Here is a 72,089-nt window from a genome sequence, read left to right on the forward strand (position 1 = left end):
GGGACACTGTTAAAAAAAAACAACAGAAATCTAAGCCTCTGCTTGAAAATGACGATGAAATTATATGCCCTCAAAACATCTAAAGTCTTGGAACACAGGCCAGTGAGCAGGTGATTATGCTTCCTAGAATCCCAACAGAGTTAGCAAGAACCAGACAAGAAGCAGAGTGATTGTAATGCCCATAACCAGCTGCTCACTATAAATGATCCTGCTTATTACTGCCACCAACTAAAGACATGAACAAGTTGACAAAAATATAGTTTTTATAGAGAGTTAAATATCATTTAATACAGCTTTAAAATAGTCAGATTCCACTTTTGATTCTTAGCCTCATTGTGGGATGAATTAACTTTAAACTGAAGATTTCAATTCACAGTCGAGATAAAACATTAGCCTACTTTGGGCAACAATTTGGCCTATAGTGGTTAATTCTGCACACTCAGTTTTCTACTCTATTCACTGTCCTATCCTGTCCAAATGAAGCATAAAAGACATTAGCCTACTTGTTATGATTTACATCAAACTTAATATTCCATTGAAGCTATTGATGAGGTGAAGAGGACTTCTGCAAGAATTTTCATGTTGACATTTCTATCCTCATTCAGTTGATTCACCATCAAACATAAATTAAGCAAATGTCACAACTTTCAACACTGCTTCTATTTTCTCTACTGCTTATGGACAAAGTTAGTTTTTGCAAAGAGATGAACTCATAAGCTCTGCTGATGATGTTTGGATTGTATCAACAGGCAGAAGTAAAATATGCAACATTTCGTTCCGCGGATTAATTGGATATGATGTGTGTGATCAGGCTGTTCCTGGTGTCACTTTTGCGGCTGATAATTGATTACCATTGTGGAGGAAATTTGGGCCAATCAGGAATGAGTATTGATAATATGACCGGGGATTGACAGGAAAGTGTCTTTTTGCTTCTACATAGAAGTATGCGCTGTTTTTCATATCGTCACCCTATTAAAATAATGGCCTAAGCCATTTTTTAAAGTTTTTTGGAAAACAGAAAAAACCTTACCAAATGCAGAGCATGTGATATTTATTAATCATTTCAATCAAAAATGCCTCGACAGTGGATGACTGTTGACATACATATTACATACATTAAAGAATAAAGTGACTTAGGCCAGTTTTCAAACATTCTAGTGTGACTTAGGCAACTTTAAACCTGGCTTAAACTGCCCTTTCATTCCATACTGAAATGACCCTGAGTTAAATTAAACAAATGTCAGGTCAATCAAACTGGTCAGGAGGCAGTCCCTTGCCTCACTTCTCCAGGTCTTCTTTGCTGGGTTTTCATTGAACTTAACCCATTTCCAACATCCAGTTTTGACAACTTTTTGAAACCTGACTATTGACTGTCCTTTTATTCCATAAAGCAAACTCAAAGCGTAAATAACTCTAACCTAAATTGAAAAAATGTCAGGTCAATCAAACGCTAAGGGAGACATGTCCCTCTCCTCACTTGCCCAGCTCTTCTTTGCTGGGTTTTTGTACCTATCCCAGTACTATTCATTTTATTCCCCAGAATCTTCATTCTTGGTCATCTTGATTTGCCTGACTATGTGGCAAATTGTCAAAGAAGTGATGACATTTGACGGGCAACACGTTTCATGAACTGAAGGTCCTGGAACTTCCTCTGTTTGATTGGCAGAGCAACATTCATGTTTTGAGCTTCTTCTGCACTATAGATTCTGTTGCTTCTTGAAGCAGCTGCCATCATAAAAGTTTGTTAAATTGCCCAAGTCAGACATTTTATCCTAAAGAATCAAAAATTTTGACTTAGGATAGAGCATAAAGAGCATAATCCTTTCAACTAAGGATTAAGGCAATTTTACCAGAGGTGGCCAGAATCATCAAGAGATGATTTAGGCCAAAAACTAATCATCGTTAAAAAAAATGACTCTATTTGTGATGAGATCAGAGAAAATAAACTATGTAGTGAATTATAGAATTTCATTTTGTTAAAACCATCATTAGAAAATCGTATTGTGACCTGTATCAAGTCATTAGTTGACTATATTGCTTAATCCCTGGTGAGAAAATATGTAAACATGATTCCTGGTAGGATACATACTACCGGAATTTAAGGATTTTTCCCTCCTCAGGAAGACTTGAAGGCACAGACTGAAGACAAACACTGTTTACCTGTCTGCATACTGTAGCATTACAGACAAGTACAGGTTTAGACAGCAAGGCAACTGAGAGAGACAACAAACAAGCATGCTGCTATTGTGACGGACAGCCTCCACTGTGAGGTTCAGTATGTCAATGTGTTCAGTGTGTGATGTAGCAACTGCTTCAGCCATGGGGGTCTGCGAAGAGAAAAAAAAAAGAGTGAGCAAGAAAGAGAGAATAACGCGTGGGAGAGAGAATAGAGAAAGATGGAATGAGCAATGAGCTCAGGTGGGTCCGACATCTGCATTCACTTCCTGTCTTTTTCTGATGGGAGGGAGGGAGGAGGAGGGCGAAAAGAAAAGGAGGATTGCGGGGATGGAGGGGGGGTTAGTTGAAGAAAACAAGTGCGAGATGAAGGCCTTTCTGGAGGCTACAAAAGGAGCTGTACGCTGAAAAAAGGCTGGGGAGCCCTCAATGGGGCTGAAGAACACACAGACAAAACTTGGGAAGGAAGAAGGCATGTCTTACAATGGCACCGGGCCCCATGCTCGGTTCAAAGAGCCAGTCAGAAATACAGAAAGAGGAAGAGAGCGAAAAGACGGAATTGAAATGATGGACCTGCTGGGAAGTATAGTAGTCGTAGCAGTAGGAGGCGAGGCTGGTATACATACTGGGCAAAAGGCCACCGAGTTTTCTCAGCTATTCATTTGAAAACAAACTGTGCGGCACAAGCAGGCGCAGTCAAACTGCATCTGGGTGTGGAGTGGATTTTGTTTTGGTGCTTAATAAAGAAAAAAAAAGACCCACTGGTGCTCCCTGTGTGGCCCCACGGTAAAAGTCAGGCCAAAGAGTTCAGGAAAAAGGAAGGGGGGGAGAAAGATAATACAAATGAGAGGAGTTGGTGGGAAAGGAAGTGAGAGTGAAAAGGAGAAGCACTATTGATAGTGTCATAATTGTTGTAATGATTCAAATAATCCCAGCTGTAATAGGATTACTGCATAAAATGACAGTAAACCTCCTGATTTACTTCATCCCACAATTTTTTAAAATCACAACCCTTTGAAAACATTTTGAAAAAAAAGGAATACACACCTATATTGCAATTCCACAACCGTCCCAAAACTAAGGTCTGTGATCACGGTTCCTATGTACTGGCACACTGAACCCCACAGCAGCACAATATTGGTGTCCCATGTGTGACATGACATGCACACACAGCATTATTTCGCCCTGCCGCCTCCAACACTACACATTGACACTTTATTCCCCCCATTCTGCCTCTGTTACTAACTCCCAGTGAGGATCAGAGGTGGAACAACTTTGCCTCACTATTCCGCCTCTGTGCATTACACATTATAGATGAGGACTAAGGGGGGCGTTTGAAACACTACATAATTAGCAGGCCTCATTCACACAGAACTGTTATGATAATAGAATATCAAGTGAAACATTTCTAAGTGTGACTAAGAATTGAAAGCTCTCCATGTCAATACAATCCTATTTTTATTTATTTATTTTTATATATTTTATTCTATGTATTGTTTTTACCTTTTTTTGGTCATTTTCCTGTCTGTTTTACAACCTTTTGGGCGTCGGTAGTTTGAGGGATGTTGGGGATGTACATGTTTATGTTTGTACGTGTACATATCTGTTAAAAATCAAGAAAAAAATGTAAATTAAGTTATTAAAAAAAAACAAAACAAACATTTCTAAGAGAGACTGTTTTTTAGGGAGCTTTGTCAAACTAACTGCTGATAAATTTGGTTGAAAAATCTGTCACATACTGTACATCCAGGGAGAAATGGTAGGATGCGGGGTGGGACACACCATTGTGTTTATATGTGTGTGTTGGCAACCTCCGTTGTCAAAATATGAAGCCAATGGGTGATGTACATTTTTGCTAGGGACTCACATCCTGCCTCAGATCTACCTCGAAGCAGCAACCTCTGCCCTTTAGAAATGAAGCCAATGCAGAAGTGCTAAAAACTGCAGTTCCTTGAGTGTCCACTTGAGGCTGGCTCTGGAAGCTCAGAAACATAGACTGTATAAATAATGGACGTAGTATCTGTGACCTCACAGATCTGTTACAGAGTGCTGTTTTGAAGCCAATCAACGGCAGCAGCCATATTGGAAATGCAGAACTCAACCAGGCATACTGTGACGTAAAGAGGCAGAGTTTGAGCCTCCTAGCCAACAGCTATGTGTTCCCGTCCGGGAGTCAAGTCAGTCATGTCCATATTTGGGCAAAAACTCGTAATCTTAATATCTTCTGAACCGTCGGGTTAGAAAAAATTCACACCCCGTACAGTGTATGCTGATAGAGAAATTAGCTACATAGAGCCAAGCCGTTTTTTGAACCAGGCTGTAAACATGTTTATTAATGCTGCAAAGATCGTCTTTTTTGAATTGGGGTGTATGTTGTTTCCTGTGTTTCTGCAGCCAGCCTCAAGCGGATTCTCGATGGATTGCAGTTTATAACACTTCCACATGGGCTTCATATTTTGAGACGGAGGTTGCTGCTTGCTTGGAAACCACATACACACCCATTCAAAAAAGCACATCTTTACATCATCAATCACCATAGATACTGTGTCACTCTTGAATTGGTTTTGGATGTTGTAGATAGTCTGCCCAGCCTGACATTGATCAGCCTTTTGGTGTGGTATGAGAATTTTGTGATAATTAAAATATTTTTTTGTGGTATAAATTAAGTGATTTGTAGCTTCACTTCATCATTTATATTCTTTTTGCCCAGCAGTTATTTGCTTACACCTCCCATTTTTCTCCATTTTTCTAAACTTGGTTTTATTATTTTATTAATGGTTTTATTTTGATTCAATATCTTTCCAGCAAATTGGATCAAACCAAATAAGAGTCAAAGAATTGTTCTCGTATGGCAGTTAGCCCAGGCGCTTTGTGGACAGAGCACACAAAGAGAGAGAAAGCGAGTGACAGCGAGCTGTTTCTGTGTCCTTGGGATGCCAGTGTCATTGTCAAGGCTTATCACAATCTAGGGGCAAAGAATGAGCGGAGGGAGGAGAAAAGGGGGGAGAAAAAAGGGGGGACAAATAATGCACAAGGCTTTAATAAAACTTTATCAGGAGTTACCTTAGCTCTGTCTCCCTCCTCTACGCCACCCCACACCACACATCCCCCACCTCTCCCCTTCTACCCTGTGACACCGTGGCACTAATATTCAAAGAGCTCGAAGTGCGCTGCTGCGGGAATCACGTTTAACTTCACCAATTTCTTATTGCCTGTCAGTCTCTCTAATTTGATCCGGCGTTGGACAGTTACCGTTTTGGACAGCAGAGTCACGGCACATATTGGCAGGGAGACTGGCAGCTAATAAAAGACAGGCTGGAATTTACTCCCCTTTTCCTTTTATTTATAATATCTCAATATTGTTATTATGAATATATATGCATTTAAGCTTCACCTATCTCTCTCTCCTGGTGGCCTCCCGGTTAATAATATGTTATTGATTTCCATACCGGACTGGCTATATATCTGTTTTAATTTCAAGGCCTTATCGCTCTCTGTGATTCACAGGAACCCTGGCTTTATTTCTTTTTTTCCTTTTTTTCCCCTCCTAAAGGCATTATTAAGTCTGTGTAGGAGTGTAGGTAACATGCTTCTTACAGTCTGACTGGTTACTTTGTATGAGAAAGAGATGCTCATTATAGGCCCCACATCTTTCCCAAGTCAGCCTTCATCTTTCCTCTGACAGATTGGATCAGTGGCAGATTGGGTCAGGTAGAGAGCCTGGATTTAGGCTTTGACAGATTAGAAGTGAATAGAATAAAATAGAAAAGTTTTACAGAAGGATATTTTGCGAGACATGACCGGGGCAGGTTCAAACAAAGCTGGCTTTGGAGTAATCAGAAGTTAATTGATATTAATAATCCTCACAAATTCAACCATATTGAGTCCACCTGGGACACGCTTCCTCACCAGAGAAACCTTCGGCCAACCTCATTGGCTAGTTAGACCTCTGAGGGCACCGCCTCGCCCTCTTTCCCCTTGGCCCATCTCCTACAACCAGAATTATAAAGGGATGGGGATGAAGGAGAGGAGGAAAAGGGGCAGGAGGAAGAGGAAGAAGACGATGGCTCTGCGAGAAGGAAGAATAAGCAGTGCATGTATATATGCGAAATATATGCGCCATCAGCAGAAAAGGGCCTGAGTCAGCCGTTTGCCGGGCCTTGCCGCATGCTAAAACACATAGAGGCAAAGCCCATTAAAAATGAATGCCACACGATAATCACATTCACACTTAAAATTTAATGTTGGTACGCTGTGGCTGACAAAGAGAAGGCGGCATAGGGCGATGTAATTATGACGGTGTCTCCTGTACTTTGCACTTCAGGGTGACGCCTTTGCGTGGCCTCTGGATGTGCTTTCTGATTCAAGGGGAACCGGACCAGGGCAGGGCGTGTAGACTAATTGTTAAGATTAGCTTAAAGGACTACAAAGACCATACTGACATCTTCATAAGGGGGAAGAAACTCTTGTCATGACTTCATCATAAGTGGAGTGGAAGATAAATCTCACCAAAAATCTTGTTCAACCTCTTTTTTTCCACCTATCTTTTCAAAGAGTTTCTCCCTGACGGCCACAATTTTTGATCTCTAAAGTTCTCCTTTTCTACATTTTAAAATAATCTAAAGTTATCTCATTCGAATTTATATAAAGAGCAGGTTGAACTCTTTGCTTAGAAACTCGACATCTATCCAGCAAGCAGTTGGCATAAGTGGCAAGGAATACTTTTTTCTTCATAGGCAGAAACCTTCGGCAAATCCAAGCTCAGCAGAGACAAAAATATGAAGTCATAAATTTGTGACTTGTGCTTTCTCTGCCACATGAGTGACAGAGAGTTGACTTGCATGATGCATCATTATTAATCATAGTATAATCTATTAATCAGCTGCACTAGGGGAGTGCGATATGACGATCTTAGATTGTGAAAGACTAGAATGTGACGACGATCTGCCAAAGCACAGAGATCGTAGAACCGGCTCTAGTGCATATTCTGTTCCTCGTTGTGCCGTGTCTGTGCCACAAGTCTGTGTGCCCATGCACAGCTGCATCCAAAGTTTTTTTTCTCTCTGCCGAATCACACCATTTGTTAGTCCGCTTCATGTAAGCACTACAGACACACGGATGAACCAATCAGAACAAGCACAAATGGAACAAGTCCGTCACTTAATAGCCCACCATAAAGCTTGCATGCACTGAATTCTCCCCCCCCCCTTGGTGAGAGTGCATTGGGTCTTGGGGGCCCTCATGTGGGGCGGCAGCAGAGACAATCAGTGGGTGGGTGGTGGCGGGAAGGATTGTGGGGCGGGGGGGGGGGGGGGGCACCACTCCAATTTTAGCTCAAGTGGGCTGAAGATGGCTGAGAAGTGCACTTCCCTCCAAAGAAGGCAAATTAATGTTCTTCTTGCCCAAACATAATATTGTCAGAGCGGTGCACAATAGCAGCCTCTCACCAGCGTTTCCTTGTATACCTGCACGAGTGTGTGCATTTACAGTATGTGTGTGTGCGTGTGAGTGAGTGGCTATGACGGCCCCACTTAACCTTCCATCCTCCGTCCATAAGAGAGAAGGAACCTCCTCTTGGTCCTTCTTCAAGGTCAGGATGGAGTTTCTGAAAGACACGCTCTCAGTCAATTTTACCGTCTTATTCAAGCAAAGGATATCTCTTTTAACCTTTTCCCCTGCTCCTCCATCCCCCTGTCAATTACAAAAAGCCATGGCATCTTCTCTCCACAATGACTGGGGTCCTTGGAAAGAGAGAAAAAGACAGAAAAAGGGATAGCAACACACGTTTGACTGAATGAAAAGATACAGCAATGCTATCCAGGTTAGCCAGAGGTTGACTGGTTGTATGCCGATAATGTTATTCATCTTTCTAAATGAAGATTACTTTGGATTTGTTTGTGTTTTTGCTTTGTGAAATGTTTGAATTCAAACTTCAGACACTTACAGAACAGCTCCTTAAAAAAAAGAAAAACTTTTTCATTTAATTTGATGTACTTCTATAGCAGATCATTCTTCTAATACCCGTTTATTAAAACCATACATATGTAAAGCTGAAAATTATGCAAAATCTCTCTATTTTGAGACACCCAGTCCACTAAAATGAATAGACAAGTGTCAAACACTGAGGAAGGCAGCGCTACCTATAAGAGTGAAGTTTTTTTCTTTATCTAGGTCACAATATGTGGAACAATTTCAACAGATGGGCTCCATAGCGCTCCCCAGGCGAACAGAAGTTAGTTTCTCTCTTCCTTTCTCTTACTGTCACCCCTGTCCCCTTCCTCTGCCTTAAAGGATTTCATCATTGGTGGTTTGATGAAGAGAGAATTCAAGCAGACATCATACACCAACATACTGTGAGGACTTGGTCAGAACAAAGGCAAACAAAGTGAGGCCAAGTAGGTCAGAGACGAGTCCTGTTGCTTATGAGGATGAAAAATTCAACCAGCAATGATCAGATGACATAAACAAGTTTAACTCTTATATTACAAATCATATTTTTGCAAATGCCTTTTTTTGCCTTCATTGTTATTTTGCAGGCTTTTTCACCTTAATTAGATTGGACAGCTGAAGAGAGACGCAGGAAGTAGACAGCAAGGGCAGATATGCATCAAATGCTTGAGGCCAGGAGTCGAACCTGTGAGTGCTGCAAGTGAGGATTGTAGCCTCTGAACAGAAGGTGAGCACTTTCACTGCTAAGCTAATCTAGCGCCCAATCTTGGTGTTATTTCTCATGTGTCTATGAAATATAATATTTAAAGATGGCCTTTTTATTTTGTTCTATTTAATGAAAAAAAAAACCTTAAATGAGTTTGACTTTCCCCTTTGTCAACTCAAGGAAAGTAAGAGCAAAGTGGCAAGCTTTAACATTTTATTTTTTAAGATGAAGATTGAGAAACTTTCAGGAATGGCAGTGTTTACTCTTTATAGTAAAAATAAAAGAAATAAACAAACAAATAAAGGAAGAAAGAAGGAGAGTGCCTGATTATTCAATGTGACAAGCTACCAAATACCAAGAAGGACGGAAGGAAGGAAGGAAGGAAGGAAGGAAGGAAGGACGAAAGAAAGGAACAGTTCAAAAAAGCAAGGAAAGAACAGTTCATAATAAAGGAAGGAGGGAAGAAAGGAACTGTTTAAAAAAAGAAGAAAGGAATAGTTCAAAAAAGGAAAGAAAGAATGAAGGTAGGAACAGTTGAAAAAAGGAAGGACAGAATGAAGGAAAGGACAGTTAGAAAAGGAAGGAAAGAAGGAAGGAACAGTTCAGATAAAAGGAAGGAAAGAAGGAAAAGTTAAAAAAAAAAGTAGAAAGGAATGAACAGTTTAAAAAATGAAGGACGGAACGGTTCAAAAAAGGAATGAAGGAATTAACAATTTAAAAAAGGAATAAAGGAGGGAACAGTTCAAAATAAGGAAGGATGGAAGGAGGGAAAGGACAATTAAAAAAGGAAGGAAAGAACAGTTCAAATAGAAGGAAGGAAGAAAGGAAGGAAGGAATGAACAGTTAAAAAAAAGGGAAGGAAAGAAAGAAAGCATGGTAAAAAATAAAGGAGTAAATCAGGCAGGGTAAGAGCAAGAATCAATGACGGCAATAATATGAATCATCTTGTAGTTTCTATAGATCGATCTGCACACACTAAAATGCATCCTCTGACTCATAGACACATCCCATGGACACACCACTAAAATATCTGCTGAATAAAGCAACCCCTGGAGATGTGGGAGGCCGTTTTGATACGTGTGGTCCAACAGGAACAACCCCACACACTACACGTCACAAATGTAGTGGTGGAATGCAGAACACTGTACTCGTATGCGTTTGACTATATGTTTGTGTGTGAGAGACATCGCCACAGAAAGAGACAGTCGGAGGTGGAGTGTGAGAGTGTAAAGGGGGGACCATTATAATGGAGAGGCTCCACCTGTTTACACTTCTTTGCCCTCAGCATTCTTGAGCGGGCCCCTTTAGAGGGCCCTCGTCCCCGACAACCAGCTAACTGCTCTCAGGGAGCCCTCCGCAGGGACCACAAAAAAACCAGCTGAAGCCTGGAAGGGCTTCCTGAAAGACGGAGGGAGGAGTGCGGGGAGGCGAGGGCAAGATGGAGCAAGAATAATGGTGATAAAACTAAATAGAAAAAGCAAAACAAACAGAGAAAACTTAAGAGTGTATCACTAGTGAACTACTTCCAAACAAGCGCTTTTAATGAGGTCCGCTATTAATGCAGAAAAGAAACAGAGAGAAAAGGCCAAATAAAGGGGGCTAGAAAAGAATGAACCGATGTCTGAATGAGTTCTGAATCACTTTATCTTTGTTTTTCTACGTCTGTACAATGACCTCTGTTTGGGGCTGGGATGAAGACAGTAGCTGCTGAGGATAGGGATGAAGAGAAGAGGGGGGGGCAGGAGGAGGAGGAGGAGGAGGAGGAGGAGGAGGTGGAGGCGGAAGGGGCTGTTTGGGTAGTGGGAGGCTAACAGGCTAGACACCAGGCCTTTGTGTGCAAATTTCCCAGCAGCGCCTTACCAGTTAATTAAGGAGGTCAGTGAAAGAGGGAGAGAGAGAGGGATAGAGAGACAGAGAGAGCGATGGATGCAGGAGGTGGGGGTCGGCCCCTAACGAGCTGTCCGCAGCACATGAATGAGGGGTTTGTCCTAAACTAAGCAGCGAGAGGCCAAACAATGTCAGCAGCAATTAGCAACCAGTGGTGGGCAGCCAAGGGCCTGTTGACTGAGCAAGCTAAAGATGTGAGAAACATGGGCATGCAGACACACATACAGTTACAAACATGGAGGAATAAATGGGATGGAGCTGTGCAGGAGGAGGCGGGCGGCGATGGTGGAGAGTAGTTAGAATAGGCGGAGGCGGGTCATGTTGCCTTCACCTCTCCACACAGCAGGGCCTTGACCCTGCAGGCTGAGTGCTTTGAATCTACAATACTGGTAGAAGGTAACAAAGGCCAGAGGTGAAGTATTGTGATCTGTATGCTCAACTTACACTTGATATTGGAAGACAGAAGATACCAAGGCGTGAAGCACAATTCTCAGCAAAAATCTAAACTAGAGAGCACTTTTTGTTTGCTTTTTAATCCTGTCTCTTTCACCGTGAGATTTGGCAGGATTGAATCATCATTTTTCTCCTTCTCTGTAAATTCCCTTGTTAGAAAGACATTGAAATCTTTTTTCCCGGACAAGTCACTCCACTTCAGACTCTCTAGCAAGTCTGTTTTTGGCTCCGACTATTCTCCTCTCCTGTCTGTTACCATTCTTGGCACAATACGAAGACTCCAGCCTTTGTTTCATTCTAATCTTGGAGGTGAAGTGGCCCTCTTGTACCTCGGGCTCTAATCGCTGGCAGAGACAGTGTTCTCTAGTGGATCTGGACTGCGATGAAAACCCCGACATCCCCACAAAGAGAAAGAAAACTGCTGCGTTCAGGGCTTTGTGTGCAAATATAAAAGCCCACAAAAGCAGGGAGCCTGAGATAGTGTCAGAGTTAGAATGTTTTCACTCTCCGGTTTTAGATATGGATTATATTTTTTTAATATGGGGGTTATTTGTTGGCCACTTGTTGGAAACTGGTGGCTGTGAGAAAGTGGATCCTGCAAACTACTGGTTGGGGTGTTGTGAAAAGACAAGAGGGTTCGCCGGCTGTCGGAGAAGATGGTCACAGAAGGGCATGAGAACTCAGAAAGTTGGGCTTCGCAAATGGTTGACAGTTTTTTAAAGATTCTCTAACGCTTAAAAACATACATGTATACGCGGGAAATGGCCCTGCAAAGGTTTTATAACTTCTCACCATTTATTATGAATCACATCAAATATATATGATGAATATCTCCATGCATTTACACAGCTCATTTACACTAATTGCCTCCATTCCCTTCCTCGGATATCACCCCTTGCAGATAGATAATGCTCAAAATGTGCCGATAAGCCAATCTCTCATTCATCCAATCAACAGACAAATAAATCCATTCATATTCTGACTTGTGAAATCCAGCTACCGGTGTACTCTGAAGGGGGGAGCGAACAATTCATGGAGAGAAGTCCCTTCTGTCCTTCAGAGCGATCCATAATGCTGCTCATCCAGCAATCAGGGCGTATAGGGGCAGGGTGATCAGTGACAAAAGCTAGGCAGGGAGACATCAACCTGCTGGAGGAGAGTCAGGTCGAGGAGGAGGAGGTGGAGAAGGGGGGTAGCAGGATGAGGGTGGCAGAGGAGGAGTAATCAGAATCCCATCCAGCCCCAGTCTCCAGAAATTGCCATGCAGATTTAAAGCCTATAAATGAGGATCCTTGGACTGCTCCTTCTCCTGCACAGCACAGACCTCCACTCCCCTCCTACCTCACTCGCTCCCTCTCTTCCTCTTTCTCTCTCTCTCTCTCTCTCTCTCTCTCTCTCTCTCTCTCTCTTTCCCCCACTGCTTATTGGAAGCAGGTAGCCCCCCGATGCAGGGGCCCAGGTTACCGTAACCTTGGTGGTGAGATCGGCTGCTCGCCTTCATGCGGCCAGCTATTCATCAAAATGGAAGGGAGGGGCGGGGGGGGGTGGCGGCAAAGGGGCAGAATATGCAGCAGGGGGAAATGAGCGTCCAAGACAGCTTCCCAAAAGGGTAACAAATCACCCCACCAGCCCTAATCCACCAAGGGGAGACTTGATGGACCACTGGTCACAATATGTGGCTTTGAAGATACAGGGGTTTGACAAATCAAATATCTGGGACTATGAAAGAAATCAGTAGCTAGATGACTTTCTGAACAATAGTGAGAGATTGTTTCAGTTATCAGGAAATGACCATGCTACTCCTATATCTTTTCCATCAGCAATTGTTAAAAAAAAACATGTGTTTGTTGAAGGATTGTAATTTTTCCCAAATTCTTTAAATGATTTATTTTGTCTCATTTTCATTCATTTGGTGCCCCCGCACAAAAAACACCTTGGTTTTTGAATCCACCTTACTAATCAAGATTTTCCAAACTATTTTGATCTTGTTTTAAGGTTTATATCCTCTCCTTATTTTAAATGTGATATGGTTGAAGTATTCTGGCCTTGAGAGACAATCTCTACTTGATTGCTTGGAACAAGTCTACTTTTTGTTATTGCACGATTTTTGACAAGTCTCATACATTTGACTTAAATGTTAAACATTGCTATTGCAATCTAAAATACTGTGATGTTAAATACGGTTGTACAGTGAAGTGCATACTCTTAAAAAATAAGGATATATCATTTTTAATGCCTATGACAAATAAATTGAACTGAACTGAAGTAGATGTATCTTTGTTTTGCAATATTAATTCCTCTTACTTCTAATACTGTGTATAAATATTAGATGATAGACCCGCAGTCTGCTGTGATACATGCAAATTTGCCATTCATGGCGGTACAGAAAGCGTCTCATCAGCAATATCCCACTGATCGATTGCTGTGGTTGCATTATCAATCATCTATCATCGCATTGATATCTCTGCAATACCTATAATCTCACCTGATCAGAATCATTGATCAACACTATAGCAGGATTGATCTCCCATGCCAGTTGGATTGGGTGACAGTGACACAGGAACGTGGAGATAGCGTAGAGACCATTACATCCCCTTGTGCTATTTTTGAACATGGAGCAAATTTAAATACATGCTTGCAAAAATAGCAGCCAAGCTGTGAGGAATACATCTTTTTCTAAATTTGAAGCAAAGGGAATCCCATTTCTGCTACAAAGAAATATTTCATGTGGCATATTACGACGTAATTACCCCTGATCTGGAATTTGTGATGACGGGTTTCCTCCCCATTGGAGATTTCTCAGCTAGTGGCGTGTATTCAGCAGGGAAAACAGGCAGCTACAGCACAGAACCACTCAGAATCTGCTCTGCATAGGACCTTAATCATCTTGGCTCGCTGTGCATGTGCATATAGGGAGATTCGTGCGTGCTTGTGCATGCTCGTGCACCTTTTTTGCAGTCGGTGTTTTCCAATAAGTGTGTATATTTGTGTGCTTCTGTGCAAGTGTGTTCTTGCTGCTGTGTGCATATGTGTGTATGACAGAGAGAGAGAGAGGGAACTCGTCCCTCCAATTCCCTCGTGGAGCCCTCTACACCAATTTCCAGCCATGGGCAATCACTCACTCAGCATACACATCTACATAGAGGCTGATGAGATCCTCCGTGGGCTTTACCATGTGACTGCAGCTCGTCATCTACTGTATGTACCTCCCCTTTGCATTCCTGTTCCAATACTATAGCCACTGGGGGGGATAAGAGAAGGGGGAGGCTGGTGGTTTGGATGATCTACATACACTTATGATACATAGGTAATCTCCGAGGGGCAAATCAATGATACTCCCCGCTATGTTTCCCTTTGAATTCCAGAGGAATCCGTCACTTTTTGCATGCCCATTATTGGCCGAGGTGATATGTCTTCTAGTTTTCCATGTCCTTGCGCCTGCATAGGGCTGCTTTAATATAAGCGTGCTAAGCAATGACTGATATGGATGGATGTAGGGTTGTAGACTTGGCGAGATAGATTAGAGCTTTAAAGAATGTCCACCCTCAAGCTGTGATGTTAACACGGGGCACTGTATGCTGAGAGTTCATTAGTGTAATTGCCAGAATATCACCCCAATGGCATGGTCATAATGTATGGAATATTAATACTATAAATCTCCATTCCTCTTGCATTCAGCAGGGCGAACAGTGTAACCTACACCATCGCATGTTAATGAAAAATGAACTTTTGGAAGAGAGGCGATAAAAAGATGGGCTCTCCTGTCACCTCTTTTAAACCGTTTATTCTCACATCTGTTTTGTTGTGGAGGTAAATATGCGGTGGCTGCCTTTGTCTCCAGGGAGAAGGGCTGTTTTGATGGACTGAAAAAGGGAATTTCCTCTGAGTTGCACAACAGGGCACCCTACCCACCTCCTCTTTGTAACAACCAGCCCTCCCCCTGTCTTTCTGCTGATGTCAGCACGTAGACCACCGTGGTTCTGAGACCACAATTGCTATTCAAAGAGTAAATAGATGTGTAGGTGGAGGGTCAATACAGGCCTTTTGAAATTATCCCATTGGTTTTGAGAATAAACTACTGAATACGTTGTGTCACTGATGGCGTTTTTGTGTTGTTATGCCCATAGAAAACATCATGTTCAGCAATTGGCATGACTTAATGAGCTGTATAATGACCAGGCAGCACTTTATTCTTGAATGACAGTAAGTTGAGCAGCACTTCAGAGGGCAGAGATTTACAACTCCAGTCCTATTTAACTATTTCTTACAAGCTTCTAACTCATTGAGACTCCTAAAGACACACAGAGACATATATTCAGAGACATGTACAAGTGGCTAGTAGAAATGACTAATTTATCCATCTCTATGTTAAAGTCTAAGGGCATTCACCTGCTTGTCTTTAAAGGCCAAAGCACTAAAGTAGTTCTTAAAGCATTCATAGTGTTGCTTTAACATTTAAGTAAGCATTAGAAAAGGGAGGCTGAAGAAGCATGTTTTGTAGGCAACCATTTTTTCATTTATCGATCTGACCTTCTGCTGCCCAGCTGCTGAAAATACCTCTTTTTTTTCCACACACGGTTACATTTAGCTTGCAAGGCTTTTGTACATGTGCTGTACAGTTAGAAAGTTCTAAAGGTAGAATGAAGAATATTAATCAGAATATGAGGATTCATCTTTAAATAGATTTTTTTTGTGTCTGAAGAATAAATCAGATCATAACCTAAAGTAGAAGTGAAAACTACATTGACCGATGCAAAACTACATTGATTAATGATTGATTGACTCGTTTAAAGTCCTTCTAATGAAAAGAACTAGAACTGTCAAACAATAATTTTTTTTAATCCTGATTAATCGCAGAATTTCAATACTTATTTGAGATAAATCACATTTTAATCATGTGTTGAAAATGCCATTATTTTGCAATTAAAAAATGTTAATGTCCATATTAACAATTTAAAGCAATTCTTACCAGTATCTTGATTTAAGAATCAAGTTTATGCAATGAATTTTAGATTTATTATTCAAATAACTGCTACACCAGTGTTGTCTGAAACCATGACTCAAAGACAGGACATGGCCTCAAGTGCTTATTCTGTAAAATACAGTGTTAATTATCATCTTTTAAGGATAACACTGTTACACATTAATACAAAATGAAGGAGTGCAGGCAAAAAATGTCCAAACAGTGTGAATAGTGTGCATTTTTTATGAGGTCCATTTTGACGACTGACTGATATCCAGCGATTCCAAGTTACTGCAACAGCTTTTGCACTTTTCAGGAGTTCCAGTTTGGTTGCTTTCCTTATTTCTATGATTTAGTGCCATCTCAAACTCGCAAACAGTGCTCTGCCAGCTAGCTGACATCAGTGTGATTAGCTGAACCTGTATTCTTAGCTTGTAGCTGGTAGCTAAAACTCAAACTCTGTGATATAATAATTACATTTGAAATGAAGTGCATTTTACTTTTGACTTGTCAACTGAGCCATCTGGAAGTTTTTTTAAGGTTGAATATGCTATTGATAAGTGCAATAGTGCCATTATTTTTCATCACAGCAGCTGCGAGAAGATACTCCAGCAGCTTAACTACAGTGTGCAAATTATTACAGTCCAAAATTTGCGATTAAAGTCTCATTTTCAAAAAAATCTGGCTAACAACCCCCAAAAAACGTTAGAATTTCTTAGCTCAATTAATTTAAAATAATAAAAGTAAAAGCAATGTTTCTCTGTGACAAAGTTACTCTATATCATTTCACTGTGGTATCTGCTGATGGAGCATCATTTACAATTTTTCATACCCTTAAGGCAGCTAAAACTAGTGGCTTCCAACTTAAAGATAAGGCAAAGAAGGAGTAAAAAGACGAAGAAAAAAATACAGAACATATAGTTTTTCTAATACCCTTGGGGAAGATCTTTTTTTCACACTGTTGCTGAACATGTTACACCCACATAGGCCAGAAATACACACATGCACAATCAGGATCCTGTTAGCATGCTCTAATGGAATGATATGAGAGCAATGGGGGCTGCACCCCAACATGCTCCTCAAGCTGTTGGGGGTTTGATGCCTTTGCTTGAGGGCTCTTTAGCTGTGCCCAAGAGGTAAACTGGCACCTCTCCAGCAACCAGCCCATCCTCCATACTTTGGTATGTACAGTACTTGGACTTGAACCAGGCAACCTGCAGGTTACAAAGCCACGTACTTACAGACTGAGCTACTGGCTTCCCAAGGGTCATAAGATAAATCTGAGAGGTCATACGGTAATTAACGGTAAAATATCATAAAAAAAAGAAAAAGCTAACAACTTTGCTGAATAGATTTTGATCAAGTTCTCAAATCTGTTTCCAAACTGTCCAACTTCCCAATCTATGGCAAATTTACCCTCTTACGACTATGGCTCTTCAAGAAATTATGAAGGCCATGTAAAGGTCTATAATTTGCCTCTGAAGTGGAACTTATAACAAGCAAATATTGTTCTTGGTTAGAGAAGAACAGCGTTTTCTTGTGACTGATAAGGTCCCTAAAAATAATTCAGATATTTGTTGGGTGAAGTGATTGGGCTCAATGTGATGGCATCTTAATGCTTATATATGCTTTATATATGATTGTTTAATTTGAAAAGTGACTCGCAAATGTGCTGCCAATGAAATCTGGAGTAAAGGACAAGCTCTCCTTTGAATGGTAGTCAAGAGGAAGTATAAAATAATCTACTTAGTTTTCAATAATCTACTTAGCATGCTTCACATCACTTAAACTCAGATTGTTAATGCATGTAATCCGTAGTAAAAAATATTCATACTGCTTTTCCACATCCTCGCTCAAAGTATGACAGTTCTTTGAACAAATGTTTGTCAGACTACCACAATGGTTCTGACCACAGAGAGTTTTTCCTCACTGCTGGTGGCCTCCTGTCTCTAGCTCACTGTTAATCAATACAGAGGAGCAGGTAGACCATAATGGAGGATTTATCTCTGTTCTTCACACCACTTAGTGCCCAGTGGACTCCTCCATATACCACCACCTCCTCCTCCTCTCTCTGTACCTTCTTACATTTTCTTCCCACTCACCCCCCCCCCCACCCTCCATCCCACCACCACCACCACCTCATCGTACCTCAGGCTGTGATGGAAACCCCACTCCTGAGAGAGTTGTGAAGGCGGAGGAGAGAGAATGGGTTGGAACGAGGGACAAAATAGGTTGAGAGGGTCGTTAGATAGTGAACAAGGGAAAGGGGTCAGAACAATGTTGCTGACATGGTCAGAACTGTTAGCGCACTTGAGAGGTAATTTTAGTGTGTGTGTCTGACCTCACATAGATCATGGTTGTCATTTTCAGACGGGTGTTTGAAATTTAACAAGTTCACATGCATTTTAAATAAATGAAGCCCTTATTTATATTTCATGAAACATCAGTGTGCCAAAGCATCTTGTGCTGGGGCCTCAATACACAATGCATAGGTGGAGCAGCTTCAGGAGCACCATTACCCATGATGAATCACTGGGTAATAGTCTGTGAGGGTTAATGCTGGTGTTTGAAGTCCTGGACTGGGTAGTGTTTTAAGACAAGAACAATGAGGAGTTCAGATATGCTTGTGCTAACACAGTATGGAAGGATTTGCATGCTTATTTACATGTGCACCAGAAAGTCAGTCATTTAGCGTCTACAGTACCGAGCCATAAATATGAAAGAAGAGCAAGTTAGATCATTAGCAGAGAAGACTTCCGTCTTTGCTCGTGTGTTTTGTTTACATCCTTACCTCACCGCTTGTCCAGTTCACACTTCTCATGTAGGGGGCACGCTGTTGCTTGTATACATCCCTTGACTTTTCATGCAAATTTATGTTTAAGCATACTTGTTTGTGTGGACGACGGGGAGCACAAACACACACACACACACACACCAATGGGGGGGGGGGGGACCTAGAAGGAGGGGGGGTATGGGTGTGGGTGTGTATGTGTGTGGGGGGGTATCGGTGGTGGTGGTGCAAGGCGGTGACAGAAATTGAGGGGGACGGGGTGGCAGCTGCAGGCTGCTCGGTGCACTGTCAGAGCGGAATGATTAATGAATGGCGGCCCCAGCTGAGCCTAACCTTTGGAGAACCGCACAGGACATCTGCAGAACTGTCAGCGCTCTGACAAGGACAGAGCTGAACAACCAATTATTTCGCCATCACTAAGGTGGGCTGTCAGCTTAATCCTAGCCATTCACTTAGGCAAGGACAGGCAAATTTCTCCTTTACATACACACACATACACACACACACACACACACACACACATGCAAAGAGCAGGCCACGGTCCTGCATGGACACACACACACACACACACAAACAAGGGAACAAACACTCACACATGCCTGCGTGGTACACAAAGTGGACTGGAACACACACACACACACACACACACAACGTACATACACTCACATATTCACACACAGGCATGAGGTCCCGGACAAAATAGAGTTAACCCCTCCACTGCTGGCAGTGGCAACCCCATGCAGGTGACATGTATCGAGGAATGCAGTACGAGCAGTGGAGGTTTAATGATGACAAAACATGGCTGGTGGGTGCTGGCTGGGACTATGAGCTGGACATGGGTGGGGCTGCATCGTGGGGAAGACACTCTGTCTGGTATATGTTCAGAGGGAGGAGGGGTGAGTGGAGGGGGGGAGGGAGGGGCGGATGCCCTCATGTCTGCAGGATGTATTTACATGAGATTCTTCAGAGCCAATGTATTTGATTAAGTTTACAAAATATTCAAAATATGACGGCTATTTGAGATTTATTTCAAGTGAATCAAAAACATAGATCTGGTTGAATTGAGAACGATTTTTTAAGTGTTTCAGTAATGAAGCTAACTACTTGTGATACCAAATATTATGTGTTAATATGAGTATTTTGGATATTGGATCAATCATGAACATTTGTTGTTTTAAATAGTAAAAGGATTCTCAAGTAAGATTACATTACACAGGCTAATCACATAATCTAGTTGGGGATTTAATATGGAAGAAACTTTCAGAATTTGTCGTTTGAAACTTTTGGATTAATTTCATCCCGAACTGGAAGTGACAAAAAAATCACAAGAGGGGACTGGGTCTGGATTTTATGTACCAAATGTAACAAATTAAATCATTTGGGATGATTGTATCATAAAACACTTCATACCTTGTTATTAGAGCACATTGCTTTAGTAATACCTTTAATGTAACTAATAAAATTGATAAAAACAGACCTAAGACTACCTGTCAATGAAATAAAAGAAATAAAGATGTGTTTTTCAAGACATAGCTGACAAAACAAAAATACTATTATCACCCATCTGTGTTATATTTGATTCTGATTGGTCAACACCTCATAACAGTGAAGCTAGGAACAACCTGATTTCATACATCATATCAAAACAGTCCATGGAAAGGAGTCCAGCACATTTCTCCTCTGCCTGTTAAAACTGTGGGAAAAAATAAGGTTTCCATCCCAGTGACCATAAGCAGTAGTAATATTATCAACAATGCTAAAAGTTATGTTTGATTCGTTCATGTTGAAAAATGTGCAGCCGCAAAACTCTGAGGAGAGGGAGAGCTGACTTAGGACAGAAGTGTCCGAATAAACATTCCTTTTCTCCTTGTCAACCTTTACCTTCGATGGAAATGTTCATTTAGAGTGAATCGTAACAAACAATCAGGGTAATGTTTTAGCTTGACCGTCAAGTTAAAGTGGCAAAGAAAGACTTCCTTCATACAGACAGAAACCTTGAGCAGAACCAGACTCATGTTAGACAGCCTTCTGCCTCAACCATGTTGGGGTTGGGAAGAGGATAGAGAGAGATGCATAAAGAGAGATGGACAGAGACAAATGAGATGACCAACAAAAACAGCACATTCAAAATCTGCTCTGCTCCCCAACTCTAGAACTCAATCACACCAGACATCCGAAACATTGACTCACTCCCCCTCTTCAAATCAAAACTCAAAACCCATCTGTTCCAAGCTGCATTCCCTGTTTAACTTCACTGCTTCATTTTAACTTGGTGTTACTTTGCTTGTTGTCTTTATTTATTTTACCGTGTTGTTTTTATTGTGTTTTTAACCCCTCTGTAAAGTGTCCTTCAGTGCTTAGAAAGGCACTTTTAAATAAAATGTATTATTATTATCATTATTTTTTTTTTTAAGATTATAGTATCAACAATGATGGTGTGAATTTGTATACTATTTGCAGAAGCTTCAAATGAAAGACTGATCTTTAAATCAGTAAAGATGATTTACTGATTTAGAGCAAGGACCTGTTTTATGTCAGGGTCCTGCTAACGCTGTCAACAATGTATTGCACTGTAGATGTCTGTGTTATAGTCTGCTGTCTGAGATTTCCATCAACAACATTTAGTTTTCATCTTTCATCTCTAAATATAGGACTATAGAGCACATGAAAGGTAAAGTACATGTAGAGGAAGTCTGATGTTCAGAGGTCTACTTATTCTGGAGTTTGTGCTTGTGTTATCCCCTCCAGTGTGGAAATAAAGTATTGATTGACCCTATGAATTATACAAAATGGATCATGTTGCATTGAGATAGATTAAAAAAGAGGATTTGAATAAAACATGATGACGATGCTGATATCATATCAAGTCATGTCAAGAAAAAAGTTTTGAGCAAATACAGGAGAAAACTGTTTAGTTAAGGAATATGATCTTATCCTTACACAAGGAGCGTTCTAACAACTTACACATTTGATCTTTTTAAAACCAATAAACGCACATGTTTTTTTTTGGTCTGATATTTTCTTACATAACATCCTAAGCTGTAAATCTTTTCCTTCCTTACTCCGTTCTAAACAGGAACTAATCCTTTCACTGTAATTAAAACGAATGAGTGTATGATCCCCAGACATATTGATTAATCAAGCGGTCTTCAATAATAACAAAGGTGTATATGAGAGTGGATGTGTTTGTGTTTATAATCTTCATTTATCTTCTGAATCTGTGTGTGTGTGTGTGTGTGTGTGTGGTGTAGAGCTTGGCCGTTGTAGGGTGCTGATGGGTGGTGCAGGTGACTGATTGGGATTTGATTGAGGCATTTCAGAGGCAATAAGGGATCGAGCACTGCCACGAAGCCTATTGACGGACTGCTGATGAAGCCAGAGGAAGAGAAAGGGGGAGACAGGGAGAGAGGTGAGGAAACTAATAAGGGGGATAAAAATCAATTATCTTAAAAATTGTCCCCCATCAGTGGCTAACCACATGTATATTTACGTGACTGTGTGGTATTTCCCTGAACATCTGCGCCTGTGCCATAATGCATTCTCCTACAGTATCTACACGCTGACGGGCAGCGATGTTTTGGGTAGATTGACCTCCTGCTCGGAGACAATTAAAACATAAAATGCCAAGACAAATCACTTGAATCCTAAATGCTGTTTGGCTGGTATATATATATTCATGAGTGAATCCCCCTCTCTCTCTCTCTGTGAATGATGAGGACTTAGAGCAGCTCAACTCATTGACCAGGAGAATCCTAATACAGCGTTAGGATTTGTAATTCAAACATTATGTTGGTATTATACTCAAGTTTGGTGTTCCATGTAAATGTGAACATCTGTTGATTATTGAAAGCAGTATTTGTGTCTCTAAATGCCAATGAAATGAACTTGCATTATAAATCCTTTGATGATAATATGCCAGCATTGGTAGTTTTCCAAGTCAGTCCACATAGTAAGGATTATATAGCTGTAGATATGTGAATTTAAGAAAGTCACATCCTTTCATAGCTATATTTTTTGTCCTTGTAAGCCTGCTTGAGTTAGCCTGCTGGTGCAAGCAAGCTCCTCTCCTCAATGCTGGTCTCTACATTTGTAGCATTTCAATCAATCAATCAATCAATCAATCAATCAAAAAAAATACACAGCTGCGCGAAACTGCGGTCACGTCATTTTGAACGCGACACAAACACAACAATATCAAACAATGGAGGCAATGGTATACTTGCTGCACGGTCTGTGGCTTTTTGTCGCAGGTCGAGCGTACAGTAACAACCTGCAGTACTGATGTCTTTTTTAAAAAATAGCGGGTTTTTCCTATGTTGGGCGTCGCACTCATGACTCTTACATTACTCAACATTATCTGACCAATCAGTGGCCGGCAGTCCATCGACATCACCTTTTAGTATCGGCTCAGCTCGCTTGGAACCAGTGTCTTACTGACAGGACTAAGTTTGACCTCATATTAATCCACCATGAGCATTGCACCTCACAGTACTTAGCTAGTTACAGCGGCAAGGAAAAAGGTCCTTTTAACAGGCAGAAACCTCGAGCAGAACCAGACTCATGTTAGACAGTCATCTGCCTTGATGGAGATGGAGTAAAAAAGATGGGCAGATTAAGAGAGAGAGAGATGATAGTGACGAGACGGGTAGTAGTAGCTAACTTCCAAAAAGAAAAGTTTGCAAACACTTTAGCTAGCAGCATCTACCCTTCTTTAACATTTGCCTTCAACTATCAAACTATCACACGTGATGGTATGTCATGTCAGCTGTTATCCTGTTAGCATGTTGAAAAGCCATGCAAGTTCATATTTTCTGTTTACAAGTGTGTTTGCTCAGTAAGCCGGTGTTTGTACTCTGCCAAAGATTGTTTATGAGATGAAAGATGCATCACTCTGTAACATCTTTGGACTGTTGTGTCTTTCTAGGATAGAATGTCGTGCAAATATCACGAGTAGTATTCTGCCATATTCTTCCCAACTGTTCATCCATGTGGTATCAATAATGTAAGTGTATTATCTTTACATTTTAAATCAGGACTGAGTATGTAAGATTAATATTTCATCAACATCTAAGTATCAGATTTGACTGGAGTGTGCCTCAGCAGATATAAAACTACGTAATATGATATGAATTATTGTTTCCAGGTCCACAAGGACATGGATTGGGACTTGGGCCAACAAAAAAACTGAATAAGCAAATCCTTCAAAATGATCCTAAATAAAGAGGAAATCCTAAATCCTTATTACATCAGAAAGTCATGGGCTTACTGTGCAGAGATCTGTGTTCAAAGACGAGTGTGTGTGACCTGAGCTGTCCATCTGTAAGTAGTTTTAGGAGGTTTACACTGATGCACACGCACAAATGTACTGACACACACACACACACACACACACACACACACACACACACACACACACACACACACACACACACACACACACACACAGTCAGTATGTAGTCGTTAGAAGGCTGGTCCTACTAACAGTGCTGTCTACTGTCCCAGACAAACTGCAGGAGGAGGTGTCTGGCTGCTTGCTTTTAAACTGGGTTAGTGGACCAGAGAGAGAGAAAGAATGAGTGAGAGAGACAGACACAGCATGAGAGAGAGAGAGAATAGTAAGTGTGAAACTGGGACGGGTACATGAGAAGAATTTTCTTTCATCAATTGCAGTGATACTCCCCACTGTGCACCCCTTTATGCCATGTATATGAGTATGTGTGATTTTGTGAATTAACTGCCAGCCTACGTGTAGCTACCAGCTCTTCTATTTATTATGGAAAAGTTTTACACATGTCATTTTTTAATGTTCCCAGGCTTAAACTCCACTGCCTCCCTATAATGAACTGGATATTTGTCTTATGCTTTTCTCAGTCTCCTGCCCTCAGTTGATTTAGTAGCCAAATGGCAGCCCATTAACATGTGAGAGTGATGGTGCAGCCTTGGGGTTGCAGCGCGGCAACCCACTGAGAGGTTTTTTTACCGCCGCACATCTCTATGATTTTCTGTCTTTGCACTGTCGACGAGAGTTAAGCATCAAAGGCGAGAACTAACTATCCTCACCCTCAATCGCTCCCTCTGTCTCTTTTTGGCCTCTGGGTTCACACTGTAATTTGCTCTCTCTCTTTGTCTCTCTCTCTCTTTTTCTCTTTGTCTCTGTCTCTCTCCCTCCATCTCTCTCAGGGCTTGGGAGATGGAGGGGGGGGGGAGCGAGGTGATGAGGTCAAAGTGAATCTTCTCCTCGGTGAAGATGATTATGTCTTAACCTGCCGTTATTCAAAAGAGCGGGCCCCGTGGCCATGAGCCGGCCTGCCAGCCACGTGTCAGCAATGAGGGGGCAACGACTCGTCCGCTGTCACAGAGAGGAACAGAAGAGAGAGAGAGAGAGAGAGAGAGAGAGAGAGAGAGAGAGAGAGAGAGAGAGAGAGAGAGAGAGAGAGAGAGAGAGAGAGAGGCAGTCAAATGGACTCCTGAGGTCAAATGTACAATGCCTTTCTATGTGTTTCATGCGACTCACCACCTCATAGATCCACCTGGTTGATGGATGCTGGTCATTTGTCTAATGGCCTAGGTGTCCAGTCTGAGACCTCCAAAATTGATTCTGGATGCTTGTGACATGATCGGAGAAGACATTAGATTATAAAGTCGCACTGCAGGTTGATGAAGAATGAGTTAGAAGCTCCAGAGTTAAACTGATGTGTTGTGAAATTTCTTGGATGGTGGTGATGCCAGTGGTCATGCCTGTGGTGTTAATTAAAATTCAGCTAATTAACAGCTAGCTTTGGTTAATTGGTCAGTCTTGGCTGGCTGAGATAATAGAGAACAACACTTTTAGTTTTGCTCCGTCTCAATGGACAGGACTCAGGGCTTCTCAGAGCGAAAACTGTTGAGTCTTCCACCTTTATCTTTGTCCCTCCTGACTCCTCCTAAGCCTCAGACTTCATATTCAGCAGCCCCGGGCTTGAGCTATCAGTCTTACCCCTTTCAATTAATTCGGTAACGCTCTATATACCGTAATACACTTTCTCAGATGGACTCAAATCATATGAGCACACAATGTTTAGTCATGCCTTTACACACACTCTCACTTTTTTAGCATGGGTAACCAGAAAGTCAATGAGCGCTTATCTGAAATCCACTGGCAACGCTAACAAGCCATAGTGAGGTGTGAACAAAGCTGTTCCAGTCACAACAAATCTAACATGCATTTCATCACTTCTTAAACAAGCCATCAGCAAGTCTAATGGTCTGGTATTGAGAGCCGCACTCAATGATACATGTGCCTTCAAAGCGTTTTCCTTAACATCAGCACTTAGCACATCCTCCCCACACCTCAGCATCATGCGTCTACAGCAAGCGCTGTCTGCTGATAAGTCGAATTTATCATTTGTGCCGTTTAGATTTATGAAAAACCAACAATGCTCTAATTGATAACACCAACAGCTGCCACAGTTTCTGTTGCTGGGACCTGATCTGTGTTAGAATTATGTCTTAATCAGCGATTATAAAGCAGCATGCGTGTGCCAGGGTTGTGATACAAGCCTCATTTTCCTTCACTCTTTTTTCCCCCAAAATGGGGAAACACACCGGAGCCGTCAGTGTCACTCACGATTGAACCAAGCGAGCCGTAGGGATTCACCCTGCGTGTCTGTCTCAGGGCTTAAGAGTTACTCTCTCATGACGCCTTACCATTTTAAACCTTATTTGGTTTGCAAAAGTGAAACTAAGCTCTTTTCTGTGCCACTCTTTTTTTCCGAGTTCAATTTTTGGATTGCATAGCTTGAGACGGAGATAAGGGGGGATATGGGGATAACTTTTCAGGGACAGTGGACGGTGGATTTCGAGAGGGGGGTCACTCAGGGAAGGGAGGAGGCAACAGAGGGAGATGAGGAGAGCACATGGGAGGATGAGGGGGGATGGAGGTGTGGAGCCCGGAAGGGGTTGAGAGAGAGCGGTGGGGGCAGTGAGACACTCCAGAGAGTTTATGGAGCTTCAAAGGGAAGTTTTCTGCTTTGACTGACAGGCCCCTAGAGTGAAGGGGACCTGGTGGCAGGCGGCATGCCCCAATCCCAGGATGCCCTGTGGTCTCCATGGTGCCCGCCCCCCATCCCACTGCATTCAACTGGAAAGTGGGGTTGAGATGATGGGGGTCAAGATGGAGGGAAAGACTGCTGTAGATCAGGGCCCACTTTTTCATGGTGTGTTACCTACAGACCAAGAGTGTGAAGGACATGGTGACTTCTTTTGAATTGGAAAGAGTAAAGCTGAAAGTCCAAGTGATCATTTTTGTCAAAAACCATAGAATTCAATAAGGTGTTTCAGTTTCTGCAGGAAAAAGAGCTTTAAAAAGGCAGTTTCTTTGCATCCATGCTAATTGAAATACTTCAATCAACATCAAGTGTTTGTAATAACTTCAATTCTGCAACCAATGAAAAAACCCAACATCTAGTTATTGAAGTTTTTAGTCAGTTAGATTTTTGTCAAAAGCATAGAGGCTATAAGATGTGGCCTTTGGTTGCAAAATGAAGTTAATGTGGAAGTGCCTTAAACCTGCATACTTTATTGTGAGGCCCTCTACAGAGGAAAACCAGCCTGATAAATACAAATGGGGAAATACAAGCTTTTGTCTGTTTATATTTTGGTGAATTTAACATTTCCTGTTGTTGTTTAAGATGATTTTTGGGGAAATACTTTTTCCTTTATTGATAGGATAAGATAGTGGATCATGTAAGAAACTGGGAAGAGAGAGTGGGGAATGACAAGGGCTTCAATTTAGACTCAAACTCAGGCCTGCTGCTTGTAAGACTGTATGGGATGAGGTGCGCAGTTGACCAATAGACTAAACCCACGCCCCAACCAGTTCCTTATTTTTTAGTCTTCTTTATATGTTTTATTTCTTAAAGTATGGTCCCATTGTAAGGTAATATTATGAGCTTTCCATGTCTTTATTGAAAGCTAAGTAGAGGGAGGTAGAGAGGTAGCCGGGGAAGAAAGAGTGGGGAATGACACGTAGCAAAGGGCCAAGGATGAGATCTGGACCTGGGGCTGCTACTTTGACTGTAGATGGGGCATACAGCATAACCCCTCAGCTATACCAGTGCTCCTTTATTATCATTTTAAACAAGAAGTAAGCATAATTTAGGGAGTGTTCCCCAATGATTGTAAAGTTGCCAACTGAACTGAATCTAAGGTTTCAAAAGGTGGTTCACAAGACAAATAATGGGGTTAAGGAGGGTATACCTACTTCCTTTAGAGATCAGACTTGCAGAGTCAGTCCCGTGTTTTATGTCATTACTCAAGACACATTTTTGCAGGAAAGCTTTTATTGTGTGATTTTATTTAATTTTTAGCTCTGATTTTAAGGATCTGTTTTATAAGTTTGTATGGTTTTTTAAGCTTTTATTTCGTTTTATTTTTAAACGCTTCATTTTGCTTTGCACTTCATGTTTTTATTGCCCATTGCAATGCACTTTGTTACTTGTATTGAAAAGTGCTATATAAATAAACGGCTATTCTTATTCTTATAAACAATCAGTCATAGGCCATGGGCATATAGTTTACTATGAATGAAAAGTTTTTCAGGGGGGGCTCTTTGCTGCCTTTTCATAGGACAGCTTAAAAGAGACAGGACATATGCTAAGAGAGTGGGGATGACACCCACCAAATACTGTCGGGACCAGGAATCCTATGACCAGTGCAATGTGGACTGTAGTCCTCTGCACATGGAGCCCCACCAAATAATCCAAACTGTCGTCCAGATCATAAAATAGTAATACCATAAAAAACCCACTTACGCTGACCATTTTATCTTTTTTCCCTTTGGTCTCTGAGAAATGAGGGAAGTGAGAGAGAACTCTTTCCTCCACTCTTCAGGAATGTGAGTTCACTCAAGCTACATCTCCTTTTTCAAATAAGTAGAATAATTAGATACAACTCCTAACTGACAAGAACATAACAAAAGGATGCAGATGCCTCTAAATAGAACAATGTACATCCCTTTCACACAGTACTTCTTTGATTGCATCATAACCACTGTACAGTGAATGTCAGTTTCAGTACAAAGCTAGATGACACCATTGTTCCTGGTCCTGTACCTGGGTTGATAGATGAGAGCAGGAGGGCTGTGTTTAAATGTGTCTCAGCAAACACTGTTAGGCCTGTGTAAACAGCTCCACATTGATCAGCCCTCTATTCATGGTCAGCACGTCTCTGCCTGCACTGGATTAGTCAACATACCGACCAGTCTGTTTGCTCCGCTGTAAACTGAGGCCAATGTCAATGCCAAAGCCTAATTAGAAAACTACACACTGTCAGGGCTCGGTTGCAGGGAAACTAGAGACTGATCTGGCAGAAGTATTTATTGCTTCAAGATATATATTGTAATCTCAAAATAAAGAGGGATTGTGGGTAAAGACAAATCACCACGGTGCAGGGCAATCAAAAAAAATGGGCATCAACGAATATTTGGATAGTCCAAATCTTGATTTGAAGAAGACCTAAAGGGGAATCAATACACTGTTGTTATAAACATGGTGTGCCATGGAGTCAATCCCAAAATAAGGATCATTTTCCCTCCCAAAATACTAATACACTTTAGAAAGATTAAGATGCCTTAGAAATAAAAGAGAGCCCACAATTTGAATAAAGCCTATGATGCCACTGTTAATGATACTTCCCTGCAAGATAATAAACTTCTCATAAACAATGAATCAAATCCAAGTAACTTCTTTTCTTCTCCAACTCCTGTGGTGAGTATCTGTGATAACAAGTGTGACAGTGTGTCAGTTGAAACCCTGTATCCATGAATATGAGGCTGGTGCCACTAACAGCCTCTCATCTCTGTGAGCTCCTCAGAGGAATGGGCAACACTGGTTGGCTAAGCAGTGGCTACTGTTTATATCAGAAAAGAAAAGGAGAGAGCGAGTTGAGAGAGTGACAGAGATGGAGAAAAAGAAGTAGAGAGAGCGAGAGAGAGAGAGGCATGGAAGCGTGGAGGGCAGCTGTATTGTACCACCCCATTTTAGCCCATTACACTATGTATAGGGGCCTTTTTCCCCCCTCTTTTGCATGGTAATTATTTTCCAGCCCAAAGGTAGCTGCAGGCAACGTCAGCCACTGCGTCAGGGCCCACTGCATTAGCCGGCCATTGCATTATTTATTTGTGTGCGGGCAACCGGATGGATACCCCAAATCCGCCGAGACTTGGGGGCCTCTCAATGTCACCTCATGCATTGTGGGAGGCAGTTTGCCGCTTGGACTTGCACGGGAAAAGCTTGGGCTCAAGTGGCTCAAGGGCAAAATGGTATCTTGGCGTTGGAGGACATGTGCGTGGGAGTTGTAGTTAGGTGTGTAATGTATTCAGAAATGGGTCAGAGGTTTCGTAAGTGCCCTCTCTTATGCAAAAGTCAACTGTGAAGGGTTCATTGTGACGGGCTGGATGACCATTTGGGGTCCTATAGGACATCATAGAGGTACATTGTGGTAAAAAGTATAAGTAGAGGGTCATAGAGTCATACTGCCTAGAGGCTCTTTGTGTAGCTATAGATGGTCATATGCAGGCGGTTACCCTTGGGTATCATAGGTAAATAGCTTTGATTTCAGTGTGCTGGAGCTGCTTTTACATTATGCCCACCCCTGTGTATCAATGAAGGGTTATTACAGCCAAACACCAGCGGGTTGGGGGAGGTCAAGATATGTCATGCTTATGTGGAGAGGCAGAGCAACACAGCTCAGTGACTTTGACGTTTGGGAGCTAATACCCAGGTGTCCCCTTCTGTACTACAACACACACACGGACACACACAAGCGCCCACACAGCGCTCTGTCCGACATGAACCTCCATGACCTGTCAGCCCCGGCCAATCGCATCGCAGCGCCCGGAATGACAGCTGAACCGCTGTCCCTGTCATGGCCCCTCAGTGTAGAAACACACACATCGCACACAAACACACATATCCCTAGTTGCAACATCAACATCAACATCAACTCCCGCTGGCCCCTTTGGATCTATCTCTCTGTCTCCCTGCTCGCCAGGCAGCTCGACCACACGAGACGCTCAGACGGCCTTGTGACATGACAGTGACAACGTACTGATGCTCCGGAGAGCACCCACAACAACTTCCACTTCACCCCAATACACACACATCCCCCCCTTACTTGTCTCTCTGCTGACCATTAAAGGAAGTAGATCCATGTTTCTTTTTCTCCCTTTTTCTCTCATTAAAGTAAAAGGAAAACTAAAATTTAAATTTGATTTATTAAGATTTTGAAAGTCTCAGGTTTAGTTGGTTTTAGCTGCATGTGTATAGTTGATTTTGAAATAATCAAACCTCTTTAGTTTTACTCAAATATGCATTGACATTTTAGTAGATAGATAGGTAGATGGGAATAGATCCATGGAAAGATAGCATTAATGACTCGGAATGAGAAAAAACAACACTGAAAGACAGGCAGAGGACGAGAGTCAGTGATAGAGATAGTTAGACTTTGCCCCGGCGCCCGGCGTTCTCTCTAATGGGAGCTGACACTGCTGAAGCGACCTGGGTGGACGGAGGGGAGGACCAGCGTATTGCAGGCGGCAGACCTCCCAATTATTTTTCTGGCTGATAAGTGCTGGTGCTTGTTTAAGGCTGTTGCAGTGATGGAGGGATGGGATGGTGAGGGAGCAATGGAAGGATGGAAAAAGAGGAGGAGGAAGAAGAGAGGGGATGTGGCTGGGGCTGGGTTGCATGGCTGACAGGTCTTGATCTGGCAGGATGGCTGGCTGTCACACACTACTTAAGACGGGGTTTCTCCCCAGGGCTTATACACACACACACACACACACACACACACACATACTGGTTTCTATTTGGTTTGGGGACCAAGTTTCTGAACATTACTTGTGGGGACCACCCTTTCTGGAGGTTCTTCAGGTTTGAAAAAAATCAGCTACAATTGCCATTGCACGGTTAGCTCATACACACCTTGAAGTTTGTGGATTGATGAAGTAATGTGTTGACCATGCTTATTGGGGACAATCAGAAAACGTGGCAAACATGGTTCAAGGGGACCTAATTTAAATATGATTTGCATAACTCACACATTACTATGTGGTTTATGGGGACATAATGAAATAATCCTCCAATTATTAAAACACACCTGTTCTCAGAGTATTAGAGGTTTCACTACAAAAATGTTAAAGCATATACATCCACTGCTGTCACATTTACTAGTATCTAGCTGAAACAAAATGGTTCTCAACCCTTTTCATTGGAAAAGTTGCTAGTTGGCATTGTTTTTTGGTAATATAAAAGAGTTTTTAATAAGAATTGATAATGCTAAAGCAGACATTATAAGGTCTAATATAAGGAGTATTTATACAAAATAAATCAGGACATCAAAGTCAAAGTTTAAAAGCATGAATGAACTTTAGAATTAACCCAGCTAACCCAGCTAGTCTCAAATTTGACATTCATCAGCAGACTGAGGTATAAACCATACAAGCACTTCAGAAACTGCTTTGTAAATTAACAAGTAAACATAGAAATTGCATTCAACAAACATATAACATGGCTGGAGTACCAGCTTTGCTGTTATAGACATAAAACTTTAAGGTCTGCCAGTCACGGTTCTTGAGAGCTTCTGGTTCAGCCTTTAAACGAACCGATTCATGTGCTGCTGCCAGGGTCTTCTTTTCTGTGCTGCTTTACCTACAAGTGAGCAGAAAAAAACATTGCAATAAATACAATCCTTGTATCCATATGGTGTATATGCTACCAACTAATTTAGAGGTTAAATAATGGCTGCAGTGAGTTGGGGCCAGTATTTTTCAAAGAAAGAAGAGGAAGACAAATGATAAATCAGGGTTTGTCAGCCAAACTGTCCGGACCATAAGTATTCAAGACTCATAAAACATGTCTTTCAAATCATGTGTCTTTAACCCTCCCACTACAATGCCTAAGTAGGTATGTGTATTCTGAAACACCCAAGTATGAACACACAACCACAGCCACCAAGAGCAAGTCATGATCTTGCTGAGCTTCCTGCCAGGTAAGAAACGACACTATGACTTCAAGGGACATTCAGGTTTTTTCTAAACATGAGCTGTATTTTAATGAATTTAAGGTTCTTAATAACCCTTTTTTAAATTATTCCAACAGATCTCATTAAAGAGAGTCCTCTAAACAGGTTCCAATTGCTTCAATACAGTTATGGGGGCATATGATCAAAGGGTGTCCACTAACAGTTCAGCAGCTATGATACTGTGCTAGTGGATATTGAATTCGATCTTAGTCTGTGAAGTGGGGATTATGCAACTTGACCAAAAAGGTGAAATGTGTTTTATAAACTTTAGGAAACCTTGACATTAAAGTAAACTACTACAATTTGATTATAGTCCTTAGTGAAATGAGTTTCTTAATCAAACATTTATGTATTCATACGTCTACTTTAACCACTTCTAGCTACACAATGAGTGTTTACGGGTTCTTACTATCCATTTGTCTGTTAGTTATTCTGCTGAACCTATTCAGGCTGTTAGGGGCTAGAATAAAACAGTTAGGCCTAGGCAAGCTTGGCTGAGGCAGGAGAGGAAATCCATTTTTTCATTCATTATTTAATTATGAGGTCAAGTGTTTGCTTCTCTTGATAGATAGCAACAATATTAAAGAGCCCCATCTACTAATTCAATTATAATAAAAACAAGTTAATGTCTAAAATTTACCTTTTAGAAGAAGGTCTCACTGTACTGACACCAAAAGATACCTCTTCTTCCTCTGAGAGTGGTCTGGATCACTAAGTGTTGGTGGTAATGCATTCCCCTCAGTGCGTGGAAGAGTGTCCTCTGCTGATGGTTCTATATAAAAAAAACACATTTTCATTAAAATACATCTATTGTATGAATGCTAGCAAACCTACATTTTTTTTTTAATGTTTTTGCACGAGGTGTAATAAGCTAATAACTGCCTGGCTGCTGCTGCCTAGGTCAAAAATGTCCTAATAACTAATTATACCTATAATAATATCATCATACCTCTCGGACAAAGAGGGTTTCATTTAAAGCCTTCCTCTAATACGAGCAAAGTAAAGCAAGGAAAAGCAAAACAAGGCCCGGGTTTACGCTTCCTCAAACTGTGTCTCTAAAGGCCAAGCAGAGGAGTAGGCTTCTGCAGGACGGACACCAGCTCCATGCAGGGTGGTCTGCAAATAGATTTTCAATACAGACTATTCATTTTAAATACAATATTAGCTTAACATGCATTAACCTCTAACTATTCTAACACACACTGAAAAGAACATGCCTAGTGGGGACATTTCACACAACATCCCTTATGGGGACTGAGTGTCTCTAGTTCATCACTGTGAACACAACTCTTTTCCTCAAACACTGGAGTAAGGTGCGTTTAGGGGACATCGTTAATGTCCCAGAATATGGACACATTTAAGCAAATAGAAGGTCACAGTGGAGCTCAAAATGAATCCTTCATGTTTCATTAACATCTACCTTCTATGTGCATTACATGAGGCTACATGGCATCCCTCATTTACGATAGATATCCGTTATAATACAGTCCCTACCTTTATTAACCTGCTTAAGTAAAAAACAGAGGCATCAGAGAGTGATGTAGAAGGGTTATGGACAGAGAGCTACAGTCAACATGAATGTACCTGTGGATCAAGGTAATGTGGACCTGGAGCTTCCTCAAACAGTGTCTCTGAAGGCCAAGCAGAGGAGCAGGCTTCTGCAGGACGGACACCAGCTCCATGCAGGGTGGTCTACAAATAGATTTTCAATACAGACTATTAATTTTAAATACAATATTAGCTGAACATATATTAACCTCTGTCTATTCTAACACACAATGAAAAGAACATGCCTAGTGGGGACATTTCACACAACATCCCTTATGGGGACTGAGTGTCTCTAGCTCATTACTGTGAACACAACTCTTTTCCTCAAACACTGGAGTAAGGTGCGTTTAGGGGACATCGTTAATGTCCCAGAATATGGACACATTTAAGCAAATAGAAGGTCACAGTGGAGCTCAAAATGAATCCTTCATGTTTCATTAACATCTACCTTCTATGTGCATTACATGAGGCTACATGGCATCCCTCATTTACGATAGATATCCGTTATAATACAGTCCCTACCTTTATTAACCTGCTTAAATAAAGAACAGAGGCATCAGAGAGTGATGTAGAAGGGTTATGGACAGAGAGCTACAGTCAACATGAATGTACCTGTGGATCAGGGTAATGTGGACCTGGAGCTTCCTCAAACTGTGTCTCTGAAGGCCAAGCAGAGGAGCAGGCTTCTGCAGGACGGACACCAGCTCCATGCAGGGTGGTCTGCAAATAGATTTTCAATACAGACTATTAATTTTAAATACAATATTAGCTGAACATGCATCAAAACCTGTCTATTGTCCCACACAATGAAAAGAACATGCCTAGTGGGGACATTTCACACAACATCCCTTATGGGGACTGAGTGTCTCTAGTTCATCACTGTGAACACAACTCTTTTCCTCAAACACTGGAGTAAGGTGCGTTTAGGGGACATCGTTAATGTCCCAGAATATGGACACATTTAAGCAAATAGAAGGTCACAGTGGAGCTCAAAATGAATCCTTCATGTTTCATTAACATCTACCTTCTATGTGCATTACATGAGGCTACATGGCATCCCTCATTTACGATAGATATCCGTTATAATACAGTCCCTACCTTTATTAACCTGTTTCAGTAAAGAACAGAGGCATCAGAGAGTGATGTAGAAGGGTTATGGACAGAGAGCTACAGTCAACATGAATGTACCTGTGGATCAGGGGTATGTGGACCTGGAGCTTCCTCAAACTGTGTCTCTAAAGGCCAAGCAGAGGAGTAGGCTTCTGCAGGACGGACACCAGCTCCATGCAGGGTGGTCTGCAAATAGATTTTCAATACAGACTATTAATTTTAAATACAATATTAGCTGAACATGCATCAAAACCTGTCTATTGTCACACACAATGAAAAGAACATGCCTAGTGGGGACATTTCACACAACATCCCTTATGGGGACTGAGTGTCTCTAGTTCATCACTGTGAACACAACTCTTTTCCTCAAACACTGGAGTAAGGTGCGTTTAGGGGACATCGTTAATGTCCCAGAATATGGACACATTTAAGCAAATAGAAGGTCACAGTGGAGCTCAAAATGAATCCTTCATGTTTCATTAACATCTACCTTCTATGTGCATTACATGAGGCTACATGGCATCCCTCATTTACGATAGATATCCGTTATAATACAGTCCCTACCTTTATTAACCTGCTTAAGTAAAAAACAGAGGCATCAGAGAGTGATGTAGAAGGGTTATGGACAGAGAGCTACAGTCAACATGAATGTACCTGTGGATCAAGGTAATGTGGACCTGGAGCTTCCTCAAACAGTGTCTCTGAAGGCCAAGCAGAGGAGCAGGCTTCTGCAGGACGGACACCAGCTCCATGCAGGGTGGTCTACAAATAGATTTTCAATACAGACTATTAATTTTAAATACAATATTAGCTGAACATATATTAACCTCTGTCTATTCTAACACACAATGAAAAGAACATGCCTAGTGGGGACATTTCACACAACATCCCTTATGGGGACTGAGTGTCTCTAGCTCATTACTGTGAACACAACTCTTTTCCTCAAACACTGGAGTAAGGTGCGTTTAGGGGACATCGTTAATGTCCCAGAATATGGACACATTTAAGCAAATAGAAGGTCACAGTGGAGCTCAAAATGAATCCTTCATGTTTCATTAACATCTACCTTCTATGTGCATTACATGAGGCTACATGGCATCCCTCATTTACGATAGATATCCGTTATAATACAGTCCCTACCTTTATTAACCTGCTTAAATAAAGAACAGAGGCATCAGAGAGTGATGTAGAAGGGTTATGGACAGAGAGCTACAGTCAACATGAATGTACCTGTGGATCAGGGTAATGTGGACCTGGAGCTTCCTCAAACTGTGTCTCTGAAGGCCAAGCAGAGGAGCAGGCTTCTGCAGGACGGACACCAGCTCCATGCAGGGTGGTCTGCAAATAGATTTTCAATACAGACTATTAATTTTAAATACAATATTAGCTGAACATGCATCAAAACCTGTCTATTGTCCCACACAATGAAAAGAACATGCCTAGTGGGGACATTTCACACAACATCCCTTATGGGGACTGAGTGTCTCTAGTTCATCACTGTGAACACAACTCTTTTCCTCAAACACTGGAGTAAGGTGCGTTTAGGGGACATCGTTAATGTCCCAGAATATGGACACATTTAAGCAAATAGAAGGTCACAGTGGAGCTCAAAATGAATCCTTCATGTTTCATTAACATCTACCTTCTATGTGCATTACATGAGGCTACATGGCATCCCTCATTTACAATAGATATCCGTGATAATACAGTCCCTACCTTTATTAACCTACTCAAATAAAGAACAGAGGCATCAGAGAGTGATGTAGAAGGGTTATGGACAGAGAGCTACAGTCAACACGAATGTACCTGTGGATCAGTGTAATGTGGACCTGGAGCTTCCTCAAACAGTGTCTCTAAAGGCCAAGCAGAGGAGCAGGCTTCTGCAGGACGGACACCAGCTCCATGCAGGGTGGTCTGCAAATAGATTTTCAATACAGACTATTAATTTTAAATACAATATTAGCTTAACATGCATTAACCTCTGTCTATTCTAACACACAATGAAAAGAACATGCCTAGTGGGGACATTTCACACAACATCCCTTATGGGGACTGAGTGTCTCTAGTTCATCACTGTGAGCACAACTCTTTTCCTCAAACACTGGAGTAAGGTGCGTTTAGGGGACATCGTTAATGTCCCAGAATATGGACACATTTAAGCAAATAGAAGGTCACAGTGGAGCTCCAAATAAATCCTTCATGTTTCATTAACATCTACCTTCTATGTGCATTACATGAGGCTACATGGCATCCCTCATATACAATAGATATCCATAAGAACAGAGGCATCAGAGAGTGATGTAGAAGGGTTATGGACAGAGAGCTACAGTCAACATGAATGTACCTGTGGATCAGGGTAACGTGGACCTGGAGCTTCCTCAAACTGTGTCTCTAAAGGCCAAGCAGAGGAGCAGGCTTCTGCAGGACGGACACCAGCTCCATGCAGGGTGGTCTGCAAATAGATTTTCAATACAGACTATTAATTTTAAATACAATATTAGCTTAACATGCATTAACCTCTGTCTATTCTAACACACAATGAAAAGAACATGCCTAGTGGGGACATTTCACACAACATCCCTTATGGGGACTGAGTGTCTCTAGTTCATCACTGTGAACACAACTCTTTTCCTCAAACACTGGAGTAAGGTGCGTTTAGGGGACATCGTTAATGTCCCAGAATATGGACACATTTAAGCAAATAGAAGGTCACAGTGGAGCTCAAAATGAATCCTTCATGTTTCATTAACATCTACCTTCTATGTGCATTACATGAGGCTACATGGCATCCCTCATTTACGATAGATATCCGTTATAATACAGTCCCTACCTTTATTAACCTGTTTCAGTAAAGAACAGAGGCATCAGAGAGTGATGTAGAAGGGTTATGGACAGAGAGCTACAGTCAACATGAATGTACCTGTGGATCAGGGGTATGTGGACCTGGAGCTTCCTCAAACTGTGTCTCTAAAGGCCAAGCAGAGGAGTAGGCTTCTGCAGGACGGACACCAGCTCCATGCAGGGTGGTCTGCAAATAGATTTTCAATACAGACTATTAATTTTAAATACAATATTAGCTGAACATGCATCAAAACCTGTCTATTGTCACACACAATGAAAAGAACATGCCTAGTGGGGACATTTCACACAACATCCCTTATGGGGACTGAGTGTCTCTAGTTCATCACTGTGAACACAACTCTTTTCCTCAAACACTGGAGTAAGGTGCGTTTAGGGGACATCGTTAATGTCCCAGAATATGGACACATTTAAGCAAATAGAAGGTCACAGTGGAGCTCAAAATGAATCCTTCATGTTTCATTAACATCTACCTTCTATGTGCATTACATGAGGCTACATGGCATCCCTCATTTACAATAGATATCCGTTATAATACAGTCCCTACCTTTATTAACCTACTCAAATAAAGAACAGAGGCATCAGAGAGTGATGTAGAAGGGTTATGGACAGAGAGCTACAGTCAACATGAATGTACCTGTGGATCAGGGTAATGTGGACCTGGAGCTTCCTCAAACTGTGTCTCTGAAGGCCAAGCAGAGGAGCAGGCTTCTGCAGGACGGACACCAGCTCCATGCAGGGTGGTCTGCAAATAGATTTTCAATACAGACTATTAATTTTAAATACAATATTAGCTTAACATGCATTAACCTCTGTCTATTCTAACACACAATGAAAAGAACATGCCTAGTGGGGACATTTCACACAACATCCCTTATGGGGACTGAGTGTCTCTAGTTCATCACTGTGAACACAACCCTTTTCCTCAAACACTGGAGTAAGGTGCGTTTAGGGGACATCGTTAATGTCCCAGAATATGGACACATTTAAGCAAATAGAAGGTCACAGTGGAGCTCAAAATGAATCCTTCATGTTTCATTAACATCTACCTTCTATGTGCATTACATGAGGCTACATGGCATCCCTCATTTACAATAGATATCCGTGATAATACAGTCCCTACCTTTATTAACCTGTTTCAGTAAAGAACAGAGGCATCAGAGAGTGATGTAGAAGGGTTATGGACAGAGAGCTACAGTCAACATGAATGTACCTGTGGATCAGGGGTATGTGGACCTGGAGCTTCCTCAAACTGTGTCTCTAAAGGCCAAGCAGAGGAGTAGGCTTCTGCAGGACGGACACCAGCTCCATGCAGGGTGGTCTGCAAATAGATTTTCAATACAGACTATTAATTTTAAATACAATATTAGCTGAACATGCATCAAAACCTGTCTATTGTCACACACAATGAAAAGAACATGCCTAGTGGGGACATTTCACACAACATCCCTTATGGGGACTGAGTGTCTCTAGTTCATCACTGTGAACACAACTCTTTTCCTCAAACACTGGAGTAAGGTGCGTTTAGGGGACATCGTTAATGTCCCAGAATATGGACACATTTAAGCAAATAGAAGGTCACAGTGGAGCTCAAAATGAATCCTTCATGTTTCATTAACATCTACCTTCTATGTGCATTACATGAGGCTACATGGCATCCCTCATTTACAATAGATATCCGTTATAATACAGTCCCTACCTTTATTAACCTACTCAAATAAAGAACAGAGGCATCAGAGAGTGATGTAGAAGGGTTATGGACAGAGAGCTACAGTCAACATGAATGTACCTGTGGATCAGGGTAATGTGGACCTGGAGCTTCCTCAAACTGTGTCTCTGAAGGCCAAGCAGAGGAGCAGGCTTCTGCAGGACGGACACCAGCTCCATGCAGGGTGGTCTGCAAATAGATTTTCAATACAGACTATTAATTTTAAATACAATATTAGCTTAACATGCATTAACCTCTGTCTATTCTAACACACAATGAAAAGAACATGCCTAGTGGGGACATTTCACACAACATCCCTTATGGGGACTGAGTGTCTCTAGTTCATCACTGTGAACACAACCCTTTTCCTCAAACACTGGAGTAAGGTGCGTTTAGGGGACATCGTTAATGTCCCAGAATATGGACACATTTAAGCAAATAGAAGGTCACAGTGGAGCTCCAAATAAATCCTTCATGTTTCATTAACATCTACCTTCTATGTGCATTACATGAGGCTACATGGCATCCCTCATATACAATAGATATCCATAAGAACAGAGGCATCAGAGAGTGATGTAGAAGGGTTATGGACAGAGAGCTACAGTCAACATGAATGTACCTGTGGATCAGGGTAACGTGGACCTGGAGCCTCTTCAAACTGTGTCTCTAAAGGCCAAGCAGAGGAGCAGGCTTCTGCAGGACGGACACCAGCTCCATGCAGGGTGTTCTGCAAATAGATTTCAATAAATCAATTTAAAACCAAGCAAACCAGTGTTCAATTTGTGTTAGACTTATGGCATTCTGGCCACATACTTCATCCATTTCAGAGCTTTAAATTTCACTATAATATTTAAAATCATAGAGATGAATCAAATTCATATATTTTGATACATCCATCTATTGAATACCTCAGCTTTGTATTTGTCCCACATACCTTCATCCTCCATGGGCAGTCATCACCTCCATAATCATATGTTATCTCTTCTCCTTGTTGTATGTCATGAAGGGCAAACAAACATAAGTGGGGTTTCCTATTAAAATTAAGTTTTTTCATCCTACAATTTGGATGACTGTGCTCATCGTTGACAAGCCGTCCAAACGATCCATCATCTCTTGAGGCATCAATACTTTCAGGACAAAAGAAGAGAAATGGAAAAAATTTAAAACTGCGCTATCCAAATGAAAAGTGTTTCACTAATATTTCAACCTTTGATAGTTCAATATATTCAAAATGCGGGACAACGTAAGGCTTTACCCGGCTTCAAGTCTCATGTTTTATCTAGGACATTCATTTATTAGATTTTTTTCATTGGAGTCAGCCAGGCAAACAAAACATTTTGAACTAACAACTTTTTTCAACTACACCACAACTTTTTACATGTAGAAAGTAAAATAAGTGCCTAACTTTTGTGTATGTGCCAAGAAATAAGTTTAGTGTAGTTGAGTTTAGGGATAAATGATGTGATGAAGCTCCAAATCTTACCACCATTTCTTCCTTCTCCATTTGAAAGAGAACATAAATGCCAAACATGCTGGGTGGTAAATGCTTCGTCTTCTGTTGGTTTCTGCACCATCAATCAGGTCCCCTCTGTACTCTAGTACAAAATCTCCTTTGGAGAATGAGGCTAAGGCAAATACACCACGTCCTGTTGACCAATATAAACAAAATATATTTTCAACAAGACAGAATACTATAAATGTTATTCTGCTGCAATATGTAGTCTAACAAAAACAAATTTTTCAAATGAAAATGACAATCACGCTGTCAAAATTTGACTTCCTTTGACAGCAGCTTGTCATTTTGTTTATCTAATATAACCTGCAGATTATCAAAAGCATACCTGCATCATTATATTAAAGAGTACATCTATTAAGTAAGTAGTGTGTTAAATATATTTCTAAGTACCAGCTCTGACATCATCTTACCTTTCACTGCATTGATGTATTTGACCTCTAATTTGCTGGTTTTGTCAGTCTTCCAGCAAACATGGTTAAGGGCATCCTTGCGTGGACTGACCCTGGGCGGCATCTCGAACTGCAAAAGAATGTTAGAAAAATTAGCAAGCTTTTGCATCAGTTCAAGAAAAATTACATTCAGCTTTATAAAAAATCCAATTTATTTTAAAAATGTCTTACTATGCTTGATTGCTTTAAAAAACAAACTTTCAAGATTTCTAATAATTCTCAAGTTGCCACTTCAGAAACACTTTAACATGATAGATTCAAGTAACAAGTAAGGGGGACATTTTATTTAAAATAACATGCCCCCCCTGCGTAACTTGAATCTATCATGTTAAGCCTGTGGTGTCCCTGCAGGCTTAACATGATAGATTCAAGAAACGCAGGTTTAAAAATATCTACATGTCCACTTTGAAAAGCATCTTTTGTCTTTTTCCCCCACGCTCTTGCTCCTTCAATGTCTGATCATTATTGCAAAAAATCTTTTTATTTAAATTATCTAAATCATTTTACAGCTGTGGAATTGAAATAATTCAGAAGAACCAGGATACACATATGCAAGGGAGGCCTAGAATGGCAATACCTTTTTTGATATTTAGATTGTTTTCTATCAATAAGTCTAATGTAAAAATGTCCTAATAGCAAATATATTATGAATAAGAAAGCAAAACCATCATTAACATAATCAATTTTACCACAAACTCTCCAATAGTTGTGAATAAGGATCCCGTTTTACCTGGAGAAATCCAAACAATATACCCTACATGTAATTTTTAGTTAGTTTCTGCAAAAAACATTGATGCTACACTTGCTAACTGGCTAGTAAGATTAGCCTCTCTAGCTAATTAGTGCTAACAAGCTTGCATGCTGAGTGATAGGACGTAATTCATGTTATTAGAGGGTCAAGCTATCTATAAAATGTTATACAAATAATGATTAAACCAAATAATTAGCTTACCTTGTAGTTTAGGTAGCTCCTCTTCTTGTCTTCTTGCTGACAACCCCCTTAAATAGGCCACCTTGTTGATTGCTATCTCTAACATGCAAAATATCATTGTCGATAAAATCCTTCTTCATGGGGACCAGGAAGTGGGCGGGAAAAACCATATTTGGAAGAAGTGTGTGTGAAGCACAGTGAGTGCAGTTCCAGCTTCAAACTAAAGGGGGGGCTACTGAGCCCTGCTCACACACTCACACTAACCAGTTTACATGCCCTATGGGCCAAAGCCAAAAATCAGTCCAGCACCTTCAGAACAACTAGTACATTGATTTAAAATGGTTTCCCTTATGGGGACCTGATTTTTTGTCCCCATACCGCCAGAGGTCCCCATGCTGTGACTGTGTAAACAGATCGTTGTCCCCATAAGGTGGTAATTACCAACACACACACACACACACACACACACACACACACACACACACATATACACACAAACACACACACAGTACACAAAAACACACAACTTGCATGCATACACATCATGCATCATGTAAGCATGTGGATACAGACCACAATGAACACATATGTGTTTGCAAACATGTCACAACACACACCCACACACACACACTGTTAACTTGTCAGTGCATTCTGTATGGGCTACTTTTAATAATAGCCTGTGGCCTTGTGATGAATACAACCTGCATTTATAAGATGTAATTGTTGCTGCACCACCTCTGTCACATGATATTTACAAATTATACAGAATCAGACTTTTTTGACTGAGAAAATATTCAATGGAATATCAAACATCAGAATGTGTCTTTAAACATGACAGAGAACACATTTGCACACATGTATCTGAGACACCTTTGACTTTTGATATTAAGTTGATGATGCAAAGGTTTGATCAATTCGAAGCCTGTTTGGAGTCTCATCTTTGTCTCACTGCTTGCAACGTCCTCCCCAAACTTGAAGGATTGAAGGTCTTAAAGTTGTAGGAGACTAAGTCCACGGTATGATATATGTTGAACCTGTGTTATATGGAATCTCAGAGATCACCACAGACACTCATTTTAGAAGGAAAGTTAACACTGAATACTGAAAAGGCAGCCTATGCAGTGAGATTTACAGCTGTCATGACATTAGACCTTTTCCCTTTTCTACATAGAACAGTTTCTTATGACTGTCAAAGTTCAAAGTCTTCTTTATTGTCAAATAAACTGCAGTATGCACTAGACATACAGAGGATTTGATATTGCATTTCTCTCTCAGACCCTAGCAAGGACAACAATAGATAAACATAGGAAAGCTAGAGAAAGATAAGAAGTAAGCTAATAAAAAAAATAAAATACAGTTTTAAACAGTGCAAAAACTTTGCTATAGTGCAATTTAAAAATCAAAGTGAGTGTGTGCGTTTCAGTCCTGAGGATGACAGACCTCAGAGTTGATCTATTTTTTTGGGGGGGGGACCGGGGACCGGGTTAAGTCTGTGAGTATGTTAACATGATGTTATTGTTTTACGGAAGTCCAACTAAAACTGGACCTTTAAATGCATACATGTTAGCCTGACTTAAGCACACTACTGACTAACATAATTAGATAGCAGGTATGTTACTTTCTCTCGCACGTCTTCACCACAACAGACCCAAATTGGGCCAGGAGTTCTGCGCATGCTTCACAGTTTGCAAGCCATGCTTTAACCTGACAGTCGATTAGCATAAATTTGTAGAAGGAAGCCAGGTCGTAAACAAAACCTTAACAGAAGAAGAAGAAGGGAAGTAAACAAGATGAAGGTATCGTATCATACGCAGGAAAGGTTAAGAGTTCTAAAGTTTGACATAAAACCAGTTTAGCTCTTGCTGAATCGTTTGTTGATTATGGTTTGTGTCATAATACGTCAACCGGAATTAGGTCCACTCGTAACCAGTTGAAAGGGGGCATACTGCCACCTGCTGTAGCGGAGGGGGACATACTTTTGTCAGTTTGTTTACTCTTGGCTGGTGCTTGTATACTGGGACAAGGACAGTCTTCCAATTAGGTTGCCTAATCGAGCTATAACTCTAGCTCAACTTAACAGTACGTGTAAACATACTGTATGCAAAGTTAATCAGAAGGCTGTTTTCTTCTTCTGCTTGATGCAAAGCACTAACATTGCTTTCTGGTGGCTATTCATGATAATCTCTAGATGATAAGTGAATTTGCAGTATTTCATTTTCCTTGTATATTTGCAGTTGCAGTGTCCAAGATTTGCTGGAGGCTCTGGTGCCCTATAGTGGACAAGGAAGAAGGCATTTAAAAACACAGTGTCCCTGCTCACATATGTAGAGCTGGCAATGCGAGTAGCATATTCTTTAGGGCTGGGTGCTGCCTATTTTTGCCACTCTGTTTGAGCAGGAGTAGATTTATAACAAGCAAGGAGCAAAGACTGAGAGCACCGAGCCGTTCAACACAGCAGACTCTCTCATTTGCTCCTGGGTGGCATTAAGTGCATGTGTGGGTTAGTGGGGAATCAGAGGGCACGGTCCTATTCAAAATTATTTAATGAGCATGAAGTTTGAGGACAATTCATTCCAAAATAAGGCTTTTCAGAAATAATTACATACTTATGAAATAATTACACACTTCAGAGCCGACACACTTCACATCAGAGAAATTGTTGCATCAATCACATGAGGCCAAATCACGCAACAGCAGTTCCTCAGTGTCAGCTCCTGTCTAAACAGCAGTGGTATCAGTGTCATGACAGCCTATAATTTGTTTCGTGTTAGCCTAAATAAATGCCATAATAAGGGTTAGCCAATCCATGCTAAGTGTCATAATCCAGAGCACAGTGGCTGCATTACAGTGGTGTCATTGCTGTGCTGCGAATGCCTCAGTGATCAGGGCTAACATGGCCCACAGCCAGAAAAGACTTTGTAGTATCAGAGGACAGGGGTTATCTGTTTCTATTTTATATGAGTTAATAATCCTGTCAGTGTTGCTACCAAAACTTTTTTTAATATTCTTTTGTTTCACCTCCTTTTTCCTCTCGAGACATGAAAAAAAAGCCTTCCTCAGTCTTTTTTAAGCTCATGCTGTGTGTTTAATGTGGCTCCTTCGTTATCACTTTTGATATTCTTTATGCATTGCCCAAGAGGAATTTCTTTTGCACTGCTTGGGTGCAGCTTCAGCAACTTTGCGATGCTCCCGGAGTGGCTAGGGGTTAACTAAGTATCATTCAGGGATGCTTCTACAGGTATGGACATATTGAGGGACAAATCTGAGTCCCTTTGGGTAAAAAAACAACTCACAAACCACTGCCAACATTACTTATTGTACAGCCTCTTGTACTTCAATGTACTATAGCCACTCTGGGATGCTTAGTTTTGCAGTCCCCCCGGTGAGGAAGCCTTTATGTGTGCCTCTCTCTCAAGCAAGAGCTGCTCCTTTTGCTTTAATTACAGTAAGTACAGCGGACCCCCCAGGCTTGTTTAAACAGATCAACCAGCAGAAGAAAGAAGAAAATGCTAATTAGTCCCGTAATGTTGCTGACCACGCTAGTTCCTTAGCACTGCTGAGTTTTATTGACATAAGAAGGACAATAGGAATCTGTATTCAAATGACTCGCTCTGCCCTCGTGTTTGGGTGCAGCTGCTGCTGCTGTTTCCACCACCTATCTACTGCATATTTTTTTATTGTGTTGTTAGACAAAGTAAAATTAGACACGACAATATGAGATAGTCGATACATGTATGTATGCACCTGTTTTGTTGCTTTTGTTAGTATCTAGAATCCACTGGGAATATGGTATTAGAGTGAGCTTTGCTGTTTTACATGTGCGAATATTGGAAAAAAAAAAGGTGTGTATGTTTTCATGTCTGTGTCCTTTTGTGCATGCATGTGTCAATTCCCCATCCCCAGCTCCGGTGCATTGCAGAAGGCTTCTAATGCATTCCATGTTTCCAAGTCGAGAAGCTGTGTGCGTTTGTGTGTGTGTATGTGTGAGTGTGTCTGTGTCTGTGTGTGTGTGTGTGTGTGTGTGTGTGTGTGTGTGTGTGAAGGAGAGAGAGGGGTAAGAGTCAGAATCAGGATCAATACTATTGACCTGTTTACCTTGGTGCCGAGCATTCGGGCCAGCTCTCCGGTTTACCACTTGAAACATTAAAACCAGACTATTAGTAATACTTTGGTCCTTCTCTCTGCTGATTGGACGGCCTGCACTGGGGCAGTCCACATGAAGAGATGGGGGTGAGAGATTTGAGCGGGACAAAAAGGGGGTTAAAGAGAGAGAGAGAGAGAGAGAGAGAGCGAGAGACCCTGACTCTAATCCTCTTGACTTAAAGCCATCAGGTTTGGCCCATGTCTCGCCGCTCGCCTCCAGACCTGATGTGGTCACTCAACCCTATCGAGCTGCAGGGCATTGTGGTCCGTCCGTCTCTGCCACGATCACCCCCTCCCCTCCACCCTCAGGCGCTTTTGTGCTCCCGGCCTCCCACTTCCTCCCCCCTCTCTCTCTCTCCTTTTCTCATCCTCCCTCCAAACCACCGACAGAGAATTTCTTTAAATGCTTAATTTTTCCCCCCTTTGGCTTCCTCTTTGCGAGCGCCCTCTCACTTGTTTGTCCATCGATTTTTCATCCCTCTCCACGCTGCTGCCCCCCCCCCCCCCCCCACCCTTCCACCTCCTTCTCCTCCCTCTCCTCCGACTCTTCGTCTGCATCTCCCCAGTCTCCCCCCTGCTCTCCTGTTGTTGATGCAAACTGATTTATTTATTTATTTTAAGCTTGTTGCCCAGGTAATTTGTGGCAGGTAATGACTTTCAGTGAATCTACTTTGCGCTCTTTGAATTCCTTTTCCGACCTTTGCATCATGCAGGCCCATCTCCCTGCACATCCCCTTTGTCCCATTTGCTCTCCTACTTTTTTTCCCCCCATTTCCCTCTTTTACCATCCCTCTGTCTCTGCTGCTCTCTCGCCCCTCTCTCCTCTCTGCCCGTGTATTTTTAATTCCCCTAGATATTGGAGGTGCACGCTGCATGCTTGTGTGTGTCTCTGAAGCCCACCTGAGGAGGTGATTGACACCTGGCCCTCTGCCGTGGAGGCCTCTCACTCCTGTTTTCCTCCTTTTTCCACCCCCCATCCCTTTCTTCCTTTTACCACCTTCTCCATTCACTGTTTCAGTGTCCAGCGGGGAAGAACTGTACAAGTCTCTGGGAGTGAGGAGGTAGGAAAGTAAGGTAGGAGAAAAAAAGGAGTGATAGCGAAGATTTGCCTGAGATAGATTTTGTTTCCCTACCTCCTCCCTCTCTTTAGAGGCGGTGATATAAAATAGAATTTAATCCAGGAGGCAAATCTGTTCTCACATAAAATAATCCCTGCATTTTATTACATGTGGATGTAGGGGTGAAGTGGCTTGCAGTATGTTTGTGTGAAGGCATGTCAAATCTCAAGAGGATCCCCCCTCACACATTCTTAACTGCACTCCTCTATCTCTTTCTTTCTTTCTTTTGTTCTTTCTTTCTTTCTTTCTTTCCCCCTGTCCATCTTTCCTTCACCTTGCTCCCATCTTCTCCACCAGTGCAGCCTGGGTAGCACTGCTGCATTAGTATTCATAGGGGTGAATCTGTCAGGGAGGGGTGTGTGTGTGTGGGGGGCAAATAAGGCTCCTGGCGGTTCCCTCAGCCAGCTGGCAAACTTGGTGCTGGCTGCAGAGCTGGACTGGACACTTACAGAAACAAGGAGGAGGTACCGGGAAAGAACAAGAGCTGGGGCAAGAATTACAGTAAAATGGTTCAGGATGTTTCAGTCTTAAAAGAAACAACCTTCATTTTCTGTATACCTTACAATACAGCAGACTTTACTGTACATTACAGCTCTAAAAGGGGCACTGTCACCCTCTCCTGATTGCAGACACAAATTAGTTTCTTAAATGGATGCTTTCAGCGAAGATCTGCAGCATGGTACTCACATTTCATTATTTGAAGGACAATAAAGCAGACAGGTTAAAAAAAGCACGTAGTGTGAACAAACACATCGCTCACTTTAGAGTCTGCTAATCAAAAAACAATACAAGTTTAGCACACTGAGTTTCTGTTCTATTTCTTCATAATTCAGACATGAACTGTGGTTTCTCTCTGGGAAATTGGAAGGGACTGAGACCCTTGGGAAAAATAAAGAAAGGTGTTTGTGAAATCAGACAAGTTTAAACAGACAGCAGTGAATTACACAGGTCTGTTTTCTTTTAGTTTTGATGGAAAGACTCATCTGAGAGTGATGGGCAGGTGTCAGTGTTTGGATATCAGCTGCCTCGTCCCTCCAGGAGGGGACAGTAGAGAGCAGGGAGACAGTATCCACCTCCTCTTTAGTTGCCAGAAAGAGAAGGGAAAGAATGAGGAACATGAACAGAGAGACCCTCTTCACATCAAAATATCCACCAAGAATCAAGCAAGAAAGTGATCTCTAACAGAGGAGAAGAAGCAAAGATCAGTAGAGAGAAAGACAGAAAATAAACAAGAAAAGAAAAGAGAAAGCATTTTTTATTTTCATATAAACTTAAAAAAGGGAGAATGAGAAAATCTCACAAAATCCTAAAAATGTCCAGAATTCTAAAAAAGACTTGTGGCACTTTTACATCAAGTTGTAAATACATACACACAGAGACACACTCATACACACTCAGTACTTCCTTTTGGCATAATCCAGAGGTCAGGGCAGAATTCATCTCCCTTAATCATGCAGATGAACATGACCTTGGCCGGCCTTGCCACCCGGTCACATCAGCACCCTCATCCAGCCGAGCTTTGCATCTCTGATTGTGTTAAATCATGTTTCCCTATCATCAGCAGACACTGGATGGACAGCATCCTTCTCTAAGCACATCCAGAAAAGGATAATTGCCAAGACCTTTAAAAGCCTTTCAGAAAGAAACGAGAAAATCAACATAATTCAGACGAAGGGGATACATCGGAGATGTAAAGTTAAGTATGCCAGGCAATATTGGGGTGGAGGTGGGGGGGGTGGTGGTGGAAAAAAAAGATGCAAGAGTTTTAAAACGGTGGGTCCTTGGCATTATTATGATGATGCGTTTAGCCATGCAGAGTGGGCCAGCCCATTGGAGGGCCCCTAAATGAAGAGGCTGACCTTCAACAAGCCCTCTCTCTGTTCATTAGCCACGTGGTGCTTATCTACAATAACACTGCTGAGGAGACTATGAGGCCAGCGGGCCCGGCCAGAGTCAGCAATGAACTACACGTTGAAAGAAGAGGTTTAGAATTTGACTTATGGCTCTGGTCTTTTTGTGCTCTTTGCCCTACTGCCCTAAATCACTATCAAAAAACAAAGTTCAATCAAGGACATGTGATATCAAATTAACTTTCAACTAACTCATGGAATCATGAGAAGCTAAGTACAGGAAGCAAGGTGGAGTTATCTTGGATAAAGTGAATACTTTTGTTAAAATACATGAGACAACATTCAGTAATTTGTGTTGTGCTTTACACAAAATAGTGCTATACTGTTGACATGCAATATTTGTTGTTGTTTGTGATTTTTATATGTGCTTGTCTGTTTATAGGTGGACTAATGTTTTAATAATTTTTATAAACTACTGTTTCAGTGGAGGCAGCTAAATATATTCAATACTTGAGTCCAAGACAAATTTTCCTAAGGGGAAAATAAGTGTGATGTATCGTATCGTATCATATCTTATAGTATCATATCATATAATATCAAATCATATCGTATGGTATTGTATCATATCTTATCGTGTTGTATCACATTGTACCATACCGCACCACACTGTACCATACCGTATCTAATAGTTCTGCATCTCATTGTACCGTATCGTGTCGTTTCGGACTGTATAAGTATTGTATCTTATAGTATAGTATTTTATCGTAATGTATCATATCTTATAGTACTGTATCGTATCATATATTATCTTATTGTATCTTACCCATAGGCTGTATGAAATATTGACGTAGTATCCGTGACGTCACCCATCTTTTCCTGAGCACTGTTTTGAAGCCAATCGGCGGTGGCATTTTATTGGAAATGCAGAATTCAACCAGGCAGAGTGTGACATAAAGGGGCGGAGTTTGAGCCTCCTAGCTAACAGCTATGTGTTCCCGACCGGGAGTCAAGTCAGTCATGTCCTTATTTGGGCATAAACTTGTAATCTTAATATCCTCTGAACCGTCGCGTTAGAAAAAAATTCACCCCCCGTACAGTGTGTGCCGATAGAGAGATTAGCTACGTAGGGCCAAGACGTTTTTTGAACCAGGCTGTAAACATGAATATTAATGCTGCAAAGATCATCTTTTTCCCATTCATGTCTCTGTGGTTTCTGGTGTTTCTGCAGCCAGCCTCAAGCGGATTCTCGATGTATTGCAGTTTATAACACTTCCACATGGGCTTCATCGCTTGAGACCGGAGGTTGCCGCATGATCTTACCATACTGTATCGTATCATATCATATTGTATCATATATTATGGTATTGTATGTTATGGTTTCACACTATATATCATATTGCATTGCGTCCTATCCCACTGCATCACACTGTATTGTTCTGTATCATCTGCAGTACAGTATATAAAGGGTTGAGTTTAAGCTAAAATGACAAAAGTATGTGAACTCCAGTAAAACCTGCTTGATATCAAACTTCTTGTTAAATATACAAAGTAAGATGATTCACTTATAATTAATAATCTACAAAACCTGCAATTGTGTTTGTTTTACAGTCACTGTCAGCCCACAAGTGGACCTCTGTACTCTACGGGCTCGTCTGCTTTCTGATGTGATGCTGGAAATTCCCTTCTACAGAACCTCAAAGGTAAGAATAAGAAGCGTGTATTTCCTACACAAGATGTCTACTGTTGGAGAGAAAACGCGGTAGCCACAAAACTGCCAGATAGTTCACTTTTCATAGTCCTGGTGCTCTTTTAAGTGGCAGGGAACAGTAAGCAAGTGGGTTTAATTAAAAAAATAAAAGCATAACATTGAGCATGGGCCAGATTTGTGCACTGATATGGTGGTTAAGGGGGGACTGGTGGGGGCTGGAGGGGGGTTAATAGATGAATAAAGAAGGGAGAGGGGGAGAGCAGACATAGAACGTGGTCGATAGTGTCAAAAGCGGATGACAGATCTAAAAGAATGAATATTGATCTTTAGGGGGCCTTTACTCAGGCGACCTGTGGGAGGTCAGCCTGCGTAATTAGAGCAGTGGAGGTCTAATGTGGAGCTGGGGTTGGGCTGGAGAAGGATGCAGGAGACAGGATCGTACTTAGATTTAGACAAAGTCCTTAAATACAGTAAAAAAATGATCAGAAATTATGAACTTTGGGCAAAAAGTCCACCTATTACTTCTGTTTGGAGTTACTGATTTTTTTACTCCTTGTAAGCTTTAAAAGTAACTCTTTAAGAAAATATACTGTGCCAGTAGGTTTGTGTTTCAGGTTAGTGCTAAAGTGGTAATTGTGGGCTCAGTGCAACATGGATAAAGTCTGCTGTTTACTTGAGCTTACGGTGGATTAAAGTGCATACAACCTCAGGCTACACACACTGCTCAAACAGAGGTCTGCTTGATGATGACAGCCAACTCTTGCTCTACTGTCTCTCTGTCTATCAGTCTGACTATCTCTCATAAGCAGAGTCAACACACACTTGAATCTGCAGAAAAACAACGCTCCCGCAGCACACATACACACACAACAAAAGCTACTCAGCTGCATTCCTAAGCATATATGCAAAAGAGGACACACATATAAGGATGTCCATACCGCCAAAGGCCCACACGCAGTCCTACACACACCCACAGACACACACACACACGCATGCACTGTGTCTTTATCTGTCTGGCTGTGGATAAATGTGGGCAGCGGCGACTGAGTGTGGCTGTAATCCGTGTATCATTGGCTTTATCCACTGCAGTAGCACTGCTGATTTAGTGCTCCACAGCCTTGGTAATGGGCCCCTGACACACACACTGACACATACTGACACACACACACATAGCACACACAGTGCACTATGTAGTGCATCCACTCCACATGCTTTGTCCTCCCTAGGATGTTACTTCTCACTGGTTGACCATCAGTTAAGACACACATATGCACACACATCCCCCTGCACATACTTATGTAAAGACACAGAAACACACAAGCATGGATGTACTTTCAAGCAGTTGCATGAGCCTGCACACACCCATACGCTAACAGACACTCATATCAGCAGCAGTGTGGTTGTCACCGCCCGGGGACGTCTCATGGTAAGGTGAACTCGAAGTGAACCTGCTCCAAACATAAATAACATCTCTCTCTCATCTCTCTCTAGCCCGTCATCCTGCCCTCACTCTCTTTTTCCTCTTTCTCTATATCTCTTTTAAAGTCCCTCCTTGTTCCCTCCTTCCAGTCTCCCTCACTCTTTCAAGTCAGCGGTGATTCGCAAAGTATACACATTAACACAAAGGGTTGCTACGCGTTCTGCAGGCTGCAATACCCACACATAAACACAGCCTTGGAAATACCTGAGGTCATGCCTCGAAGCACCCTTGCCGACACACGGCAACTTTATCTCCACTGTTACATCAAAGTGACTTTCAAAGATTTGGGTTCGTATTTATTAGATCAGCCTTTAAGAAAAACTAAGTATGCAGCAACACAATTTGAAATCTTGAAATATTTTGGGACCCACAAAATCTTTATCACAGAAGTCAGATCCACACCTGGGACTAAGATGAAGTATGTTCCAACATATTTTAATTTAATACACAAACAAAATCCATGCAGTGCACCAAAAAAAATCCTTAAGCAACAAGATGCGTGCAAATAATTTATCCTTGAATTTGAGAAACAAAAACTTTTTGTGTTATCCGTGAGTTTTTATGGCCCACCTGCTGTGCTTTAAAAACCCACCTTGGGCCTGCCACCCACACTTTGGGATCACTACAGTAGATAATGCCTCCGATCTTTACTTGGCCAAAATTGCTTCTTCTTCTCCCCTTGCATAGTTGATTCTGCAGCAGCAAATTCATCCAATCTCTTAGCACAGAACCCAGAAACACAATCAGAGCCCCCAATGCAACATCTATCACTAATAACCTCCCACCTCCCCGTGTTTAAAGCTATTTATATCACAGAATGCACCGCTTCCCCCTCTTTATTGCTGCTGGTCTGTATCTGCGGTCCCCTTGCTAGCACTTCCTGTTAACACACGAGGCGTTTATTGATAGGCCATTCCCATTAGTGCTGTTTACCTGTCAGGGCTCGCTGCACTAATGAGAGAGCTTTGGGGAGGAAAAATGAGTAGGGACGGTTAACCGCTAATGGATGTTTACAGCCTCCCTGGATACTACTATGTTCACGGCCACCTCTGCCGGTACCGCTATCACTAGCAGCAGTCTCGCTCGCTGGCTAATTGGTATAGCAATGCAGAGCCAGTCTGGGCCTATTTGATTATCATGGGATTAGGCTGGATGGAAAGAGCATGGAGAAAGGAAGGAACCAGATAAGTAGGAGGAGGATTGGGGTTAGAGAGTGGGCCTTGCAGTTGGGGTCACGGGCCTAATCAATACCTGCAGATCAGGGGCTCTGGAGGGGCCGAATGCAGACATCGGAGCAGGAAGCTGGATGGGGGTTTGACGGGGTATGTATCGGGGTCACAACATCAGCCCTACGTCAAAAGGTTCCTTTAGAGCGCTATTAGTGCTGGTGCTGAAGGGTAATTGTGCCATTAGAGCTGTAAGTGATACTAAATGGTTCAGGTATGGTTGAAGGAACTGCTACGTTTAGTGAGCTGGGAACTGATCTAATGTAAATTTCCAATAAGGCATCTTAATAGCTGATGTATCCTTGAGACAAGCACCCGTAATTGTTTTAACATGACTGATGAGCTTGAGGTAAAACAGATCAATTAAACCAGTCCAACCTGCTTCAGTCATTTGATGCCATCTTTCTTTCTTTCTTTCTTTCTTTCTTTCTTTCTTTCTTTCTTTCTTTCTTTCTTTCTTTCTTTCTAAAGGGACCATTTACAATATTGAACATAAATGTTACCATCGAATGCAATGTACCAGAGTTAGCTTAAAGCTTATTTACATCTGCAGTCCCTTGCAAGCAAAATTTTGTTTTACAATGTTTAGCATGCAAGGTTAGTTTCTTACTGATACAGGAGTACATTTCTGTTTAAGCATAAAGATCTTTTGCATTGAGTAAATGCATTCATTTCAAATTAATTAAGGATTGTGTGATCCCCTGAAAAGATGCATATAGCAATAGCAATAGCAATTTTATTTATAAAGCACATTTCATTACATGTAAGTTTAATGTGCTTTACATGGAGAATTAAAAACATAAAGACATTTTTCCTAATAGAATGAATAAAAAGAGAAAAACATTAGACACACCAAACATACATCAGACAAACAGCATGCACATGCATCCAGTCACAACAGTCATTATATCATTCATACGCTTGAGAAAATAAATATGTTTTCAATCTTTTTTTAAAAGTGGAGACAGTTGTTATGGACCTGAGGTCAGCCGGCAGTTTGTTCAAAAAAAGATGGACCACAGTAACTAGAGGCCCCCCTCACCGGACTTTGATTTGACAGTGGGTACATTTAAAAGACTTCCACCTGCTGACCTAAGGATCCTGGTCGGGTTGTACACTGTGATATGTTTTTATTTATTAGATAATCACTTAAATCTTATAAATGACAGGTGATCTCTGAAAGATGTTTATCTGTTTATCAAATTGCTTGGCTCATAACTTCCTAAGTGTGCTTTTTCTGACTTTTACTGAAGCTAGGTTGATATTAAAGTAAATGCTGAAAACTCAACATTATATAGAGGGTTGAATTTGAAATATTGGATGAGGAAATTTGAGTTCACTGATTTGACTCTGGATGTCAACTTGTAATCCACATTTTCCACTGCCTGGATTAATTTCCCTTTCCAACTGTTAAATGAAAGGGTCAAAGAAAATCCCAGCAGAGCACTAACCCTAACCTTCTTTCTCTAATTCACTTGTTCCTTCTCTTATTCTCAATTGCTTATCAGCTCTGATTCTTCACTAATTAAAATCACACATGAAACAAGGGACAGACAAACACACGCACACATGCACACAGGAAGCGAGAGAGATAGAGATAGTTGGAGCTACAATTACCAGGCAGGCCTCTAGTGTCTCATTGGGTGTCTATTAAGAGGGGGGCCTGGCTCATTGTAATGATGGCAGAGTTTAATTACTTCCACCCGGCGCCTGTTGTAAAACATGCTGATAAATGAGCCAACAGGACGGCACATCATTATTTTTCTATAGTGCCAGGCTGCTCGTACATGATTATGAGAGCGGGAGGGAGGTTCCCATACCTGCATGAGCCGGAGAGCGTGTTCGCTGCACAGAGGAAGTGAAGGGGAGGTTGTGTGCCAACCTGTGTGTGTCCTCCCTCGTTTTTTTTAAAGCGTGTGTGCAACTGAACAAGCACAAGGAGTTAAGAAATGTGCTGGATGTGTTGCTGCCAAATCAAAACACAATAATAAGCAGTTTTATCAACCTATGGGAGTGTAAGGTATCAGGCCACCCATGAGATAGATGTATGCAGAGCACACAATGGGGGATGTAATGCACTCAGCACTGTATTCACTAACGCAGCTCCAATAAGAGAGCACAGTACACAGCTTCTCACAAACAAATATACATATTCATAGTCATTAATTTTACACATTTTTTAAGAAGGGGGGCATGAGTGGACTCCTCCTGATTAATTGTGTTCCTGCTCCACCATTATTAAATCGCTGAGGCAAATATCCCCCATACAATAAATCCCTCTCGGCCCATGATTAATCAAAAGGCACACAAAGCTAAGAGTGGTGGCGGGCAGGTAGAGTTACAGTGCTAAATCATCTTTATTGCACGACGCGCAGCTTTGTGCATGTGCTCAGAGTCCGGTGCCATACTGAAGTTGAGTGGAGTGTATGCTCTGCCTCTGGTCAGCCACCTTTGGGTCATACACTCTCATGTTTTGACCTCTTGGGCATTGATTTGCCAACCTGACCAGGGCACGAGGGCGATTAGGATGGTTGTGAAATAGACTCTGAAAAGGCGCAGGGATTAGAGAGACTTTACTGTCCCATTGACAAGTTTACCATCCACCCCTTAAATGAAAGCCATTTTATCCCTTTATGTAGAAGGGGGTGTGAGAACTGTTTAACCTTGCCCACCTTAGCCTGTACCATCAGTTGGCATCCGCTCCAATTAGTGTTAGGTCATACCGTAATAGTAGTGGGTTATATAATTAGAGATGGTGCCTCCCCTTCAGTACTGGCACACACAGACTTCATGGGGGAGCAGTCACATGAAGCAGAGAGGGGGAATCTGCACAGCCCAGGTTTCTGGAAACCTCAATTAACCTAAATGATTAGCTGTAGCAATGTAGCGCACCTCACTAGCTTGACATTTCTCAACCAAGCTAATATTAGCATAGTGACTTCATTCTATCCTGTTGTACTTCATCACTGTCCTTTTACTGGGAGGTCTTTCTTGTCTTATTGACCGAAAATGACAATGTTTGCAGTATCACAGCCTTGTTATTTCCATTTAGCACGAAAGTGCTGATGCTAATTTGGTGGTTGCATAATGAGTTTTACATGTATTTGATTAATAGGGTGCAGGGGTGGCCGTACAGCAACAGAGGCTACTGCGGTGTGTGGTTTAGCTTCACCTTATGTTAAATACAGATTGATTCCAATGCATTTTTAATCACTTGCTAATTGGTGATTACACTTTAAAAACGTGCCCTCTTACTGCTCCAGCGGAATCGCGGGGTTGTTCAGTGTGAAGACGGAGTTTAAAGGGCATAGTCCTCTTAGCATCCAATACTAAATGTCACAGTTGTCTGTTAATGTGTCAACCAAATCAAACATGCACAGTGGTCGAGGGGTGCTAAGTGACAGGTGACCTTGGTGGCGTGATGGAAGACTGGGCTGGTATTTGAGTCCTCTGATCTTCGAGTGGGAAACCCTGTCTGGTCCTGTCTCGAGATGTATGCACTACCAATTAGACATGAAATGGCAGTGACACTCACACGCCACTTATCAAAACAGTCTTCAAGTGTGTTCATGAATTCAAATGAAAAGTGCTTCTTTGCTTCAAACATGCAGACAGGGACATGTAAAACCCAGACTGTATTATTTATATCTAGGCCAACATGTGTAATGATTGTTACAGAGGTCAAAAAGAGGCCCTCTGTCACCTTATTTAGACATACAACCTTTGAAGAAAAAAAAATCCTAACTTAACTCTTACCTGTCTTGTCACCTAGTCAGGTTTGCATATCTATTTATTCACTACTTTCTTTTCTTCCCTACCCTTAGTTACCCTTCTCAGCCAGCCTCCCTCATTGGACGACTCACAGAGGGCCCAGACACCTGGTTGGGTCGTCTGCGAGGCATCTGACCTCCCATACACACACCTGCCCCCCTCCTACATCTATTACTGGGCCCCACAGTGTTCCATAATGTTCTGAGTAGTCAAGCATATAAATAAAGGTGAAGCAAAATGACTGCCTCTGTCTTGACAGAAGTGCTGAACCACAAAGAACACCTTGAAGGGCATGTTAACTGTCAATAGAGTTCTGTGTAAGCCCCTTCAATTAACATAAAACTTAACAGCTCCCCAGTTAGCCGCTATATAACCCTGGCGCTGTCTTCCCTCACCCATTGGCTTTTTTTACCCCCCCTCTGCGTTGGATGCCGTCATGCAGTCGAGCCGCCGAAGAGGCAGTAAACAACATCTCACCATGTACTCGCACAGAGGCGGCTACAAACACGCATACGCATAATGATATTCTACACAGACACACACACACACACACACACAGTCAGTCCCACATTCAAACACACACTAGCGAAGCTTCCGCACAGTCCTTGCAAATTACAGACCCAAAGAGGCTCACATTTGCACACACACACACACACACCCATATAAGAATGCACACGCACACACAAATTTGAAATATCCCATTTACTGTGATGCTACGTGACTGAACTTTGCTAGCGTAGCGTAGCTTACCCCTCTCTCCCAGGCCCACGGTAATGCTGCATGAGATTTGTGATGCAGTGGGGAGATGCATATGGAAGGCCTGCGCTCAGATCTCTCGGTCATGCACCCCATTAGGTCCTGCTGTTGATGCTGTTGCTATCAAAGCTGAAGTAAACTGCTCAGCAGTCAGCTGGATGCCTGAGCACAGAGACGCTGACAGGCTAGCGATCACACTATACTGCTAGGATTGGCTTATCTATCTTGTAATTAGGATGTGTGAGTAGGCTACAGGGAGGTAACTTCAGGCCCAGGAACAACAAAATGCTCTGTTAAAGATCAGCCTGATTTTAAGCCTGCAGTGTGCAAAGTGTACCTTGGCTGTGTATACACCGAACAGGATATAGAGGGTGATTTTAAACTAATGGTGCATTTCCTTATAGGATTTCAACTATAGTGAAGTATTTCATCATGCAGATCCTCAGACTGTGTAGAATCAAAACCAATCTAAAGAGGATAAATTGCCTTAAAGACAAACAGAATGATGAAAATGCCCAGAATGAATGGGTTGAAAGATTCAACCCTCTATGTGTTGAATAGCCCCTAATGTGTTTGGGTTTTGAGATAACATGCAGTAAATACCCGCATTCTTCTGCTCATCACAAAAAATCCAATGGCGGCTTTCACATTTGCTTCCCATCACTGGTGATTCCTGGGGAGGCGTTATTTGTGCGGCGCATAACAGTGCTGCTCTGTAGTAATTGTCTAGCTTTTGCAAAGGGCCACTCATCTTTCATTCCCCTGCCAACACACATGCATATTCGTGGAGGTGAAACTAACATGCTTAGTTGTTGTTTTCCTGCTTTTCCATTCTTTGGGGAGTCTTAGTTCTGGTGTGGATTTGCTCCCTTTGCGCCCGCGGCAGTGCGCCTGTGTCTCTAGGAGAGGGATGGCATCAGCTGGCATCAGATGGCAGCAATTCAAACCATGGTTCCTTTTTCTGTGGGCGCTGCTGTTCAGCAAAGTAGATAGCTGGGGGACGTTGCTATACCTTCTTTCTTTTATTTCCTCTTCCTTTTTCTGATTTTCTTTAATGCTATTCTTTACCCCCTTCCTGTGTCTGTGCCTCATCCTCACACAAACATTGCTCAGGGATGGCCGATGAGATGGTTTCATTTTAGTAAACTAGGCTGCTTGAATCAGAGAATGAGTCACAGAGTGGTTAAGTTTGATTAAATATAAAGAAGAAAACCCAGAAGTCTGTTGAAAACAATAAAGCATAAGCCTAAAATGTGATTAAACACTTAAAGGGAAAAAGAGATGTGCTAAAGGATAGCAAAGAGGGATCACCACTGTCAAAAGAGACCAATTGGTGTCTGTGAGTGACAAAAGGTTGCTCATCCTATTGCCACCCTGGCCTTATCCTTTTAGTGCAGCGCGTTGGTTTTAGGTTTGCAGAAAGACTCCGGCGTGAAATTCAGCTAAGCATGGTTGGGAGCTGCAGAACATGGAACACGGATGAGCCGGGATTAGGGAGGCCCGAAGCCCTCCCTTCATCTGCGCCTTGTAGGGCGTCTGTGATCTGGATGGCGCTCAGTGGGCAACACATGCCTGTCAATGTCCACTGGCTGCACACACAACGACTCGAGGTCTTGAGCGCAGTGACGTCGCCACACGCCGACTCCACAAATCCCCCCTCTCTCCCACAGTGCTGCTCATCTATACATCTCTGTCCGCTGCTCTCCCCTCCTCCTCAGCCTCCATTTCCAATCCCTGTCTTTATCTCCCCTCCTGCTCCCCTCTCCACACGACTCGCTGTTCTCACTGTGATCTCATCACGTCCTGAACCACATTAGGCCTCTAAGCCAGACGTATGTGCTACTGGATGTGTTTACAGGGGTTTGGATGTTTACTCCTGTGTCCGTGTCAGTCACTGCCTCCCATGAAATGACATAGCACAGTGCATGTGTGTGAATTTATTGTCTGAGCCCAGTCTTTGTGTGTCCATCTGTGTGCACTGATGACCGTGCATGTCAAGGGCCCATATGCTGTCCTCACCGAGTTCTCCTCCTCGTCCTCTTTTTCCTTTTTTTTATTTTTGTCCTGTCCTTAAGGTCGCTCATACTTGCACACGCTTTTCATCTGCAGTCAATACCTATTGAGCTGTTCATGAAAGGGAAATGACAGCTAGTTCATAACTTCCAAGGCTGATCGATAAGTACCTGCACTAGCTCAACTCATTCTTGAATCGCTCCTCTCTGGCGGACCCACCTTTTCAAGCATCGCACAGCTGCCTGAAAAGAACGCTGTGATGCATGTATGCTTAAAATGTTTGATGTTAACACGTTACCAGACGCTGTGTAATATGTTTCCGGGACTATGAATGAAACAATAAGTGCTTCAATAGAGAAGAGGCTGTTATTCATACTTGACCTTTAAGCAGATGATACACAGGCAGTTATTCCACAGGTTTTGCGGGGAAAAAAAATCAAATCCAATTAAGACTCTAAAGCCTCTTCATACTGTGATTTATGTGGTGTAAATTTGCTCTTGGATTTTATGGCAGCTGAAGGCACATTCATAAATATCACATATTTGCAAATGTGTGTGTTTGACTGGTGTGTACGTTTTGACAAGAAGAGTAGAAGAAATGAAGAACAACAACTGCACCTTACGTGGACTCGTCAGGTGAATTCAAGTGAAGACATTGGCTGTTTCCGAAACGGCCTGCTACATACTATCTACTAATGTAGTATTCAGTAGGTACTGCCTACTACATGCTGCATTTGAATTTAGTATGAAGTATGACTGTTCTGTTCGATCTGTTTTGCAGTGCGCTGGGCCAGACGTCACTGGATTTCCGGTTTCGGAAAGCGGAAGTAAACAACGGCCGAACTGATAGAGAAACTGCTTCTTTATCATCTACCTATGATTTAAAAAGTTAGGAAGTGGTTTATATGGAATTTGATGATTTTCACAGCACCCAAAAACTGAGAGAAAAGAAGAAGCGGAACGAGCGCTGTGCATTGTGGGAAACAGTATGCAAGGTAGACCTGTCCGATGCATACTGATACATTTTCCTGAATCAGTGGACAGCCAGGGAGTTTTGGCATACTGCAGATTTTGCTCTTTTTCACATACTTACTACATAATGAATTTTGGACAAATCAGTAGGTACTGCTAGTATAGTTAGGCGGTTTCGAAAACAGCCTTTAATCCTGAAAACCCACAGTGAGTCATGAAGGGAAGATGTAGAGGAAGGGGAGGCAGTTAAAGGGATACCTTAGTATTGAGTCAACAAATGAGACATTGATTGTGATCCACTCAGTGTAAGTCAGCTGAAACTTATAGTGCAGGTGGAACACATGTTTTTTGAACACAGTCAACCCATCTTCACGTTTTAAGTGCATCTTTGTGTATTTCTCCACCGTTGCTGTTAATGGCTCTGCATCTCAGAGGTGCACACAGTCACAACAAAGCCTGCAGCCCCCTAAAACACACAACCACACACACACACACACACACACACACACACACACACACACACACACACACACACACACAGACAGACACAAGTCCCCCGGGGTCCAGGGATGTCGACACAGAAGACAGACGAGTCTTTGAGGGCCCAACTTGGAAAGCCCAGGGCCAGTAGCTAAGGAGAGGGAGATAAACTAAGGTGGGAAAAAAACGGACTGGGGGAGGGGGGGAGATAAATGATAAATATCTTTGCTTACTTTTTTAAACATGAGAAAGAGAAAAAAAAAAGTTCCCTCGTCACGGATCTGAAATGCTGAACTTTGTCTAGGTCCAGTTGCGACCAGCCAGCAGGCAGCTGTGGCTCCGACTCTTCTCTTCTCTGTATCTCCCTGACTCTCTTTCCCTTTCTGATGCTTTCTCCCTCGACCTCCCGTTCAAAGCAAAGTTGGCTCCTTATTTATGTGCAAATTTGCTCTTAGGCCCTACGAGGGTGGCGCGCATGCTGAATCTCTCCTTTCTGGGCTTTAGCAGATTATCCCGCTGCTCCCTTTGGTCCCCGTCGCCCTAAGCCCAGCTGCCCCGACCTTTTGTCATTGAGACTTTCTCTTCTCGCCTTGGTGTCTTTCTTTACCTCTCTCTCCCCCGCCTCCCTCCTATTCCCTCTTTCCACCGCCGCTCCATACACTTCCCCCCACGCCGCAAGGCCTGAACTCTCCTATCCTACTCTAGACGCCACAGCCATCACACACACCCCCCCTCCCCTCCTCCCACTCCATCTTGTCCCTTGCCTCTCTCCTCCGTCTTCTGCCTCCCTCCTTTACTCCCCTCTCAAAGGGCCATTATATCGCTCTCTTCTTGGACAAAGGGCCCTGGAGAGACAGAGGCAGAGGGAGGGAGAGAGAGAGAGACGGAACATGGCTGGTGCTTTGCTGCTCTCTCGTTCCCAATCGATAAAAGTGGCCCACGTGGAGCTCTGAAGGCTAATCGATACTCTTTTTTCCCTTTTTTTTCTCCCTATCTTTTTTTTTTTTGACCGTCCGTTTTGTTGCTGACTCTGACAAAATGAGATGGCAGAGCAGAATAAGTGAAGGGGGAGAGGTGGGAGGATGTGTTTTGAGGGGACACCCCCTGATCACTTCTCTCTGGGGGTTCCAAAGGATTGGGCTGTACGTGCGTGTGTGTGTGTTTTTGTAGGTGTGTGTGCAGAACAAGCTTATGTGTGTGTATGAGGGGTTATTAGTAGAACAGCGGCTTCATGGAATAGCAGACCTGACGAAAAATAGAGAATGAAATCAACAATATGACCTCCTCTGACCCAATCTGTATCCCTACACCAGCCCCCTTTCCAATCCCGCCCGCCTGCACATTTGCCCCTTTTCTCTTACCGTAGCCTCCCTGCAGGGTGAGGCTGCTGAGCAAACAGAAGGCAAAGAGTTGACTCTTTTTCTCCCTCAGCTCGCCGTATGGAGCGCATGGAAGGATTTGGGAAGCTTCAGTCTGCTAAGCCACTTCATTGTATTCTTCTCCATCTTCCCTCTTTCACCTCTCCCCTCTCTCTGTCTTCTTCTTGTTCTCACACTGTCTCCGTCTGGGCTCCGTCTAGTTCACATTAATCTAAAAGCAGCGTCATCACTGAAAGGCTTCACATCTGTTTGACATGGAAAAAGTTGATTTTTACAGTTTTGCAGTCCTAAGACTTTGAAGGAATTCACACTGCAGTGATAAGGTATTAGAGTAAGACGGTTCAAGCCATTTTAAAATGTGAGAGTCACTTACAGACGGAAAGATACTGCAGTTATAAGGTAAGCATTCTCATCTTAAGGTGACTGGCTGCAACTTTGAGGATGCCTACTTGCAGTATTTACCGGACCCACGCGCATGAACTTTGAAGGAACCTTTTTTTTTTTAACTCAACCAAATACAATTGAATTCATGGATGAGGCCTGGACTCGTCACTTAACGCAGTGCCATCCATAGCAAACAGGGCTGGCGGCCTGGCAAACTGGCATTCAGATAAGCGTGTTTCCGACCATGAGCATTGCACCTTGCAGTATTTAGCTAGTTACAGCGGCAAGAAAAACGTCCTTTTAACAGGCAGACAACTCGAGCAGAACCAGACCATGTTAGACAGCCATCTGCTGAGGCCGAGTTGGGGTTGGACAGAGGGATAGAGGAAATTAAGAGAGAGAGATGATAGTGATGAGATGGATAGTAGTAACTGCCACTGGAGTCTGGCACGTCCGTAGCAACACTACCTCTACGGCAGAGACTAAGAGGATCCTACGAGACAAGGGAGCTCAGGGACTCCAGAAAGGTCTATGGCAGGGCTATTCAATTACATATTTGGTCGGCCGGGTTTTCTGACTAAGGACAGGAGCTGGGCCGGATATTTTTAGCAGACAGCGAGCAAAGTTAACCATTTCAAAGAAAAACAAATAGATAAGATAACAAACACACTGGGTGTTTATTAACGTATTGCCACATTCAAAAGGGCATAAACACAATAAAAGAGCAGCACTTGTCAGTGTTAGTAAAAGATGTTTTTCTTGCCGTACCCAAGTCAATCAATCAGCAGTTGCTTTCGGGCCACTCAAGGGTTGCCTTTTGGGCCGCATGTGGCCCACGGGCCGCTAATTGAATAGGGCTGGTCTATGGTTAGTAACTTTAATGGGACAGGGAAAGATATACATAAGAAAATGAAGAGAATCAAATAAATGAACAGTGTAAAGAAACAAAAAAAAGGAAAAAAGTTATTAGTCCTGAAAGCCAGTCCCTTCCTTCTAATGTCTCTTTTCTTTAATTCACACTTCAGGTTAGGATAGCCTGTCTTTAACTACCAATATTCCTAGTTGGCGCTAGCTTGTAACACCTAGAAAAGCCCTGGTTGTAGAGTTTATACCTCTAAAACAATACTGCAGCAAACGTACATCTCTAGCCACGAGTGAAAAAAAAAAATTAAAGAAGTTATCCAAAGAAGAGTACCAGTAGAGTCCTAAACATCCCCACTTCTGAGTTAGTGCAGGATATCAGTTCTGCTTTTGTGCAGACAATTCAACATGAACGCCAACTCTGAAATTCAGTGTAAATAAGTTAATAATCTCATTTTACTTTGTTGTTCATGAAGAGACACTTTTTAATAATCATGTTAAGACTCCTCAAAGTGCCTTTCAGTTATTCCCTCTACAGTGCCCGTTCTTCTTCACACCTATACATACAGACGATTGCCTCTTTTTTTCACACCAACAAAATGGACAAGGATGTACAGCTTGAAAAAAAGCAGTCAGATAATGCTAAACAACCTTGATTCATCAAATAAATAATTAAATTCACTATAACCAACTATTCAATTACAGTTCCTTATGCACAATCATGTCTATAATAGGATCTCATATTCTATATCATCTTATAATTACAGTTTTAAATAGATGAGATGGATAAAACTTATCTCAATCTAGCTCTCTATAACACACACACTCGCACATACTCATCACATCAGTCAGCGCTCCATCAGGATGTTGTACACCTCTCCTCATCGCTTCACACACCTGTCTCACTGGATATTTAACAGCTTCCCCCCGTTCCTTTTCACCCTCCCAGTACCAGCAGAGAGAAACAATTACGCTCAACTCTGCCACTGAAATGACAATGCGACATCCTCTTCACTTTACACCGCCCGACTGTTAACCGTATGTGGTAATTACCTTTCTGCAGCATCTTCACAGTCACTTTATTAGTCTCCTAACAGGGCTTTTTAAGAAATAAATAGCAGGCAATGAAATGGCAATTAACCTTGCAAATAGGTATAAATGAGTGTCCAGGAGAGACGGGTATTGACGGGGACTTTTAGAGTGAGGGAGGGGGTGGGGTGGGGTGGGGGGAATAAGAAAAGGAAAAAGAGGGATATGTGAGGATAAAACAGGAGGGAAACACGGAGAGGGAAACATGCAGGGGATGCTGGGAGATGATGCAGCCCATAGGCAAACTGCTCCCACAGGCCATTGTTTGTTGTGTCTGCGCCGTGGACCATTGTTTCGGTCCCTATTAACCTCTTGGCCCTCTGTGCGAGAGCGGGAAAGGATGGGCGGATTCAAAATGACAGACACGGCCTAGTGACACGGGAGGTGAGGAGTGGTTTTAACAGGAGCTTAGGGGCAGTTGGGACACTTGGTGTCTGGCTAAAACGAAAGAGGGGGGGGGGGGCTGCAAGCTGTGTGTGTGTTCGTGAGAGAGAGTGTCTGTGTGTGTTTGGATGCGAGGGGCGGAGGGGGGGGGGGTATGTCTAGCTGACCAGAAGGGGGAGGAGTTGGCCAGCCCAAGTCTGGTAATGTGATCTCTGGAGTCTGTGTGTGTCACGCAGTCCTGATGCTTGTCGTGATCTGGAGTGGGCTTATGAAGTTTAGGATGTCCAGTCAAGCAACATAAAGTTTGACTTTAAAATTGCTACATGTTACATTTCAAGCATTAACCCGTTGTTTTATTTTGTAATTTCTCTAGTGAGGTTTGTGATATCCCCACTTATAGTAATATCCACATGCAGGAGACCTTCACTGTTTGCATCCTGTCACAGACCTGCCATTAATGCTGCTTTACTAATACCAATACTCAGAGTTTTTCATCTTTAGCAAGGCTTTCCAGTTGGCATTATCATGAATACATTATGATGAGAAATTATTCGATATAAACATTGGCGTAAAGGTTTAAGTTTTCTGTAATAATATTACGTTTCTTACCATAGTTCTTGGCTATGCTTGTGTTATTACTCTGTTTCAGTACCATGATTTTGTTTCTCTAATCTGTATGTATGTTTTTTTTCTGACCTTCATCTTGTGGGAGTGTTTTTCCCCTACTTTTTCCTCATATCTCTCACACATTGACTTTATAAAAAGATGGACAGGCGTGAGTATGCGTCATAAAGCGTGCCTCCTCCATTGTAACAGATGGGACATGGGTAAAACTAGCGAATTAAAATACCCACCAAATATATTTTTCAAACATACTTTCTAACATGCTGGTTCTGCTGCTTTATGAACAAGTGTTGGGTTTTTTTTGGTGAAGCTAGGACTTAGCATCATGATTGACAGCTCTGTTGACAAATGTAGCTCCTGGAGTCTTCTTTACCAGGATAGCAGAGTTAGAGAGTAATGCGACAAACATTAAAAAACAGAACTCTTTATAGCCTAGCAGGTCTATTCAATTGAATATTTGACCAGGCCAGACCAAGGACATGAGCTGGGCCGGACATTTTTAGCAGACATTGAGCAAAGTTAACCATTTAAAAGAAAAAAAAAATAGATAAGATAACAAACACTGGATGTTTATTAACGTATTACCACATCCAAATAAATGTTGCATTAATGTTTGTAATAATGTTGGAATTTTTGTAAGAACTTGTCAGGGTCAGTAAGAGATGTTTTTCTTGCCGGACCCAAGTCACAATCACTCGGCAGTTGCTTTCGGGCCGCATGTGGCCCGCGGGCAGCTAATTGAATAGGGCTGGCCTAGAGCGTCCTCTTTAAATCGCAAGTACCGGCTCTGCTATGGACTAACATTAGGGATCTTTGCTGTGTCATTGATAAGTTAAACATGCACTTTGGTTGGCACGAGGGCCATGACGTCAATACTACAGCTCCACTAGTCTGATCATTTCTGTGCATGCCTTGGCTCCCCTTGCGCAATTCATGAGTTTAACGTGACTTCACACAGCATTCACAGCGCCATCTTTAGGGCCGAGGTCTGTCCTGGGTCTGAACATCAATACGTGCTACCCGCTTCTCTATGTCTGATGGAGTAGTAGTGACATCTAATAGGGAAAATAAAAAGATTTTGAGATTTAAGTGGCAAAATTAAGACAATACATTAAGACACATTTCCAGCAGACTCCAGCAGAATCTGTGGTTCATTTACAAGTAAATATATCTCCAAACCCAGATATCTCATGTGTTTAAATTACATGTCATTTTGTGTGGGGCGATTTTTCACCTACTGTTTATTTCGAGTCAGGCAGGCGGCTGATGGCGCTACGGTCCTAAAGATGGCATCAAAAACAAAAAAGGTCACGTGACTGAAACCAATGAATATGTCAGCGCGCATTGCGGCAGTATTTTGGCTTCACTTTTTTTACATCAGGAGGAGATGGGGGCACGTCATTCACATTTGTATCAGCTCAATACTCTCACATTTCCTCTCTGATAGGTTTTTTTCCCTCCTTCATTCTTCCAGATTTGATTCAAGGCCTCAGTAAAGGAGGGACTTCGTCAAAAATGTTAATCTCTCCTCATCTTTTAATTTGAGAAAAAAATGTATTAACTTGGCCTGACTTTAATAATAATGCAAGCCTGGTTGTTCAAGTCCAAACTTTCAGAAACTTATCCTCTGTATAAAGATTCCCCCACACTTCCACTTACTCAACATGACTTAGAAGCAATGCCTTTTGTCTCTCACAAACCCACCCCACACCTTAATGGATAGACGTGGCACTGCAGGAGTTGGTGTGACACATCAAGAAGCCGCTAGGAAAGCCTCTGCCGCTTTACATTGGGACACACCATTTCCTGCATACAAAGGACGCAATCTCTGCCTCGTCTTTCGTGTCCAGCTATCCCGGGATTTCTAGAACAGGCGCGCTAACCCCTGAGAGCCTTACCTGTGCTCTAGTCAGGAGTGAAACGACAACTCTTTACCACACATTGTGAGCCATTGGGTTGAAGGAAGCTGGAGGAAGGAGGCCCTGAGAGGATGAACCGTGGGATTTAGAGTCCTGTGGGTAGGGCAGAACGCCAGAGATTCTCGCAGAAAGTCCTGTGGATCAGATGAAGCTGTCAAGCAGGGCAATGAGATGAGAGAGCCATGGGGAGAGGGAGCTCGGAGATGGAGGCCAGGCAGGGAAGCTCAGCGGATAGCAGAGACAGAGAGCTTAGGCTGAGGATCAGGGTTGTTTTACAGGAAACTGTCAAAGGTAGGGAGAGAAAAAGGAGCTGAGATAGCGTGTGAGTAGAGAATCAATGAGGTGAAGAAAAGGAAAGTATAACACAAAATAATTCCCACAAAGATCAGATTAAGTAAGTAGGTTAAACCAAATGTTGGTCAGATTTCTAAAATGAACGCAGCACTTATTAAAACAGAAGTAAACTGTGTGAAAAGAGGCTAAGTTTCACTAAATGGACTGCCAGCCGAGAAGACATAAAGGGTCAGGCAGTGAAACTCTCCGAGCAGACTCGACAAGACATATGAGCAGTGTTTAACGTGTCGCTGTGTGTCTGGACTTCACTCGTCCGGGGAGCCTGGGAAAGTAGTGTTAAATTACGCAGAAGGAGATAGCGGGACCCTGTCAGGACATGGCGTGGCGTTGTGTAGAGTGCAGTGGATGGACGTGGCACTGGTTTGTGCCCCCCGGAGTGCCCTGTCAGGCCTCATGACCGCATTGTGCAACCACATACGGACACTCACACACACAGGCACACACACACACACATTACAATGGGAGAGGAGCGATTAAAAGGCACAAAAGGGGAAAAGATGGACTCCATGTCCTTCTCTTTTAACCCCTAGAGTTTTATCCTCTTCCCCTTTCTGCACTAATGTGTACTCCTGTCTTTCCTGTGTGAAGATAAGAATCATAACATCAAAGTACCAAGAGCAAGTACCAATCTTAAACTCAAGTTAGGTTCATTTTCAAGGTGTTTCCTTTTCTTTTTTTGAGCTTTATTACTCAATATTTTAAGATTAAGACACTGGAATACACCTAATACTATGGAAAATGCCAGGTATCTGGTTAACAGACATATTAGATGACAAACTTTGAATCACATCCTGTTTTGCAGCAGTAGTGAGCCCCAGAACAGAAAAGCTAACTCAACATCTTATTGTTCATCATGTGTTTACTTGTCCCATGTTTACAAAAGCACAGATATCACTGTATGTAACCATCTCACACCTGCCACGAGGTACTGCACTGCACTGAAACCTGAGACAGGCTGACACTCAGCTTATCGATCAGCAAAGCATTGATCATTGAGCCTAATAAGCTGTTGCACTACTCATTAAACCATAATGTGCATTAACAGTGCCAGCTGAAAGCAGGTGTTTTCTTTTCATTGACTTCTGATCAAACGCATCAGTCATATTACCAAAACCCAGACCTTTCATCAGATCTCATCCAGTTTCTTTCAATAATGACAAACTCTTGTCATTAGATTAAGGGGCGCTGCAGTGCGTGTGCGACCCAGCGGTACTCCTGTCCGGGAGAATAAATAGAGAACTACCAAGCATCCCGCTTTGCTGTACGGTCACTGGCTGTGGTAGTTGCTGATGTCACGACATGTTATTTATTTCCTTTACTGTATATTTTGTACTATGGACAGGTTTACTGTAAAACTGAATTGCCCTTCTGGGACTAATAAAGTATTCTGAATCTGAATCTCTTTGCAAAAACAAGCAAGTTGTTGCATTTTGAAGAAAGATACAACAATCAACTGTCCCATTCAGCTTTGCACTGTGTCATCAGCTTTATCTTTCACAACTTAGTTGATCCACTTTTTTTTAAGTCATATTTTTGGAGTCTTACACCTTTAATTAGAGAGTTGGGAAATGACATGGGGGGCCACAGGTGGGAATTAAACCCGGGCCGCCCCCTATATGGGCATGCAACTTAACGATTAGGCTAAATCTGCACCCAGACAATCAACATTTTTTATGGCTACCTAATATGACACCCATGCAAGAACTGTTTTGGTACATATATATTGTGTTTCATGTTCAGTTTGTGCAGAAAGGATGAACCCACTGCAGTTACACCTTTTGTTAATGCTTAGAAGTTAAATGTATTGTTATGCTCAATATATGACCGAGGCTACCTACATACAAGAAACTCCCTTAAAGTTCATTAAGACAGCATAAATGAATGCAGCCCAAGAATTCCAAATGCCTTTTCTTTCATTTTTTTTCAGATAATGGACTTCACAGAAAGTATTGTGGCACTGTACAGACACATTATATGTCCACGTCCTTGTTCCTTTTCTGTTATCCTCTGTCTCTTTCCACTGATTCCGTCAAACCTCCTTTGTCTGCTTCAAGGTGCTACAGAATGTCATCCAACCCCCGGTCTGACACTCTATTGTGCTGTGTGGCGCAAAAAACCTTGATGGGAAAAGTTTGTAACCGACTGGCGGAGACAGTTCACAGCTCTAGGTTGGGATTGTCGTGTATAGCACAGGTGAACGTCTCCATCAGGCGTGTCTGCTGTCTATCTATTTAAAGATGTTTGGGAAGCAGCACAGAAGTGGAGCCAAGCGCGTTTTGGCATTCAGCGTATCCCGCGACACTTCAGGGGTTACAAATCGGATTAATAAACGCTTAATTACTTTAAAAGGAAATTCCTCTGGCTTTAATCGAATATTAATCACTGCTTATCGTTGTCTTTTAGTCACACTTAATTACCATGTTTTTCCGCTTTATGCCTCCCTTTTCTTGGGTGCAGGGATAAAACTGTTAG

The 72,089-nt window shown here is 42.1% G+C and overlaps 1 protein-coding gene and 1 long non-coding RNA gene across 2 annotated transcripts; both read right to left on the reverse strand.

Annotated features, from left to right (window-relative positions):
• Positions 1–32,265: 32,265 nt before the first annotated feature.
• On the reverse strand, positions 32,266–41,235 carry LOC117822734 (splicing factor 3A subunit 2-like). The gene is made up of 12 exons (XM_034697620.1): positions 41,145–41,235; positions 40,830–40,937; positions 40,292–40,399; positions 39,716–39,823; positions 39,140–39,247; positions 38,564–38,671; positions 37,988–38,095; positions 36,874–36,981; positions 35,722–35,829; positions 35,146–35,253; positions 33,626–33,757; positions 32,266–32,612 (listed from the first exon to the last, which is right to left on the reverse strand). Exons 1-11 carry the CDS (start codon positions 41,148–41,150, stop codon positions 33,629–33,631), a joined length of 1,107 nt encoding a protein of 368 aa, XP_034553511.1. The 5' UTR covers positions 41,151–41,235; the 3' UTR covers positions 32,266–32,612; positions 33,626–33,628.
• Positions 41,236–41,248: 13 nt separating this feature from the next.
• LOC117822388 lies at positions 41,249–42,514 on the reverse strand. The gene is made up of 3 exons (XR_004633164.1): positions 42,137–42,514; positions 41,694–41,856; positions 41,249–41,337 (listed from the first exon to the last, which is right to left on the reverse strand). It is a non-coding gene; the product is annotated as an uncharacterized LOC117822388 (long non-coding RNA).
• Positions 42,515–72,089: the final 29,575 nt, after the last annotated feature.

This window comes from Notolabrus celidotus, chromosome 12 (genome assembly GCF_009762535.1).
Source record: "Notolabrus celidotus isolate fNotCel1 chromosome 12, fNotCel1.pri, whole genome shotgun sequence".
Classification (NCBI taxonomy): Eukaryota; Metazoa; Chordata; class Actinopteri; order Labriformes; family Labridae; genus Notolabrus; species Notolabrus celidotus.

Coding starts and splice junctions, on each gene's coding strand:
- LOC117822734 (XM_034697620.1), bottom strand. Junction 39,248..39,715: donor CACATACCCCTGATCCACAG/GTACATTCATGT, acceptor ATCTATTTGCAG/ACCACCCTGCATGGAGCTGG. Junction 33,758..35,145: donor CACATTACCCTGATCCACAG/GTACATTCATGT, acceptor TTTTTTATATAG/AACCATCAGCAGAGGACACT.